This window comes from Dipodomys spectabilis, unplaced genomic scaffold (assembly GCF_019054845.1).
Source record: "Dipodomys spectabilis isolate Male_0828 unplaced genomic scaffold, ASM1905484v1 ptg000145l, whole genome shotgun sequence".
NCBI lineage: Eukaryota > Metazoa > Chordata > Mammalia > Rodentia > Heteromyidae > Dipodomys > Dipodomys spectabilis.
The window spans coordinates 237824-309912 of NW_024870822.1; positions in this window are offsets into that span (position 1 = coordinate 237824).

Genomic DNA, 72089 nt, shown 5'->3' on the forward strand with positions numbered 1-72089 from the left:
TTATGATAACTGCTTCAGTGAACTTAGCACCTTCTTAAGGGTGGAATTTAGGAGGAGCAACGGAGAGCAAGTCTATGAATGATCCGCCATTCCTTCCATGTATACAATTTCTGTATACACACACACACACACACACACACACACACACACACACACACACACACACACACACACACACACTTACATAGAGGTTCTTCATTTAGGGCTATTAAAACTGGTAAGTCCACACAGTCATCTGTAGGTGAAGAACTGCTGCCTTGGAATATCCATTTCTGTTGTTTCCAGAATTGTGAGATGAAACTGATGCTCATTCAACACCCCATGCATTTGTTCAGCATTTTCTCTTCTCTGAGCTCCTTAGCAATGTGACAAGTTTAGTAAGACCTCCAGGCATACATCTTTATATTCCACTTCTTTAATACATGCCAAATTCACTTTCTTCATGTGTGTGTGTTTTATGTGTGCATGTGTGAAGTTCCATAGATGTCTTTTATAATACAGCTCAGAGAATGTATGTATGTGTTTCATTGGATGAGATATTATGAAACATTTTCAAGTTTGGTTTCCAAATTATCCTATAGTTGCACAGATACCAAAAGCATTCATTTGTAATTATTTTTATGTATAGGGTTCAAAATAACTTTTTTCTATATAATGAATGATTTTGTAATTGAATAAAATGACAATTTGATGGCAAAAAACTGCACCCTATTCACAGAGCACAAATAGAAGCCCTTTTTCTCTCATCCTTCTAAATGTCGATAGTTACCAGAGAAAGATAGAGATGGATGATTTAGTATAGCAGACTGTTGCATGGAGTGATTATCTGAAGAGAATACCTCTTATTTCCTAAACTTATCACCATCCTACCATTAAAAAAATACTCTTTAAGACTTATTACCTAGAAAAGATTTCTGCAATAAAGGATTTTTGCTTCCAGTGCCTGATTGCAGAGTGATTTTCAATGTCTCTCTGACTTCATTAGCCTTGTTTTCATTTCTCCATTTTCCAATTTTCACATTTAAGTCCTTTGAACTATGTTCTGCACTTTTCAGAAAAATAACTACCAAAATTTTGAATCTCTAAAATGAGAAGATAGTGTGGTAACAATTGTTCAACCATGTGATGGAAGATATGATAGAGAAATGTAGAAAGGGGTCGATGCTAAGCGAGGCTCCTGAGGCTCACATTCATATATACTCCCAGCTGTTTGGAAAGCTGAACGAGGGAGTAGTGTAGTTTGTGGCCAGCTGGAGCAGAAAAGTTCATGAGTCTCCTTCTCAAGACATAGCTGGGGCCCACTGGTTCCCAAACTATGTGCCTGGCTATGAACAGGGAGATGAATGATGGAGGGTCATATCTGCAGAGGGAAAGTAGATACCATGGTACAAGCCTGTGATCCCAGCAAGAACAGAAAACTCCAAGTAGGAGAATGTGGTTCAGGTGTGTACCCCTGGGTGGAAGGCAGGGCTCTGTCCCCAAACTAACTCTGTGGTGGCTCACCAATATCACACCAGCCGAGCAAGGCCTTGAGGTCAAAAGCCCAGGGCTTCCTCCTTCTGCTCCAGCCCACTTTAAAGAAAGCAGAGATTTGTCTCCACCCTTCTTTTCTCCATACCTTCTGTCTGAAGATTGCACACCTCCACTGACACTGTCAACAGAGCTATTATTCCACTCACTGGCCACTGCATGTTCATTTTCTGGTGAGTGCTTGGGAATTGAAGCATTGCCTTTTGATCTTTCTCTCTGATTCATTTTCTCATGAGCAATATTGCTTAATCTGTACTATGCACAATCTTGATTGTGAACAAGGGAGAATGTTCAATTTTAATTCAAGTACACAAAAACTCAGATAAAAAGCAAAAATAAAATTTATCATCTTTTTATTGTTATTTTGTTAAAAGGAAAAGAGATGAACCCTTCTGTCTCCTAAAAAATAATACTTATAGCTTATGCCCCTTGAGAAAGTGGGGGAAACAAAACAGAATCAAATGCACCACAGAGACATAGTTCCATAAATTGAGTAATTATTAGCCTCTAAAATAAAGAGAGAGTGAATATTTAAGTATTTTTGGAAGTGTTTACATAACTTCAATTAAAATGTTGTGCTAAGATTGATAATACTTCATTAACATATATGCAAATTGATCCTTCTTCTTGACAATGTTTTATTCTGTTTCACCTTTGTAACCCAAGGCAAATTCTAACTAGATCTATTCCTGTCACTTTCTTTTCCTTGAAGCTCACCCCCTTGGAGAAGTGATTAACTTCATTATACCCTGATTGCTTCTTTCCTGCCTATTTGCAGGACACATCAGTTTATTTTTATTTGTGTATTCTCTTGCACAGTTGTTTGCATTTTGTCTCCAGTTCCACAAATGCCTGAGGGCATAATAATACCTAAACTCCCTGGGTTGCTGGGAGGTTTATGTAAAAGAACATATGTGGATTTCTCCTCTTGGTCCTGTTAGAGTTCTGGAAGTACAGAGAAAATGGGATCCTTCTGGGAGGGAAAAGCTGGGATAACTAGCTTAACCCAGCAGCTCCTTTTGAGTACTGTGAGCCCTCCGAAGTGCTCCTCTAAGCACTGTCATATGGTGGCCAGTGGGCCACTTGAGACTCACAGATTGATTTACTTTGGTTACTTTCAAGTTCCTTTTTAAAAAAGTTAGTTTTGATTTGGTTTGTTCTGTTTATAAAATTAGCTAGCTTCCAGCACCTCAAAATAAGAATTTTCATATGATACCCCAAATCAGAAGTGTTGCAGGGCTGAATGGGGAGAGGAATAAAAAGTTTAAATTGTTATGCAGCTCACAATTTGCTCTGTGGGACAATCATTTTTGCCTCATTCATGAATGCTTGTGTCTTGGCTTTTGGAGCAATTTGTTTGCCATGACTTTATAGAGTCCTAGCTTCTTCAAAAATTCTATGCTTTGAGATACCAGCATTATTTAAACTCGTTTCAGTTAACAATATATTTTTACTAGTTAATCAATGTGTACCTTACAATGCTATGTGTATGTGTTCTTCTCTATTAAAGTATTTGTGCACTGAGAATCAGTTTCATTTCTTTTTGCATCAGCAATTGGTACAGAAAGTAATTACATCAATTTCATATTGTCACATTTTGTGCTTTATAAATTACATGAACATGGAATTATTTATTTTAAATAAGAGTAAAAGAAATCCCATTCATCTCAAGATTCTAACTATAGAGATTTTCTGTCATTATAACAAAATGTATGAGGTAATCAACTAATAAAGAGAACAGTTTTATTCAGGATCCCAGTTTTAGAGAATCCATCTATGATCAGTTGGTTTTAGTGCTTTGGACCTGTGGCAAGATTATCCATCATGGAAGGCACATGTGTTAATACCTAACTGCTTTTTCCTTGACAAAGCAAAAGAGAGGAACAAGATGAATCCAGAGTCCTGTTTCCCCCTCAAGTATTTAAGGATTCCAACTAGGTCCCATGTCCTAAAGACCATCACCCTTCATAGCACCACCTTGTGTAACAAAGCTTTAACACAAGAGGTTTATTCGGACATTCAACACCCAAACTATAGCATAGTGTAAAATAGTCAGACAATAAGTGTGGTAACATATCACATGTAACACATTACATGTGAAACTGTATATTCGTCCTTCTCCCAATCAGGCATCTCTCTTAAATATCTGTCCTGTGAAGACTAGCCTCCTCTGTAACCTTCTCTGTTGTCTTGTAAACATTTTCCACAGCACTTTGCTCACCTGACTTCCCCTACATGAGGTGGGCATTCTATGTTCACAGAACATTCATCCTGTTACAACACTCAGCCCCTCTCAATTATTGTCATCATATTGTCTGATGCCCCAAGACTCCTGTGTTTGTGGACTCCTTAACCTACAGGGCTTCAGGCTTTCGATATTTGATGCCTGGTACCTAAATATCATTTGAATTAATATATGAATAGTCAAATAAACAAAAGCTTCTGCTAGATGCGTCTATTAGGTAGGTAGATAATTACAAAAGGAAAAGAAAGTTTTTCTTCCTTCTTTGGGAGTTGGTTATATTCTTAAGTATGCTCTTGTCTGCATTCATAGGTAGAGCTAACAAGGCAGTATCTTGAAGAGATGCTATCAAATCAGCTACCTTTGCAAATGTTCTGGTTGAGTATTCATTTCTACACTCATCTAAATGCTATTTGGGATAGTCTGTGAGAAAGAATCTAACCTTAGTCATAGCTCATTTCCCCCCTTTTTTGAGATGAAAAAATATGATTATGGACCAATGCATTTGTAATGCAGCACAATCTGTGCCTGTGGCTGACAAAACAATTCAAATTCTATTCATAAACCCCAAGTCCACTCATTGCTAGGCACTATTATGGGAAAACAGTGACTGCAGTCTACTCAGGAAGAAGATTCTACTTATTTAAATGGTGTTTACCTAGGTATTATAATAAGATAATGATCTCACTATGAATTCGCTATTGAATCAGATGTCCCAGTTGTTTATAAAGTTTGACTCTATAGGAAAAAATTAATCTCAGGATATAGTGACTATAAATAAATATGAAACGAATTTTAAAACCATTTACACATTAGGAAACTTAGGTCTTCGCCTTCATTATTTTATCACATTAAATATAAAATTACAGACAGGCATTGTCTTGATAAATGAAATAATTTGGATATATCAATCACAGTAAGTAGGCCAATTTTAACACTTCTCATATATTAATACTGATAGGCAATTTTAGTTTTAATTTGAAATGGCAAAGTAGTGTTTCTTCAGCACAATTAATGTATATCTTATTGCTTGAATAGTGATGCAAATTTAATCAAAGACTATTTATTTTAGCAACAATATTTACTTATCACTGTGCTGAATACTGGAGCACTGGGAAATATGAGAAATTTTAAAATATGATCAAGTCAGAGGAAATACATACTCAACAATAAGAAGAGACAGGAACATGAATTCACTAAAGAAATACAAATGCTTGCAGAGCACCAGTAGTTCAAGCCTGAAATCCTAGATAGCCAGGAAGCAGAGAGTTAGAGGATCAACATTTGAAGCCAGGTCTGGCAGAAAAGTCCAAAAGACCCCATTCCAAAACAAGCCAACAAAATTTTTGCCTCAGACTGGCAAAGAAGAAGAAAAGTAATGTAAATGCTTTAATTCATATTTTTATTTGGCTTTGAAATTTTCTTAGTTCAAACATGTATATACCATTTTCTAACTTTGTAACTATAAGCAAATTACATATTTCAGTAGCCCAGTAGCTTTTGATTTGTGGCAGATGAAGGAACTTTTGAAACCCCAATACACAGGCATCAGATTTTTAAAGTCTAGGTATAAAGATGATTTCAGTGAGCTCCTAAAAGTATTAAATATATATTATATATATATATATATATATTTAGTTATTTATTTTCTGTCAGTCATGGGGGTTGAACTCTGGCCCTCTGTGCTGTCCCTCAGCTCTTCAGCTCAAGGCAAACTCTCTACCACTTGAACCACAGTGCCACTTCTGGTTTTCTGGTGGTTTATTAGAGATTAGAGTCTCATGGACTTTCCTGCCCAGGCTGGCTTTGAACTGTGATCCTTAAATCTCAGCCTTCTGAGCAGCTAGGATTACAGGCATGAGACACTTGTGCCTGGCATTAAAGAGTATTAAGAATATTGATCTAACTCAACTCAAACTCACCTTGATTATGAATTACCTTGGTAGTTAAAGAAAGTTCATTTTCTTACTCAGGAAGTCTGTGATGGAACTGAGATATAAATGGCATAGTCTGTGGCCTACACTTTAAGAGACAAGTTTTTTAGTTAACCACAGCTTGGAGAGAAAAGCTTCTTCTACTTCTCCTCATTCAACTGAAAATTGTAGGTAAGTTTGAATGGACCCAGAAGGCAATTACTCAATAATGTTGGAAGTGTGTGGTCCAATATTATAGCCACTAATCACATATGACATTTGAAATGTGTTTTTCTTCTAATTCAGATATATTCATATGATCTGTATGCAGTACAGATCAGAGTTAGAAATGTTATAATGCAAAATATCTCATTAATTGTTTTATTTTGTTTACATGGTCAAGTGTCACTCTTTTAGATAGTTCATTAATACAATTTCACCATTTTCTCTACCTTTTTAAAAGAAAATACAATATTTTATGTGTGGCTCAGGTTACATGTCTCTTTCTAAATGTGATTTTAAGCCTTGGTTTTAATTTACAGAAAACTGTATTTTAATTTCCTAATTTTGAGTTTTCAGAGACCCAATAACTGGATGCCAGTTCCCTAAAAGCATATCATTGGGTAATATTGGAAATAAACTTCATCAGAGCCTTATCATTGGCTTCTCTCACCCATATTAAACATTGCTTAAAAGATTAGCTGTTGTGTCCTTCAAAGGAAAGCATATAGATATAAAACCCACTGAAAGTGGTGAAACCAAGGCTCAGGACATTGGTCATACAATTATTTACAAAAACAAAGACAAAACAAGGATCATAAGTGCTTATTGCTTCTCACATTTCCTCTTGTTTCAGGCAAAGGTTCATGCAACAAAATATCCTTTTGAGCATATTTTTTTTTGCTTTCATGTAATTGTTTATAACATATTTATTTATTTATTTTTAATTTAATTTTATTTTTTGTGAACATACTGTACAGAGGGGTTACAATTACATGGGCAGGATAATGCGTACATTTCTTATCAAGCATTGCAGCCTCCTCCTTTGTTTACCCTTCACATCCCTTCCCAGCTTTCCCCCCCATCCTTCTCCCCCCACCAACGTTGTAAAGCTCGTTTTCAACATGACAACTTGTACTTCTCATTGTTGCAACAGGTCCACTTGTATCCTTAAACGACTTGTTTTTCCCCATCTCTTCTACAAGTTATACTGACATCAAATATAGTGAAAGCTATAACATATTTATAAGATGATTTCTATGTTGCTTTGTATGTCCCTCCCTCCACGGTATAACCCCTGCTTCACTGTATTTGATGTTGGTATAATATGTGGAGGGGAAGGGAAAAAACAAATCGTTTAAATAGGGATACAGGTGGACCCATTGCAACAATGAGATGTACAAGTCATTATGTCGAAAAATGAACTTTACAACTTTGGTGGGGGGAGGAGATCGGGTAGGGGGAGGTGGGGGGTAGTATGGGAAGGGTTGGGAAGGGGAAACAAAGAGGAGGCAACAATGCTTGATAAGAAATGTACTCGTTATCTTGCCCATGTAATTGTAACTCCTCTGTACGGTATTCTCACAATTAAAAAAAAAAACAAAAAACATCCCATTCTCATAGATTGGCTTTCTTCTCAATATTCAATGCTATTTCTGAAGGAAAGGCAGGTATTGACTACAGCAGCTCTATAAAGCCATAAGGGACACAGAGCTCTTCAAACTTCCTATTCTACCATTCTTGAGTTATGTTCCTTTTCTTTGTAACCTAATCTGACAGCTGGGCAACTCTAGATTTGAGACTGTGTTGCAGGCAGTAGAGTTAGGACTATAAATGACATATTTACAATGTCCTCAAACATATCACCTATACCTCACTGACCAACATTCAGTCCCCTGGACATATTTCACAACTGTAAAGTTCTTAACTTTTTAATTGGTTGTTAACTTGTTAATTTGTTTTTGTTTTCATTAGTTTTTAAAGAAGCAGCAAATGATTGAGAAAGATAGGTTGTTTTTCTTTTTTTGTCATAGGGAAGAAATGATACTGTCAAAAAGAAATTTACTCATTACCTGAATTATCTTACTGTAATCCCTGTTTACATCACATTACAATCACAATAATGTGTGTATAATACTTACATATACATACGCACACACATACACAAAAGAAAATGTGAAAAAATCCTCAGCAAATAGATATGGGCATAAGCCACCGGTAATAATTTCATGATATATAGTTTTGCTTCATAAATAGCCCTGTGCATTTCTCCTCTGTAAACCTCAGAAATTTTGTGCATCATTGCATGCACATAACTTCAAGAAAATTTGAGTTAGCCATTTCCTGCAGTCCCACCTCTGCTTGTATGTGATCTCAAGGCCTATAGACTAATGATGTTAGATACTGAATGCCAAAACCCCGCCAAGGTGCAAAAAATTTGTGAAGCCAGAAAAACTAAACTCATTTTTTTCAGCAAATAAAAATTAAACATGAAACACAGTCATAGATTGATCACTATAATCAAATCTGCATGGCAGGAAGAGGAGAAAACCTCTCACCTTGCTTCTGTTCTTCGTTGACCCCAAGTCTTCCCACACATGAAGGGAAACTTGTAAATAGATGACATTCTGGAATAATTGTACTTCTTGTATAAGACTGAAAAATCAGGACATGTTCCTAGGATTAATGGACCTGGTATTATTTTGATACCATGATTCCCTATTAATTATCTGACATGTTTGTCTGTAGCTCCTTCTCTATGAAATTAACCATACTGGAAGGGATTAGGTAAGGTACGCAGAGCCAAAGTGGTCAGGGTAATCCATGTAAAAAACACTGGAAACCATTACAAAGCCAGAGGAACATCTCCTGAAGAATGAGCTGAAAAGAGAGACACAGGAGCCATCTTATAATGATGATAATTTGCCATGTAGTACCAAGGGAAATTTATCTTGCATTTTTTGGGAGACAAAATTGTATTTAATAGGAGTAATTTATAGGGAGGCAAATATATTGGTGAAGCATCATGAAAGAAAGACAACCAAACAAATACCTTTTCCAGTAATTTTAGTTGCTTCAAACATTGAAAATCTGCCTGTGATATTTCTTCCCCAATTTTCAAACCTGTTATGGAGGGGAAGGAATTACCACCATGTGGGAGGTTAAATTAGATCATCCCCAGGGTTCCATCCACCTTACTTTCTATTTCTATGATTCTGTGAGGCCATAGACAGGATTGGACAAGTATTGATTCAGAGAAACCCAGAGAGGCATAAAGCAACGAGAGAAACATATCAAACCATCTTGCAAGCTGCCATCAAAGATTTATGCTGTTCCCTTAAGAGCAGACAAAAGTTAAGATCCTTCCATCTTCATCTTATACTTGGCCTTTTGATCTACTGAAATTCCTGACGTAGTTTGGGGGAGATGTCATTATACCAAAGCTCTTTATAAAGTCCATTTTGCTCTTCAGATAATTTGTTTTGACTCTTGAAGTATGTTGGTCGGTATTATTAGGGTTTGTTGGAATTTTAGCTGTATCTAAATTCATACTTCTATATCTGAAAGTTTTGTTTCCTCTTGTTCATGTGAGTAACTGAGTGTCAGATAAGATTGTTCTTCAAACTCAGAGATACATATTAGGTTATTTTTAGTAATATTATACCACTACAAAGAATTTTATGCGAAGAAAGAAGGTTCTGATTTTTTTACCCCGGTTCATGGCCATTATAAACTGGAGAAGGCTAGCAAAGAGACAGTGAAACATTTATCTCTTCATAAGTATTCTAGACAATGTTTATGCAACTACACATATGACCCTGTGTGTGTCTCTATATATGTTTATAATTGAATCTAATTCCCACATGTGTGAGAATGCATGTACCCTTTGCCTGACTGACTTCTTAACATAATTTTTTCCAGGTCCAAAATAGTTTCCTGATGTATGAATAAAATTCCATTGTGCATGTGTAGATATATAAAGACAGACAGATATCTATCTATCTAGATCTATCTATCGATCTATAGATTGATCAATAGATATTGATCTATATATACATACATATAACATATTCTTGATCAATTTATCTGTTGTAGGACATCTAGGCTGTCTCTATATCTTGGCTATGGTGAGAAGTGCAGCAGTGAACAATGGTGTGCAAGTGTCTTTATTGTACCCAGTTTGTAATCTTTTGGATAGATGCCAAGGAGTGGTACATACCAACCACTGAAGATATTTTACTTAGTCTTGTTTAACTGGCTTTCCAGTTAAGTCTACTATTTCTATTATAACTCAATACCTATGAGCACAGCAAATACAAGTTTTCTATGAGTTTGAGGGATGTAAAACTTTTTGGAGGGTTAATTTTATATGCTGCTAATTTGCCACAGTTTCAAAGCAGCTCCAGTAATTTGGGAGTGGAGTCCGTGGGATACTTTAAATACAAAATCATGTCATCTGCAAAGAGGGAGAGTTTTACTTCATCTTTCCCTGTTTGGATTCCCTGTTTGGATCCCCTTTATGTTTGCATCTTGTCTTACTGCCGTAGCTAGGCATTCATATACTAAATTGAAGAGAAGTGGAGAGAGTGCACATCCTTGTCTCATTCCTGACTTTAGAGGAAATGCTTTACATTTTCACCATTAAGTATAATGCTGGGAATGGATCAAGAAAATGTGATATATATATATATATATATATATATATATATATATATATCTTCCATTGTATGAGTATATATATACTATATATATGTGTGTGTATATATATATATATATATATATAATATACTATATATTCTATGCCTCCATCAGAAAGAATGACATTGCCTCATTTGTTAGGAAATGGGAAGGCTTGGAAAAAATTATATTAAGTGAAGTAAGCCAGGCCCAAAGAAACATAGGTCCCATGGTTTCCCTTATTTTCAATAACTAGTATATGTCTGGGACAAGCAGAAAAGGTCAGATAAGATGATGTTAAGCAAAATGAACACCAAGATAGGGACACAAGTGTTTCTTGTTTTTCCTTTCTTGCTATTGTTTCTAACGTATTTATAAGGTACCATGTCATTTTTTGTTGCTTTGTATGTCCCTCCCCCATGGTATAACCCCTGTTTTCACTGTACTTGATGTTGGTATAATTTGGGGAAGGAAAGGGAAAAACAAAATGTTTAAATAGGGATACAGGTTGACCCATTGCAACAATGAGATGTACAAGACACTATGTTGAAAAATGAACTTTACAATTTAGGCAGGGGGGAAGGGAATGTAGTTGAGGAGGTGGGAGAAAAGGGATGGTAGGGGAAAAACAAAGGAGGAGGCAACAATGCTTGATAAGAAATGTACTCATTACCTTGCTCTGTACAGTATTTTCACAATAAAAAACTTAGTCAAAAATTAAAAAAATTCATAGACCATCTTTAAGTAGTAGAAAACAAAATTGTACATTTATACCAGTATACAAGAACGAATATTTATTTCAACTGAGTAAGGTCGATTGGTCAATGTGATGTATACAATAAAATTATACTCAGTTTTTAAAATTAAAATGAGAGAAAGTAAATGCAGCAATTTATGACAACCTGGAGTTCAGTATTCTCTGATAAATCCAGATTTCACTAATTGGGAAAAAGTCAGGCACACAAAGACAGAAATTAAAATTGTTGAATTCAGTAAAGTATAGGGAAGTTGAAAATCAGGGCCTGAGTGGAGAGGGGAATGGCCTGATGTCAGCTGATGAGTACAAGACTTCAATTGGATAGCAGAAATGAATCCAATAGCTCTAGTATGTAACATAGCAGCTATAGTTGATAACAATGCCTATCATGCTTTGAGCTCACTGAAGATGATAATAGGTTTTACATGTTTCACCACAAAATGCTAACTATGTATAGGGATACATGTGAAGTCCCTCCATTTAGCCAATTTATACTGTATGTCTCAAAAACATACAATATCAGATGAACATACCAGTTTTTACATCTAACAAAAGACAATTCTAAAAAGAAAATTATAAATTCAAAATTAGGTACAACATAACTTGTGCAGATCAAATGAGAAAAGTAGTCTATCACAAGTGGATGTAGGGATTTGAGAGTTAACTTCTTCACTTCTGAAAGCTTTTTAAGATGTTTTCCAGAAACCCTTACTCAAGTAGTATTTTCTATTTCAATCTAGTTTTCCCACCCTACCTTGAATACCTTCAGTTTATTAATTAGCTTTTTTTCAACAAGACATGTAACACAAGTGACTTAAGGAAGGAAGGATTTATTTGGGCTTACATTTCAGAAGGTTCAGTCTATGACTGAGCTCTACATGCGTTGGTAGAACAGAACCGCAGTGTGTGTGTGTGTGTGTGTGTGTGTGTGTGTGTGTGTGTGTGTTGCAAGTTGTTGTTTACTGTTTCCCTCATGGAAGTCAGGAAGTACAGAGTGAGACAAGAAAGGAACAAGGAGAAGGTTACTCCAACTATCCATCCCAGTAACCTAAATTCTTCCATCAAAGTCTTACCTCCTAAAGTTTCCAGATCGCCACAGAAGTAGCACTACCATGATGTGAGGAGGAAACATTCAAATCATGAGCCCATGTAAAACATATTCTACTCAAATCATTTGTTGGACTCCCCTAGCCACCAAAGGCTTATGGGTGTACCATAATGCCCAATGCATTTACTCCATTTCCATGAGTTCTAATAGTCTTAACAGTTCCAACATAGCTCAAAAGTTCAAATTCTGTTGACTCAAGGCAACTATTAGATGAAATCTTCTGTGGAATGAAAAAGAATTTATATAATTTCCATATCTCATGGAAAAGAGTATAGATAGCCAATTAAAAATTGAGGAATGAGAGCACTGAAAAGAAACATAGACCAACCAATTCCACCAGCCAATTCCAGCAGGAAATACACTGGATCCTATAGCTGTATTTTCAGAATCCAAAGCACATAATGACATGATCAGATACTCAAGGGCTTGAAAATCCCTACCACTATTGTCTTGCCATTTGTGGCCTACTTGGACTCTTTCTTGAGCTGGCTCCATTCATTGCCTACAGCTTTCCTAACACACATTCCACAATCCTGGCATCTCTAACTTCCTGGGGGTCTCCATTGAAGCTTAAGCCCCATAATCACAATTGCTTGCATCAATCACCCTCTCTGGAGTTCCTTGCAGAGAATCTGATCCCAGGATACACAGCCTGACTTCCCGGCTCTTCCTTTAAAACCATGTTGGAAGCCTCAGAGATCCTGTAACTTGCATTCTAAGTACCTGGCTGAACCAGCCTGACATGTATTATCATAAGGTCTGCAACCATCTTGAGCACTATCCTGCGTCCTTTGGATTATGGCTTCAGGGACCTCTGGAATGCCTGGGTAGCAAAAGCCAGGAAAACCTAGTCATAGGCTGATGCCAGCAGGCTACATCTTCTTATGGGGAAAATTTACAATTTTCTCTTCTGTTGGGTCTACCCAAGTTTTGAGATGACCTTATGGCATATTTCCTACTATCTTTATACATTGACTTCTTCTTAATTGTGATAATCTATTTAAAATCTATCCCTCCTTGCTCGTTACTTCAAATTTGTTCCTTCTCTGGCAAGACTGTATATTTTTGATATCCTTATGCTCTGATTTTTGCTCCCAGATCTCACTGTGATACTGGTTAAAAGTGGACAGGAGAGCAATGACCACACCAGAGTGTGAATATTATGTTCTTTGAAAATTCTCTCTACTACAGTAATTCATCCATTAACCTTAAACTCATCCTCTCATATATTCTTAGCATATGGACACACTGTAGAAAGAACTCATTCCCAGAATGTAACATGCATGGCCTGTAGTCCAATTCTTGATAGCTTCTGTTCCTATCTGAGCTCTCATGAGCCTGGCCTTCAGTTTCTACATTACTATTGGCATTCTGGTCTATTAGCTTCTCGTTCCAAATCATTAAGCTCTGCTTTTTGCATTCCAGGGCTTCTCTAACATATAAATCCAAACTCGTGCAAATTCCTGCCATGACTAGGGCATGGCTCAAGTAGTAGAGCACTTACATAACAAGTTCCTGCCACAAGTCAATTTCACAGGCTTAAGATCCACAAGGGCAGGATGAATCATAGCAAAAAACCCACATTTTTGGTACACATCTTCTGTATTAACTTTCCATCACTGTGTCCAAAGTACTTGACATAAACAACCTAAGTGATAAAGGATGTAATCTGGGCTGTGCGTTGCTCGCTATGGGAGAATAACTGATAGATAGTATCCTAGATGTCTGCTAAAGAAGAAAGAGAAGAACTAACTTACAAAGAAAGTTGTGGTTCATAAACATATGATTAGTTCATTGAGTTCATAAGCAACATTGGTGGTATTCATTTTCCAGTGCTAGGGATCAAAACTACTACCTAGCATACGCTATGCTGTTGGAAAAGTGCTATATCCCTGAGCCATAATCTCAGCCCAATGGTCATAACATCATGCAGTTCCATTTGGAACTGCCTCAATTGTGTGAGTTGAAGAAAGAGTTGAATGGACTGGAAGAGTAACTGCTCATTTCCTTTATATACTGGATTTGTGCCTATGCTTTCTTTTCTTAATGGAAATATTTGTCTTGAGGTATGTTTGTGAAGCACCCTGTAAAGCACAGAGGATTAATCTCTAGCTTGTGGACCAGTAATGCTACTTCCTAAATTTGATTTACCTGCACTATGAGTACAAATGATGCATGGATGACTTAGTGCACTGGGCCAAATTTTAGTACTTTCCTTTTCCTTTTCCAAAAGAATAAAACCCATGCCTGCTCCTTGCGTTGACAAACTGATCAATGCATGTATGTTTTTATAATCTGTGGACACAAATGTTAAGGGTTTTTATTCTTGATGGCCAGCCACTGTGCATGCCTTAATTAGAGTACAACTAGGCCAAAAGCACTATATGACAAGTACCTTGCATCCAATAATTTTTACTTTTCCCAAAATATAACCTCAAGTTCAGCTGATTGCATAAGGATTTTTCAAGAGGTGATATAGATTCCTCTCCAATAAATTGTTTCCATGAAATGACAGATGACATCTCTTTCTCAAAGTGCTAACAGGCACATCCAATCATAATTTGAAGTGTGAGATCCCAATCTCAAGTCATTAGAAGTGGTACTGAGAGGAACTATGGTTGATTGAAGCAATTCATGACTCCCACCGATTAGAACACACATAAGCACTTAGAAAAGGTCAATCTTTGCTTCAATGAAAACTAGAAGAGCACACATTGACAATGGAACTTGGAAAGTGTGGTTGTAGAGGGAAGAATAATACTAAAAATAATTGAAGAGAAGAGAAAACGAGATCATCAAGCTTTGTATTTGAAATCTAAGTGAAGTTACTATACCTGGACCTGTCAATGTACAATTTTTTTTGAAAGTATAGAAAATAGTCACTGAGAATTATTTGAGGTTAAAGTTAAGAATGCAAAATATTTGCTTCCTCTCTAATTATTTCACTTTTGTTTCTCTAATGAAAGGGAAATCCCAATTGAGTTTCCAGCAAGCTGTTTCGTGAACACTTAAAAACAGAGAAAAGCTCCTTTTGATTCTGTATTTGTTTTCAATGTACTATGTGAAGTTATTTCCTTTTTCTTTCATTGTTTTTTCCTTTAGTTTATCTTCTGTTGTCACCGTTTTTTTATTTTTTATTTTAGGACTCCATGTCTTGTATGTACATTTATCTGATTTGGAAAAGTAAAGGACAATAACATAATGGTGAAATAAAGGACAAAGGCTGAACCAATGCAACCATGATACTCACCAGACAGTATGTTGGAAATGAACTTTACAGTTTATGGGGGAGGAGAGTTAGTGGACAGGGAAAGTGGAAGAAAATGAGGGAGGGGGTTTAACAATGTTCGACAAGACATGTACTCATTATCTTACTGTAACTGCTACCCCTCTGTACATCAACCTTACAATGTTTTTTGTTTTGTTTTGTTTTGTTTTTTGAGTCCGGTCGTGGGACCTGAACTCTGGGCCTGGGTGCTGTCCTTCAGCTCTTCAGCTCAAGGCTAGCACTCTACCACTTGAGCCACAGCGCCACTTCTGCCTTTTTTCTTTTTGCTTTTGTGGTGCTGAGGAATCGAACCCAGAGCTTCAGGCATGCAAGGCAAGCCCTCTGCCATTGAGCCACCTCCCCAGCCCCCCTTACAATGTTTTTTTTTTTTTAAAGGCACACAAAAATTAATTCAAGCTCAATATTAGGCTGCTAGATTTTATGAATTCTGGTTTTATTTTTTATATGAGTGCTTCCAAATTCATTTCTTTGTAAAGTTTTAAACTGTTACTATGAAGGTGATGTATGGAGAGGTTCCAGTTGTATAAATCAGGAAAGGAATACATTTCCTTTTGAACAATGTACCCCTTCTCTCATTCTCTCCAGGTTTTTTCCTCTCATCCCCCACCCACAAGTTATGTAGTTCATTTTCAGCATAGTTTCCAGTGAGTATCAATGCTGCATTTGTTCACCTTTGGTCCCTCTGTACCTATCCTTATCATCCCAAAGACATATAAACCAACAAACAAGACAGAAAGGAAAACAAAAACAGTTACAACTTCGTATTTCCATTTCTTGGAGTTCATTTCAATAAATATTTTTATGATAAGAGGAACATATAGGTAGAGTTTTATACTCTTTTTCTTCTTTTGTAGTTCTGAAGGTTGAACTCAGGGCCTTCTATATGTTTAAACAAGTGTTCTGTCACTGAAATTCATCCCCATCTTTTTTTTTTAAATTTTACTTTCTTGTAAAGGTGCTGTACAGAGAGGTTGCAATTGCATCATTAAGGTAATAAGTACATTTCTTCTTGGGCATTGTTACCCCCTCCTTTGTTTTTCTTCTATCCCTTCCCTTCCCTACCTTCCGCACTCCCCACCCAAAGTTGTAAGGTTCATTTCCAACATACTGTCCTGTGAGTATCATTGTTGCAATGGGTCATCCTGAGTCCTTGTTTCAGCATTTTGTTATTTCCCTTCCCCTCCCCAAATTAGATAAATGTATATATAAGATGCAAGGAACCAAAATCAATACAGTGACAATAGGGGTATACCATAGGAGGAAGAGCATACAAAAGAAACAACAAAAAAAGTCACATTGTGGATGAAAAACAACAACAACAACAAAGAAAATCCTCTTTGCCATATCTTGGGGTTCATTTCACTTAGCATCATCTAATATGGTCATATGTACATAGCTTTTGAGCTTTCCTGCTCATCTGATAAGATTATCCTAGACATATTCTAGTTATTGCAAATAAGGGAAACCATGGGACCTATATTTATTTGGGTCTGACTTACTTCACTTCATATTTTTTCCAAGTCTTTTCATTTCCTTACAAATGGGTTGGTGTCATTCTTTCTTATTGAATTCTGTTAGATGATGATTTAGTAGAAAGAGAGGACCTTCTTGGCCAATATATTCATTCAGTCATTTGTTCATTCATGTATTCAGTTTTTGCAGTATAGTCAACTTAGCTTAATGAAATCTGACAGTAAAGTGGGCAATGTAGAATAAAACTTACTTAGGATTTATGTTTGTCTTTTAAAACACACCAACCATAGAATTTTTAACAAGGTGATGGAGGTTGGCAAATCAAACCAAAGATCCAAACTAAGGTGCATGGCCTCATAAGTTACCATTGATGCTCTGTCTGCCCCTGTTATTCCTTTACCTTGAAGACAAAAACCAAAAATCAATTCAGCCAGCTACACCAGTTCTGCAGCCTCTCTCTAGAGTGTCTTGGCTTTGGGACAAATATAAATTAGAAGTGAATGGAGGGAAAGAAAAAAAATCTGTCTTGCTATTCCATTGGGTCATTATTTTTAAAATATAAATAAGATCGAACTCTAATTTATAGTTAACAGTCCTCTGAGGTTTACTTTCTCCACTCCTTACCTATATTTTTCTCTCTTGTTATGGATTAATGATGGTGAGCAACAGAGCTTTGCTCAGGGATTGGTACAGAAAACAGTCTGTAAAAAGTATGAGGGTTTTGTTCAGTAGGAGCTAGGATGAACAAAAAAATTGCGGCTTTAGGGACAAGGAAACATAGTGATCAAACTATGCCTCCTCTATCTCTATTTGTAGGCAGATGATTTCAAATGCATGTGTTTGTATTTTACTCTCTGAACACAAATGACCACATAGTGGTTGAGAACACATTGGTTTGGAAGATTGCCAAAAAACAGAGACATTTATCAAACAGAATATTCACTGCTTTAAAAATTGGTCTCAAATGCCACAGCAAATATCATGTGTGATTTCTCCAAAAGGAAATAGGAAGAAACAAATGCAGCAAACTTTAGATGCCAAATACCATTTACACACATTGTAACTACAAAGGAACTTATGCATCTGATCAGTGTCATCTGAGTTATTTGGGGAATCTATAAAAAATTTAGCATATTTTAATGTCATCTCTCAAAATCCTGATTTACCAGCTTAATCAGGCCCAGATGCATGTATTAATAACAACGGCTGAAAGTACTTGAGTTATTGTAATGAAAGATAGAAAATTGCTGATAATCCAAATGGTTCACTATCTGGGGAATCTTTTTGTGTATCCATACATAATTGCTCAAATTTGGGAGGTTAACACAGAGAATGCAATTGTCATCTCAAAGTCTCCTGAGTGGAGAAGCCAAAGAGCGCTCAATTGATCCTCTTCCCAAAGATACAATCCAGAGCTTGACAAGGCTGACATGACTTTTGGAATGCAGAGCTCCTTGAAATTACAAGACTGAGATCCTGTTTCCTACATTCTGCCAAGCAGAGGTAATTCTGAGCAGAAGGAGTAATGTAGTTTTCTACCAAAAGACTTTCCATGAACCTTTCACAGACCCCTTACAGAGTCCCTTCCAAACTCTCTTTATTTTATTTTATTTTTTTATTGTGAAAATACTATACAGAGGGGTTACAATTATATGGGCAAGGTAATGAGTACATTTCTTATCAAGCATTGTAGCCTCCTCCTTTGTTTGCCTTTCCCATCCTTTCCCATCCTCCCCCGGCCCCTTCCCAATCCTCCCCCCCCCACCAAAGTTGTAAAGTTTGTTTTTCCACATAATGACTTGTACATCTCATTGTTGCAATGGATCCACCAAATGCTCTTTTTTTTAAAATAAGTTTTTTATTGTGAAAATACTGTACAGAGGGGTTACAGTTACATGAGCAAGGTAATGAGTCCATTTCATATTGAGCATTGTTGCCTCCTCCTTTGTTTTTCCCTTGTCATCCTGTCCCTCCCACCTCCTCAATGACACACCCCACCTTAATTGTAAGGTTCGTTTTTCTTTTTTTTTTAGTATAATAAGTTTTTTTGTGAAAATACAAAAAGACATTTCCTAAAGCCAAATGATATGTTAAAATACAGCCATAGTCCAATCTCTCCATCCCCAGTAACAATTGACCTGGGTACATTTTCAGATATATATATATATATATATATATATATATATATATATTGAATATTATGATTGCAAAGATGGGAAGAACGTGATAACACTGATCAAGATGTATTGTATTCACACCCTGATAATGTTCAACAAATAAAACACTGTGCAGCTGCTTAAAGATAATAATAATAAAGATTAGACTCATATAATAATAGCAACAATAATAATAATAAAGATTAGATTCCTATAAGACATACATGTTGGGCTCACACATATATTTTTGCTACTAAGGAGGATGATAATCAGCAGATTGTGGTTCAAAGCCAGCTTGGGAGGAAAGGTCTGCAAGATTCTGCCTTCAAAATAATCATGCAAAATCTGGGATGAAGGCATGGCTTCAGTTGTAGAGTACTAGCTAAGGCAACAAGCCAAATGTGTGGACTGAGTTCAAACACTAGTGCCACCATAAAAAAAACAAAAGATAGTCATATATAATGTAACACAATAACAAAGGGACCAACATGCCTCCTTCACTGTAATCTAGTAGTCAAAATAGTGACAGATTTTGCTACCCTTCATGATTCGACTCTTGGGAATGGAAATCACACCAGCTTTTATTCACCACAGGTCAATTCATCAGTGGAATTTATGAAAAATAGGATTTAATTTTAATTCATCTAAATTGTCTTACAAATAGAGAACAAAGTGTAGGGGGTAGCACACTCACCTAGCATGTATAAGGTCAATGGTTCAATTCCAAGCACTGAAAGAAAAAGTAACCAAGAACAAAATACATGTGCATACCCACACTTATTTATGTATATAAATAGAATTAGATCCAAGTATTGCTAGAATGAGCATGTGTTTCTGCATTTTGTTATTGTGCTCCTTAAGTACTGTGAAAACATCAACAATTTTATATCTTTCTCAATTTCCTGTTATTGTGCTGGTAAAAATATTTGCTTGATTTCTAAATGACTATATAAAGTCTCTGACACTATCCTGTGGTGATGGCTTGGAAAATACTAATTTCTTCTGAAGTTAGATTTTTGTGATGAATATAACAACATTCTAAATACTGCCTACATTTGTGATCAGATTCATTCATGTGACAAATGTTTTATCCCAAAGGAAAGTTAAATACAAATTTGCAAAAACCATAGATGCCAATTTGAATGGAAGGTATTTTCCCATTTCTAGAATTTTTACAGCTACTTTAATATTTTAGAGATATTATTCACAAACATTTGGATTCATCTCGGGAAGAAATTGGTTGTTTTAACTGATCAGTGGGTAAGATAACATATGCAACTCTGAAATTTAGTTGATTACCATCTGCTTGTAAGTCTCTAAAGTCTCCTCATTTTGCAGTTAGAGATTTCTTAATTGAAGGTTAGTCTCTATCAAGGTGACAGTAGCAAACATGCATCTATGTTGACTGCATATGGGGACAGTATCAATTCTTCTCTAGAAAAATTATTCTATTGAAATGTAGGTATTATTAGCTAGCAATTCTCCTCTTGCCCTAAGCAATTGTTCATGAAACTAACTCCCTTAATTTGATTAAAAAAATAATTTTGAGCCAATCTGAGCAGAGATACAGAGTCGGCTGCTTTAGGGATAAAATAGGGGAGTAGCCTGTGTGCTTGCTTGCCAGATTTTTTGCTGAAGGCGCACCCTTCTGCAGAAGTAAATTTTGCCCTGCTAAAGCAATTCTTTATTTCTGTGTCTGTCATTGTGACTCCAATGATTCTTGGAGAGCATAGGTATAAAAGATATCCTCAATTTCTCTCAATAAAACAACCATAGTTCTCCTTACTCTCCTACATGTTGTTTTTTTTTTTATTGCAACCACTCAAGTATGCCAATTAATACTATTTTAACATATTCATTTCGTTTCCTTGCAAAAATTTAAAATCTTTCCTGTTATGCCATTTTAGGGCAGTGGCATCTTCTAACCTGTTACCCAACTTCAGGTTCTTGGAAACCATCATCATATTCAATGGATCAACCTTATGCAGTATTATTGAAAGAAAGGCTTATTTCAATTGAGCCACACCCTTTTAGGAGCTAAAGATTGCTGTTCTAGCTAGTTCCTGTTTTGGCCAGATGTTCTACTGTCAGGTGAATGATTAACTCTTGACCTTGTTTCAAACTAGTCAGTCCCATAAGACTGGGAACCTAAATGTGGATCAATTAAAATGAGTGGCAGTGATGCATTCCGGATAAAATCCAGGCAGAGTGCCCAGGAGTGCGCATGCTAATCTGACTCCTGTATGTGGCTTGCCTTCTGCAGAAGTAAAACATTACCTTGCTGAGTAAATGCTGACTTTTGAGTGTCATCCCTTATCCCTAAGTTCATTTCTCACATCCCTTTCTGTAAAGTTCATTTCTAATATCCCTTTGTGTAAAGAAATAGGGCTTGGTAGATATTACTGACTTTTCATTACTTCAGCTGTGACTTTCTCTCCCTATCAAGCCAACCAGTGTAGAAGTAACTGCTGCCCAGAAGTACATTTCTTTATCATACGTATTTTTATACTTCCACTTCATCTCAATGTACCTGTACCTTTGTAATTTTATTTTATGTGTTTTCTCGTGGGTATACATTTTATCAATTTTTTCCATTCAACATTAAAATTGTGCAATTTTGCTTAGAGATTCATGTGAATCTAATTCATTTATTTTGATAGCTCTGTAGATATGTCATTATTTAAATGTGTCACTCATTGTTTCTGCATTCATAAATTGGAGGATATCTAATAGCTTACAATCATAAAAAAATAATACTTCAATGAACATGCTGTAAATGGTGTCCACCAGGTTTCTTTTAGATAGTTACGCTAAGGAATCTGTGTTTATAACTTTATAGGTTTTAATCCAAGAAAAGAGTACATTTTATCTGGAGACATAAAACTTGTACATGTGGTGCCTATTTGGATATGTGTACACACCTACATAAAGAAAATACTTTTCTATATCCACACAGACACCACAATCATATTTATGTTTTCTGCATTTACACACTTATAAGCAAATGTATATATATGTATGGCATACATATGTATGAATGTTATATGTAAATTATATGTGTGTATATGTATAAACATACTTGCTCATTGGCCATGTGGCTTTCTACAGTCAACCATGTCTTAGAATATAACATGAAATATTCCAAAAATAAACAACTCATGAATTTAAAATTGCACACCAGGGCTGGGAAGGTGGCTCAGTGGTAGAGCACTTGCCTTGCATGCATGAGGCCCTGGGTTCGATTCCTCAGCACCACATAAGCAAGAAGAAAAAAGCCGGAAGTGGCGCTGTGGCTCAAGTGTTAGAGCACTAGCCTGGAGCTGAAGAGCTGAGGGACAGTGCCCAGGCCCAGAGTTCAGGCCCCATGGCCGGACCCTCCCCCCCCCAAAAAAATAAAATAAAATTGCACACCATTCTAAGAAGTAGAATGAAGTTTGGCAGTGTCACACTCCATGCTGCCTGCACTGTAATATACACTTTGTCCAGTACAACCATCTCCATTTGTCACCTGCCCATGAGTCATTTAGTAGCTGACTGGGTTATCAGAAAATGTGATATCATAATGATTTCATCCAAGTAGCCTTTTTTTTTTTGTCAGCTGTAGGGGCTGAACTCTGGGCCTAGGCATTGTCCCTCAGCTCTTCAGCACAAGGCTAGCACCCTACCACTTTAGCCACAGAACCACTTCCAGCTTTTTTCTGCTTACGTGGTGTTGAGGAATAAAACCCAGGGCCTCATGCATGCAAGGCAAGCACTCTGCCACTAAGCCACCTTCCCAGCCCCGCCAAGTAACTATTTTTGAGAGAGAAAGAGACCATGTTCACGGAACTTTTAATAGGATTTTTTGTAATTTTAATATTTTTATTATTTTAGGATTTTCTGTAATTTTATAATTTCACTATTTTTATAATTTTAGTATTTTTATAATTTCAGTATTTCTATGATTTATTACTTTAAGATGTTATTTTACTTTTTATTTTATTGTAAAGATACTGTACCATCACATGAGTAGGGCAATGAATACGTTACTTGACACTAATTATTACCCCTTACTTTCCTTATTGTTGTCCCACTATCCCTTCCTTCCCCCATTTCCCACACTCCTCCTAAACCCCCCAAAGTTGTGAAGTTCCTTTCCAATATACTGTCCTGTGGATATCATTGTTGCAATGGGCCATTCTGTGTCCTTGTTTCACAGTTTGGTTTTTCCCCTTTCCTTCCCCAGATTAGACATCTGTATATACAAGATGCAGGGTAACAAAGTCAAGTACAGTGACAACAGGGGATATGCTATAGGGGAAAGAACATATAAAGGAGGCAACAACAACAATAATATAATATCACATGCTACATTTAGAACAATAACAATAAAGACAATTCTTGTGTCCATATCTTGGGGTTCGTTTCACTTTGGAGAAACTCTAGGACTCCTTGGCACAGGCCCAAATTTTCTTAATAAAGATCCAGGAACACAACAAATCAAAGAAAGGTTAAACAAATGGGATTACATTAAACTGAAGAGTTTCTGCATGGCAAAGGACATAACTAGTAAGATCAATAGAAAGCCTACAGACTGCGAGAAGATCGTCAGTAGCCATACAACAGACAAGGGCCTCATTTCTAAAATATACTTAGAACTCAAAGAATTAAATTATCTAAAAACAAGTCCTCAAAGAAACATCTGGCCCATCAACAAGTGGCAGGATGGCCTATAGACACATGAAAAAATGCTCAACTTCTCTAACCATAAAAGAAATGCAAATCAAAACATCATTGAGATTCCACCTCACGCCAGTTAGAATAGCTATAACCAAGAAATCTAATAACAACAGATGCTGGAGGGGATGTGGACAGAAGGGAACCTTACTTCATTGTTGGTGGGAGTGTAAATGTGCTCCACCACTCAGGAAAGCAGTATGGAGGTTCCTCAAAAGACTCCACGTAGAGCTCCCCTATGACCCAGCAATCCCACTTTCGGGCATTTAGCCAAATGATCACAAACAAGACCATACTAAAGCTACCAGCACAACTATGTTTATCATAGCATTATTCACCATAGCTAAAAAATGGAACCAACCCAGATGCCCCTCAGTAGATGAGTGGATCAAGAAAATGTGAGATGTATATATATATATATATATATATATATAGAGAGAGAGAGAGAGAGAGAGAGAGAGAGAGAGAGAGAGATACACACATACATACACACACACACATATATACACACATACACACACATATATATAGTGGAATTCAATGCTTCCATCAGAAAGAACAACACTGTCCCATCTGTTAGGAAATGGAAAGGCTTGGAAAACATCATATTAAGTGAAGTAACTCAGTCTCAAAGAAATTTAGGTTCCATGGTTTCCTTTATTTGCTGTAATTTATATATATATATATATACAAATTAAAATTTGACAAATTTACAAAATTAAAATTTACAAATTTAAATTTACAAAATTTAAATTTACAAATTAAAATTTGACATAAGTACATGTATGTATTTGTGTGTGTATATATATATATATATATATATATATATATATATATATATATATATGAAAATGGAGGACATAAAGGCTCAGCAGTATACCTGGTTTCAGTTTTCCATAGGGGGACCATGAAACAGTCTCCAAATACTAATCAGATTACTGAATAGGGAAGCATGAATAGAGCATGCACACCTGGGCACACACACGCACACAGAACTCCATATACACTCTAACAGTGAACTCAGAGCTCTTGGTGCTGTTCCGTTGGATAACATCTCTCCTTTTCTGTATGTACTGAAATAATCAAATTAAATTTCTTCTGAGAAGTAATGTTCCCTAAGGCAATTTTTTTTCTAATGTCTATTTTACAAATAAAAAGAAACTTGGACATCGTGGTTAAAAACAGGCATTGTGGTTTGTGTGTGTGTGTGTGTTTTGTGTGCATGCACACTCATACACAATGTCTAGGCATTTATACCAACTTGAACATCTTGAACATCTGATCCAAAACTCTAAGTACCCTTATACTTATTTATTATTTTTAAATATATATTTTTATTGTAAAGATAGTGTACAGAGGGGTTATAGTTACACGAGTAAAGTTATGAGTACTTTTCCTATCTAGCAATGCTACCCCCTCCTTTGTTTTTCCCCTACCATCCCTTCCCTCCCCAACTCCCTAACTCCTCCCTCCCTGCCCCTGGAAGCTGTAAAGTTCATTTTCAACATAGTATCTTATACATCTCATTGCTATATTCATATTTTGTTTCAAAACAATAGGAAAACAGCCAGGTATGATGACTCCCAGCTCCGTGGGAGGCAGGGATGAGGAGAAAAATAGTTCAAGGTCAAGTTAGGCAAAATTTTAGTCAGATGTTGGTATGCACCTGTGACCCCAAGTATAAGGAAGGGTATACATAACAAGTTCACAATCCAAGTGCTTCTGGAAAAAGCATGAGACTTAACTGGAAAACAATGAAAACATAAAGAAGGTTGGGGGACTCTGGTTGTAAGGTTAGAAGGCCTGCCCAGAAAATGAGAGGCACTGACCTCAAAACCCATGCTACCCTCTCCCAATTTAGGAAATAGATTGTAGGAATGAAAACAAGGTAACTGTCATTCATTCCCTTTTTATGAAATCAATACATCAACACATTTTACTGAGTCATACTTACTATAATTATCTACCGTATTTCCAACTAAAGATAGAACACTGTCGTAATAAATATAATCATTTGGATCTTGATTGAATTTTTATGCCAAAAGTCCCATAGGGACTGGAAACACTGATGACACAAATACAATCAAAATCCCTTTATTCATTCACAGTCAGTAAAACAATGTTAGAAGATGATATATTCCCTCTTCTTTATGGTGAGCACTTTGGATCTCCAGCTTCGGTATTAAATTTGTTGTCTGTTGAGATATAATTTGAAAAGACTCCGTTTGTCATATTAACATTCCTTCTTTTTTTAAAAATCATAAATTATTATGCTCACACTTGAACATTGTGGAAGTGTCATTGTCATCTGCTCATATTCCTAAACTCTTGCTTTGTGATTTTCAACAGACTCAGTAGCACTACGTGGTAAACTGAAAACCCAGATACAGAGAATGTACCCCTTGTTATCATGGGGCCTGAGAAAGTCCTCCACCACAGAGAAAGCTGGTGGGATGATTTCTACTTATAAGCCATAAATATTTCCACATTGCTGCTTTCCCTGTGTTTTTCCCTTAATAAGCCCAGAACATGGGCAAGGCTGAAGACGTAAGCATTCTACATAAAATTATGAAGTCACATTGTGTCAGTGTGAGACACTAAACTCTCATAATCACCATTAAGTGCCAGACATTTATGAAGAAGAATTAGTATTTGTCTTAACCTACTATCTAGTATAAATGACTTCCTGTATTTTACTGATCTACTTTAGCTTTCCAGGAAATACTTAGTCTTTACATAGGCTTGTAGAAAGGACACAGTGACTGATTGCATTTGAAAAACAAAACAAAAACAAAAACAAAAAAACTATCTAAACTCCATTTCCATGTTAAAACAAAATGTTTGGCTTTGTCATTTGTTTGGTCTTGTCCTTGTTCTTTGCCTTTAATCCAATTAGATACATATCATAGATATTATTGGCCATAAAGTTAAAAGGGATTCACCTTTATTCTAACAGAGGAAATACCATCCTCTTTAAGTGTCATTTCCTGTGTAGTACATGTTCACATTTAAACACAAGGCAAGTGCAGATTATATACATCATTAGACTCAATTTTTTTTGAGTCACAAGACCTCTGGTATTAGTGTAAAAGAGCATGAAGACTTGTAAAAGGCTGGGTTTTAACACCTGTGGAATGAGTTAGTTTCTTGGGCTGTATCTTATCACTTCACAAAATGTCATTTTCTTCACATTTTAAAATGATGTACTCTAGGTAGATCCTTTTACATTGTCTTGGATTATATAGAATAACATAACACAAATACACTTTTCCTAGCAGCTTAGAAGTAGCTAAATGAAAACTGTGAGAGGAAAGCAAAATTTAAACATGCACAAGGCATTTTAAATATTAAAGGAATATTTAGAACATGCCGAGAGATGGGAGATTATGATTAATTAAAAAGTTATGTTCCTTTAGAATGCATTTCTAATTTCAGTCAGTTTCAAATACAAGCTGCAATTCAACCATTGCTGAATTCAATGACCTGTCTAGGGAATACTCTTTTCCTGGGGGATGGCTGACGAATTTGACAATCTCATGATTTATGCACACACTATATTTTAACAGAGAGGTTGGCAGCTGATCAAGTATCTTTGACGGTAGAGGGAAAACAAAAACGAAGCTTTTAGGTACAAACCTGTGATACACATGGACATCTGCATAATGGCTGAAATTAGCATAGGTTTACATAGTACACAATTTCATTAGAATGTTTATGCCGTAGAAAGGAACAGAAGGTTGTAAATTTCCTAAGGGAAAGTCTCTTGAGAGTGTGAAGGCCTGAAACAAAATCAACCCAATGTGAGAGGCGTGTTGTGCATGGCTGAAAAGGACATAAAGTCAGGGCTGGTGGTTGCAGTCAGAATGTGGCCTCAGCCCACTACTGCTTCTGTCATATTAGCACTGCCACCTTGTAAGGGGCACAAACAGCAAGTCACCATTCTCAGGGTCCTGCTTCTTATAAGGTAATAATATATCATGAGCCCATTCATTCAATTCCTATGACATAATTTTCTGTATAGAAATGCTGATGTGAAAGAAGAGGAGGAAAAAAAATCAGGAAAGCAGGAAAAATGTGAAGAAATGGGTGAAAGCTGAAAAGAGAGGAGGAGAGTTCAGAAAACAGTGGTGTGGAGTAGATTAATAAAAAGAAAGAAAAAAAATTAAATCAGCTTGATTTTTATGACCATGAAACTATGGGTGGGCCTACAATTATATAGACTATGAGGCCAATGAAATGTAATTTACTCTGCCACAGATTCTAATATCTTCCCAAATTGTTAGCCTCACTCAGCAGAAAGGCACAGTAAAAGTCTACTCCATCCTTCTGTCAGTGATGGCAGTGTAGCTGCATTTCTGAGCCAAATGTAAAGCCATCCTGTGCAAAGGTTTGTGTAGAGAGCTTTAAAAAATTGGATAGCAGAAAAAAAAAAAAATTGGATAGCAGGGGCTGGGAAGGTGGCTCAGTGGTAGAGCTCTTGCCTTGCATGCCTGAGGCCCTGGATTCGATTCCTCAGCACCACATAAGCAAAAAGAAAAAAGCCAGAAGTGGTGCTGTGGCTCAAGTGGTAGAGCGCTAGCCTTGAGCTGAAGAGCAGAGGGACAGCACCCAGACCCAGAGTTCAGGCCCCATGACCAGACCTCCCCCCCCCCAAAAAAAAATTGGAGAGCAGTAGAACATAAAGATTGGCTCCCAAACTTTTCCAAGGAAACTATAGTTTTCTCTTTTGGTCATGTGACTCCATGACTGAAATTAAAAAAACATGGTGGTCGTTCAAAGGTGTTTGAACATGTGAACTTATGAGGAGAATGTCAACCCTTCCATTGTTTTTCCCCCATTGAATATCTTTCTAATGAATAGAGTCCATGATTTTAACAATATTTAATGTGTTTTCAATATTCATGTTGAATATCTTTCCATTCTTTCCCAGATTGATATATGAAAACAATATTCCTCTCTCGAATCAATTGAAATCTATCAACATAGACACTTGATTTTGGGAAGACTTTGTCTTATTATAGCAACTGCTCTCTGAAATATTTAAATCAGTGGGTAATAGTGCTCAAAGATAAGATTGATGAATGGGTGATTGTGATATTAAAGTGCAAAGGAAAATGAATTTAGATAAGGCCTTCACAGTGGTGCTGTGGCTCAAGTGGTAGAGCACTAGCATTAAGCTGATAAGGCCTTCACATCAGCTGGATGGACAAATAGCCAGGTAAATGGATTCTAATGAGAACTTTGAGGCTTTTTGAAAATCTTGAAAGGTTTTAGGACTTTATTCCTCTCCTTAGCCATTAGTTATGGCTGACCCGTGGCTCATTCTCTGTTGTTATTAGTCCCACGTAAGTGAAAGGTTCAGAAGGCAGAAGAGTGGATGGAGAGTCAGGTATGCTCTGAGCTGTATATGAGATATTTGAGTCATTGCCTACTTGAGCTCAGCTTCCATCTATAAAATGAGGACACGAGGCTGTATAATACTGTTATGGCTTCCTATCCTAAATGGCCTTGATATGTTTTTTAAACATTACTTTCTCAGAGACTCATTTTTCTTATCTATATAAATGGAAAGAATGCCTACCTTACAAGGTGACTTTAAGGATTAGAGGATAGTAATCAAGCGTCTCTTCCTCTACATATCTATTTGGTTTCTGAACTTAGTTTGCCAGAGTGAATTTTGGAGTAATTTTGATAGTAGGGAGTATAACTCTGTTTGAGTTGATTTGAGTTGAATATTTTATATCACAAGCGAATTTAAGATAGTAAGCATTTATCAAAGGATTTGTTAGTTCCAGCGTTATCTACTGAAGTTCCTTACTCATAGGCAATTCTTAATAAAAGATTTATTCTAGTCCTCTTGACCTTGAAGTTACAGACAACTTTGCTCAGCCTTGCAGCGCTAGCGTGGAACCTAACGTGTAATCGTCAAGCAGTGCCCAAGGCATGTCTGTGGACCTCAGTCAAGTCATAGGAGCTGACAAAGTCTTGGTTATAAACGTACTCAACACTATCTGTCCTCCAGGGAGTTAAAAAACATTCAAAGACCACTTTCAATAAGATAAAATCTCATGCAGACATACAATGGACAGGTGTGGGTAGATTATCATAATTTTTCTAGCAATGAGAGAGGAAAGAGTGATATGCCACGGTTCAAAAAGAAATGTACCCTTAGGCAGGAGCGGTGCTCACGCCTGTAATCCTAGCTACTCAGGAAACTGAGATCTGAGGATCATGGTTCAAAGCCAGCCCAGGCAGGAAAGTCCTGTGAGACTCTTATCTCCAATTAACCAATCAGAAAACTGGAAATGCTGCTGTGGTTCAAGCGGTTGATTGCTAGCCTTGAGCTGAAGAGCGAAGGGACAGCGCCCAGGACCAGAGGTGAAGCCCCACAACCAACCAAAAAAAGAAGAAGAAGAAAAAAAAAGGAAATGTACTGTTGGTGTGACTTATGTAACTGCAACCCCTCTGTATAACACTTAATCACAACAATAAGAAAGCAGTTTTTATAAAAGAAGGAAATCACCTACGACCAAAAAGCAAGTTGATTAGCATGCCAGCTCTGACTGCCTTACCCTTTATTAAATTCTTGCTGGGACTCACATTTCTTTCATTTTACTTCAATTATATGACAAGTTACTTCATTTGGTTTCATCTACCAGGGGCCTGGTCTGTCTATAACTCTCTAAATGAAAGGTGTTCAATTAATTTTTATTTAAAAGAAGTTAAGAAATGCTATTATGATTATGCTCTTCACAGTGACATAAAATCTACACTATTTTGGGGGTAGGGGAAGAGATTCACTGTACTCCAATGCAAAAGTAACTAGTTTTTCTCTTTGATCAGGTTGAGTATCAAGTTATTTTGATATTAGGCATTTAAACAAAACAGAATAACAATCTGTTGTTCTCTCCCTAATCTGAATAAGGAAAGTGAGATTTGATTTAAATGATACCCCATGCTTTTAAGCCTTCACTTACAATATGAAAGTTGTGACTAATTAAATCATCTTCCCGTCAGGGTTGGGACTGCAGGCACTTAGAAAGACTGCTGTGCTGATTGAATAAAATACCACATAGAAAAGTAACTGGAACAATGGCAGGCCCAATGTAACTTCTTTTTCAGAAAATGTACTCATTTTCAAATGTACTAATATACTAATATTCAAATTCCTTATACTGATTCTCTAATCAAATTTTATTGATTGTTCACCTAGACATCTAATAGATATAATCACAGGTAACAGTCACACATACACACACACACACACACACACAAATACAATATAACATGTTTTAAATACTTCTTCCTATAAATTTCTAAACTTTCTCTGATATTAACAATGATCATATTATTTATTTATTTATTTTTGTTTTGTCAGTCATGGGGCTTGAACTCTAGGCTTGAGAGCTGTCCCTCAGCTCTTCAGCTCAAGGTGAGCACTCTATGGCTTGAGCCATAAGAAGTGCCACTTCCTGTTTTCTGAGAGGTTAATTGGAAATAAGAGTCTCATGGACTTTCCTTCCCGGGCTGTCTTTGAACCGTGATCCTCAGATCTCAGCCTCCTGAGTAGCTAGGATTACGGGCATGAGCCACCAGCGCCCAGCTGATCACGTTATTGTTTTAGTGCGAGTTACAGGTGGAAAAAAATCACCTAGCATTCGTTAGGCATTCTGTTGTCCTAATTACGTCTTCTTGTTTTATTTCATCTAGGAGTTATCAGAAGAGCAAGGATAACTTAGGCAGTTTATCAACATGGAAACATCCTGAATCAGAACGAACTAACTGAATTCAAGTTTGGCAAATGGAGAAGCTGGTTCATGGACACATTTTTTTTTTACCGGTAAGTGAGAGGCATAATTTACTCCCTTAGAATGTTTCAAAGATTCGTAGACTATAGAATTGCTAATTATATTTCAGGTAATTATAATGTTTCTTTGGCACAGCTGACAGCTTCTCTTCCTCCCATATATACACATGTGGATGCCAGCATATGGCCAAATGTCTGGCCATTTTATCTTGTTTACTTAGATTTCAGTCAGTTACAAAAGGAGAAAAAAGTACTCATCTCATAAAACTTTTACTAGCAGTGATATATGTGGAAAGGCAGGAGTAAAAATTGTTCCTCCAACAGATGTTTCTGTGTGTTGCCCTGAAAGTCAAAAGAGGAGCAAATTGGCCTGCCCAGGATTCCAACAGAAACGGGTAGACAAAGGGTGATACTCCACCTTTGGTTTTTATTTTTGAAACTAGGGCAGCCGTTGGGTCGTTAATATGAAATGAAGTATTTGGGGAAGGTAGTTGGCTTTTTATGCTTTTGTGCTCTCTCTCTCTCTCTCTCTCTCTCTCTCTCTCTCTCTCTCTCTCTCTCTCTCTCTCTCTCTCTCTTTTGGTCGCGGGTCTTGAATTCTGGCTGGGCCTGGGCGCTGTCCTCAGCTCTTCAGCTCCAGGCTAGCGATCTTTTTCTGGTGGTTTATTGGAGATAAGAGTCTCTCATGGAGTTTCCTGCTCAAGCTGGCTTTAAATCGTGATCCTCAGATCTCAGCTTCTGAGTCGCTAGGATTACAGGCATGAGCCACTAGTGCCCGGTTTTTTTATGCTCTCTTTGAAGACCTAGTGAGTTAGGAAAGTTTGATGTGGTGACAGTATGGAAATAGTTTCTGTTGGACTATTGTGCAAATTGTACTTGGCAGAATAACCCATGCAAAGCAATGAATGTGAAATGAGAACAAATGACAGAGTGTGGGCTGGGGAAATAGGTATCAGCATCCTCTGTGGCTAAAAGTTGTTCCAGCCAGGGTCAGGGTGATTCAAGCCTAGGAGCAGAAGTTGCCCAGGTCTGTGACTTGCAAAGAGCATATGTGTTTATCTGCAGGTTGTGCTGGGTTAAAGTAAAAAGACAGTGTTTGACTAAAGTGACATTGAGCAATGTTAATGGCAGGTAAGATACTTGTACTTGCCATTTTAGTTGGAAAATACTTCCTTGAGTCATTCATGCTGTTTTAAAGGGAGTAAGAGGAAAAACATCTTAAATGAACATGGAACTAAGACAGAAGCAGTACCATATGCATTTTTCTGTTGATCTCTGTCTGTCGCTCTGTTTCTCTCTGAATTGCATGTATATGGGCTTTCTACCCTGAAATCATAACTCTCTAGTCTTCCCAGAAGACAGCTTTAATCAATTCAGCACATTTGCTAGATTAAACTAATCCAAAGCTATGTTAACTGATCTTCAGGGAAGACCCTTTTGTTTTGAGAGTTGAAGAGGAGAGTGGATATGAAGAAGTTTTTAGTATGAAGTGCTATTTCAAGAAGATGGGACAATGGTGAGGAAAAGATAACCTACCAGATACTCAAGAGAACAAAAGCAAGAAACAGAGAAGCGTGAAGCTTGTTTCTTTATAAAAAGCACACAGTTTTCCAGTCATTTTTCCCCTTCCAATTTAGACCTTCAGTCTATATAGAGGACAAGAGTTTGTTTCACTTAGGTTATTTTGTTTTTGTTTGAAAGTGTTTAGACTCCTTTAAATGGTCTGAGTAAAGAGCAAATTATTCTGGCAATGCACATTGGCTAGAAAGGAAACATATTTAGAAAGCAAGAAAAAGAGGCAATCTCAGACACTTCTTACGTATCTGTGTCATATCTCATGAACAGCAGATAATTTATTCTTTTTATTTATTATTCTATTTTTATTCAATTTTTTGAAGAAATTCTACTTTTTCATGGACTTGTATTTCTCTTTCTTGTTTCTCTGTCTCTGTTTCTGTCTGTCTGTCTCTCTATTTTTTTTCTCTCTCTTCCTACCTGGTGACATTTCTGGGCATTCAATCTAATAAAGTTTACTGGGATAATAATGTTTATTAAAGTTTTACCACATTCTGAGATACATAAGTCTAAAAGAAAACTCAAGAACTTGTTACAGTACATTCTTGGTCTAGAGCTTTCCTGATGGTTTGTCTGCCTTCTTTCCAGATTTCAGAGTCTTGCCTACTACATGAGAAAAAAGCATAATCTATATTATGTTTATTGTTGTTGTTCAACATGGTAGAAAATAGAAAAGAAGAAAAGCATGTTTCATCTTCCTGGAAGTGAGAAATCTCTTAGGAGCATTTTAAAAATATTTTGATGGGTTTGGTTATATTTTATTTTAAAAACAGTTATCAAGGTATATCCAGAAGCAATGAAAAATTTCCAGTAACTCCATTCTCTGGCACTTGAGTAGAAATATAAGCAAAACAATCTCAAAGACATGATTGTCTCAAACAGTCAGCAATTTAAAATAATAATTAAATGAAAGAAGACTTACTAATGAGTAAATAAACAAATGTCTTCCTGTGTGTTAAATATTCCAACCACTGAGATGGTAGTAAGAGTATATATAAGATCCAGGTGTAACTGTCAAGTTATTAAGTGCCATTAACAGTGATAAAATAGAAGACCCACTGTAAGTACAACATACAAGGTAGAAAGTAATCTTAGATGACTTGCCTGGAGCAAGGCATTGTCTTGTTCATTTTTGCCAGCTACTAGTGACTAATGTAGCACATTATTCTTCACACACCACTTGCTTTAGGAATTTAGCAGAGGGAGAGAAATCACTTCAGGCTTCTGGAAAATAATCCATCTTCATTTTGGAATAGTTTTCCCACTGTAGAGTGAAACAAGATAGGAGAAAAATAAAATGTGCATGAATTGATCAGAATATGGAAAGTCCATCATTAATTCCTTGACCACATATTCATTTTCCTTCCAAATAGAGCTCAACATATTAAACCTAATAAATATGAACATTAAAGGTATTGAAAAGACACACATAATAGCATGGCAGATATAGTTTATCTCCTCTATCCTGAGTGAGATATTGCAGTTTTTCTGACCATTCAGTACAAGATTTAGGCCATTTTCTTAAGCCACCTTCACATGATCTAGCTGACAGCTGACAGGTGATACTTAAGCAACTCATAACACATAATCATAATGATTGCATCTTTTTGCCATATTCCAGTAAATCTAATCTCATTTCTGAAGTTCCCAGATGTAACTGAAGCACCTCTTCATAGAAAAATTAGCTTATGTCTCTGAGGGCATCTATCTGGCCTGTCTCACTATCTGAAATGATCACATTACTGGCTTCTCTCAACTTTGTTTTTTCTTCTTGGACCGATATACTAACAACAAGGTGATTCCAACTGCTTGAGTTTTCATCCAGTACATCTTTACACACCATTTTCATGTTTCAAATACAAAGAACTATGTCTTCAGTAAAGCAAAAATGCTTCACTGCACATATTTAGTGCTGAAGAAACCCAACCATAGAGCAGAAATTTTAAGAATATAAAACAATTTGCAACAGTCATTCTATTCAACAGAATGCCATATCTCTATTAGACTAACTGTTAAACTGAGTACTTTGCCCAGAGAAGGCACAGCAATAATACATTGTAACATGAGTGGATGTTTATTTCATATACTTGGAAATAACAATGTAGAACCAATGGCGTCCTGGAAAACCAGCTCTAATATATATTGGGGGGGGGGCGTTGTTTGTATGATACAGCATTCCAACTACCAATGTTGTATCACTGGATGCAGAGTTGAGAACTTATGTACAGCAGTATATTCTTGCTATCTGGTATAACTTGGATCCACTAACTCTAGGAGTAAAAAACTGTCAGCTTTCATATGATTTGACAAATGAAATCCGTGCTACATAATTTCCTGTTAGATAATTAGCTGCACTGATTTTGATGGAAACAATAGGTGTTTCCTCACTACCTTCCCCCAACACACACAAAGAGTGGGTGTTATTTTTCAGGAAGAAAAATTACAAGACTGCTTCTCCAGGAGTCCCAATGATTTTGATAGGAAATAAAAGGAAGTGAAGGTCTAGAGGATTTCCCTGAAGCTATAAAAGAAACCTATTTAACATGGGCCATCTTCTTCAGATCCTGGAAGCTGTTAAGCATGACTTATAGAATCTTTATTCTTAGATATTTCAAGTTTAGAACTTCTGAATAGGAAAGCTGTAGACAAATAATTCTTCAGCAATAAGGTATAGTAAGTCTTTGAATTTATAAAAATCCTCCTAGTCCCTCACAATGATGCACTCCTTTTGAAGCTAAAACATTTAGTGCACAGAACAACTAAAGACACACACACACATGCACGCGCGCGCGCACACACACACACACACACACACACACACACATAGAGAGAAAGAGAGAGAGAGAGAGGAGATTTTATGACTGAAGCAACATTCATTATAGACTTTCTGTGAAGTAGACCACGAAATGAAAATTTTCACACCTGTGGAATTTTACACATTATGTTGAATGTATGCTCCTTCATTCTTCCAGATAAAATTAGAAAATTTCTTTGATTAAGGAAGATTGATAGTGTAATCCTACAGGCTGTTAAAGATATTCTTTTTTCTTTTCTTTCTTTCTCTCTCTCTCTCTCTTTTTTTTTTTTTTTGGTTGTGGGGGCCTGAACTCTGGGCCTGGGCGCTGTCCCTCAGCTCTTCAGCTCAAGGCTAGCGCTCTACCACTTGCGTCACAGCATCACTTCTGGCTTTTTCTGCTTGCGTGGTGCTGAGGAATAGAACCCAGGGCCTCATGCATGCAAGGCAAGCACTCTACCACTGAGCCACCTCCCCAGCCATGACTATTAAAGATAATCTAATAACAAGAATCTTCTTTTGTTTTAGAGTGATTTACTATCTTAGTGAATATCCTTAAAATTATTTCTACGTTATAGATGCCACAATCAGAAAGTATGTGAGTGAGGGTTATATAGAAGATCAGGAGCTAATCAACTATAAATGAGAATTGGATCATAAGCCAGGGTGTTTTTTTAAACCCAAGTCCATTGTTTAAATGTATTGATTAATTCATTTAGAGAGGACATTGTTATGTAACTGTAACCCCTCTGCACTTCATCTTTATAATAACAATAAAAAATTATAAAAAAAAACAAAAAATGTATTGATTAATTCAATCATTTTAGAAATATATAGTCAGCACTCACTTAAGTTTCTGTCTTTGGGTGTAGAGAGCTTAACACATATACCAGCCCTCACAGATACATATTTCAGCAGACAAAGACAGTAAATAAATGGCTAACTAGGATAAATAAGAATCAACAAAGATAGCATTCAAGACAGTGCTAAATTCTACAGAAAAATATATGAAGTAGCAACAGAAGAAGAAATACTGATGTGGGCATGCATAAGGCAACCCTCAGATGTTAGAGTTGAGAAAGCTTGAAAGAAGGTGAAAAAGACTTTCAGTTCAAGAAACAAGTAGAGGCCCTAGAGTGGAATACTTTTTTATGCATTGAAGAAACACAAAGGTCTCTCCAATAGGTGGCAGAGATCGGAAATACGGGGTAAATTGTTAGATCGCTTTGCTTCTGCAATGAATACATAGACTAAAAGAGTAAGAGTGGAGAAAGAAAGATACTCCAGTAATTCATAGGAAAAAAATAATAATAATTTCTTAGACAGTGGAAGTACAAGTGATAAAGTGATTTTATTCTGAACAACTTTTGAGAATATATAATTTATGGACTAATTGAAGAAAAGATGTATTAAAGATATTAAAAATCACTGCAAGATTTTTGGTCTGAGTAAATACAAGCATTGGATTTACTGAGATGAAGACTACCAAGGAGCAAAAGATTTGGGCTGGCTGGAAGATAAGGAACCAATATAGATGCTAAATGTAAGATGGAGGAGATGTGAGAAAATGGTTTTGTTCACATTAAAGTTGCCTATAAAAAATTTCATCTAGATAAAATCACTCTAGAATATTAGTTAGCCCTCTTCATTTTCTTTCCAGCAAGAGATGTAGTTGTGTCCAGGCTGAAATACAGGGACAAGTTGTCATAGAGTTTGTGAACCTTAAATTTATACAGAGCGAGGATGATATTAAAAAAAAAGATTATCTGACAAAACAGAAGAGGTTAACATGTGCTTGTGGATGCAGAGCTCTTTTAGGGCAGACACAAAACTCCAGACAGATGAATATGGTAGTATGGAGAGGTTCCTTCTAAAGAGTCACTTTTTAAACACCCATGGAGTTGTTATGAACAGAAATAAACGAATCTGAATGACTGAGAATGCAATTAACTCTAGATATATCACCCATGCTGCTCTGGCTTTGCAGATGCTAAGAGCAATTGCATAAGTAAGGAGGGACTCTTCCTCTTAATAGAAATACGAGTGTGATTTTTGTCAGCTGAAGAATGTCAAAGGCCATCGGAACATGATTGGGTTTCAGACCGTACCTCAGAGCACTCAACGCCAATAGAAATTATAACATGGCACATTGTTGAGAAAATAGAGCATGAGGAAATGTATCACATGCTCCAAATTCTTAGAACTATCTGTGATCGCAAATACATTGTGAAAGCTTGGGGTAATAATTAACCTAATGATCCAGAGGACAAATCCATGCACCATATATAATGCAACCATAATTCATACTATAGCCCATAAAGATATATAGTTACTCTTTCCATAAAAAGAACTAGATAAATGATGGTGCTGAGTTAATAAACATCTCTTGTAGCTCTTGGCATGTTCTACTATCCACTGTGTAATTGGATACACTGAGATTTATTTCTGTTACCTGCATTTCCCACCATTCTAACCCATCATCCTGGTTTCCTAGGTGGTGACCCGTGCATCTGGAAACATTCAATGTTTTATGGACATATTGAAAAGTAGATCTCAGTGTTCCTTTACTATCTTGACTCTGCTCCTTGTATACCATTTGGTGCCTTTTCGTGCCTTAAGTTCTAAAGGGGGTTTCCTTTATTTTTCTGAAGTGCCATTATTCATGTCTTTGTAGTCATCATTGATTCAGGATATAGTGTAGCTTTCTTTGCCCTAATTTTATTTGATCTTATTGAAAGAATAATGACTTAATGCCATTTTTGTCATCTGGATCATTAAAGTCATCTGGATCTCTCTTCTGTCTCTCTCTCTCTCTCTCACACACACACACACACCACACACACACACACACAGATTTGTTGGGCTGAGTGACTCAGATTCCTAAAATGAATACTACTTTAGCTGTTCCACATACTCCTTTTTTACAATGGATAGTTGTTGTGTGATGAGCCTCTGACCAGGGAAACAGATGACCAAGGGAAAGGCATTGCTTGGCTTCATTCACCAACCAAGCCAAGCAGTTAGCACTGAGCTTGCCCACAATGCTTTACAGGGACACTGTAAACAGGCCTCATTTGCTACTCAAGAAGCCACAAGTGTCAGTTTTTTATGATTTATGTAAGCCAAGGCACACTGGCATGAGATTGTGCTCATGCTTTTAGTTTTTAATTTTATTTTATTGTAATGATGCTGTTCAGAAGGGCTACAGTTACATGAGAAAGTTCATTTCTTGTCGAACCTTGTTACCCTTTCCTTGGTTTTAATCCTACTATCCCTTCACTCCTCTACCTCCCCAGGTGCTCAAGTTTATTTCTTTCTTGTCAGTAAGGCTTGAAGGACCACTGTAATTCACCTCCTTAAAGCCCAAGAATACCTAAACAGCATGTGAGAGATTTCATAAAAATCAAAGAATAGAAAATTGAGGCATATTAGGAATGCTTAAGGGAAAGAAATATTTTTGTAGATACATAGCTTTAATTTTAATTGACCTTTCAACTGATCAGTAACACACGCCCACTTAAGGTAATAGAATTCAGTTCTATGAATTGTTAGATAAGTGACCAGAGTGCAACTGGCAAATATCCTCTGGCTATTAAAGCCAATGCAACCAGATTTGTCATTAGAGTCTATTCACATATATAGGTGGGGAAAGAGAGAGAGAGAGAGAGAGACAGACAGACAGAAAGACAGAGAGACAGAGAGACAGACAGAGACAGAGAGAGACAGAGAGACAGAGACAGAGAGACAGAGACAGAGAGACAGAGACAGAGAGAGATGTGTATGTGTATTATTAAAGCCAATGCAGCTGTGTGTGCATGTGTGTGTGCATGTGTGCACGCACATGTGTGTGTGTGTGTGTGTGTGTGTGTGTGTAAGGGTATAAAAATGTCTTTGTAAGACTACCTTAGGCTATGAGGGAAAAAAGGGTATGAGCCAAAGAGTAAAACCTCATTGTTTTACAACAATTTGAGAACATGCATTCTAATTAGTTCTAGATTCTTTGTACCATTGGCTTCAGTGTCATTCTATGAATGTACAGAAATAGAATTCATTTTTTACCCATCTCCATAAAAATGAAGCCTTTTTAATAACTTAACCTATGTCTAATGCTAGCACACTTATTTGTGTTTTCAGATAAGTACCAATAAATATTAGGTTTAGAGGATCTTTTATAGATTATTTGAGTGGGTGGTATACTTAGATAATAAAATTTACAGACTATCAAAATTCTTTAAAGATAAAGCTTCTTTTATCTATTTGTCTGTTGATCATCGATCTCTTTATCTGTCTGTGCATCATCATCTATCTAACAATCTTGCTGTGTATCCATCTAACTCCCCTCTTTCTTTTTTTTTTGTGGGGGGGTGTCCGGTCGTGGGGCCTGAACTCTGGGCCTGGGCGCTGTCCCTCAGCTCTTCAGCTCAAGGCTAGAGCTCTTCCACTTGAGCCACAGCTCCACTTCTGGCTTTTTTTTTCCTGCTTATGTGGTGCTGAGGAATCGAATGCAGGGCCTCATGCCTGCAAGGCAAGCGCTCTACCACTGAGCCACCTTCCCAGCCCCCTCTTTCTTTTTTATAGTGTTTCATCAGCTCTTTCTGATCATTCTTTTTCTGCATAGATTCATACTATTCCTTAAATAAATAAAACATATGAATGAAAAATAGAAAAACTAAAAGGAAACTTAAGAGTGAAAAGGAAATAAAATAGTTTTAAAAAGAAATGAATGACCTTGATAAACCTAAAAGAATGGAATCACACTTAAGGAAGGAGAAGAATATAGATTAAAACACATTCCTCTTTGGAAAGGGGTGCTCTGAACTACTGCATAATGCTTCTTGCCATTGGTGAGCTCACTTATTTGATATAGTTTCCTGAAGGTTTTCATTTCTAAAGTACTTTCTTTGCTCAGACTCTTCAGCTAAGTTCCAATACATTGTTCTAGGGATTAGGTTCACTGACAGGTGAGACAATAGCCCACATTTTCATCAGTGGTACCTAAATCTAGTCATAGAAACCTCCCATGCCATTTATCTTCAAGGTTTCTCAACAGCTTCTGAAAATTACGTAGTTACTCTCTGGTATTTAAAGCTACATTGGGAATGCAGTGTCTTCCCATGTATGCACTTGCTTGCCTGTTCCATTCCTATACATTCTGTTCATCTTCATTCCACAGAGCTTGAATGGATTCCAGCAAGTATTTCCATACTACAAACACACATCCTGTGCCAGTTTTGCTTTCTGTGGTTTTGATTTCCCATGTCCAGAAAAAAAAAAAAAAACTAAATAGAAATTTCTAGAAATTGAAGCCTGCACCAGTGGCTTACGCCTGTAATCCTAGCTACTCAGGAGGCTGAGATCTGAGGATCACGGTTCAAAGCCAGCCCAGGCAGAAAAGTCCGTGAGACTCTTATCTCCAATTAACCACTAGAAAAAAAACAGGAAGAGGTGCTGTGGCTCAAGTGGTAGAGCACTCACCTTGAGCTGAAGAGCGCAGGATTAGCGCCCAAGCCCAGAGTTCAAGCCCCACTACAAAAAAAAAAAGACATTTCTAGAAATTGAAAAAAAAACTATTAAGATGCAGGTGATTCTGAATAGCATGCTGAAATCACATATCAAACTTTATCCTGCCATTGACATAAATCATCTTTTTCAGCCAGTTAAACAATGCTGTATAAGTTACTTACCAACTAGAATTTAGTAGCCATCTTAGTTATATCAGATCAGCTTTCACAAGATTGCATTGCTGTGTTCAGTATTCCTTACTTTACTGAGTAATGGCCCCCAGGTGCCAGAGTCATGATACCCATAATTTAGATATGTCAAACAGAAGTCATAAAATGCTTCTATTGGTGAAGAGAATAAGACATTAGGAGAAGAAAGTATTCAAGTAATTTTTGGTCATGATACATTGCTAACAGTGTTCTGTTTTGTTGTTATTTTTAATTGTATCGTGCATAAATTATTAATTAAAATGCATTGTGGATCTGTGTAGCTAGGGAAAAATTTAGCATATATAGTGTGTGTTACTATTGATACTGTCAGACCTAGGCTGAAAGGTGTTGGAATGTAGCTCTCAAAGATAATGTGGAAGCTGGAGCCAGGCTCATCCTTGTATCCATAGCTATTTAGGTGGCTTTATGTTCTGAGACTTGTGGTTCAAAGCCAGCCTATACAAGATGTTTGTGACATTTTTTTCTCTAATTGACCAGTCAAAAGTTAAAATGGAGCTACAACTCAAATGGTAAAGTGTTAGCCTTGAGTGACAGCACCTAGACCCTGAGTGCAAACCCCAGGATCAGTACAAAAATTAAGGGAAGTGCTGGGAAGATGGCTCAGTGGTAGAGCGCTTGCATTGCAGGCATGAGGCCCTGGGTTTGATTTCTCAGCACCACATAAGCAAAAAGAAAAAAGCTGGAAGTGGTGCTGTGGCTCAAGTGGTAGAGCACTAGCCTTGAGCTGAAGAGCTGAGGGACAGCGCCCAGGTCCAGAGTTCAGGCCCCATGACGGGGCCCCCCCAAAAAAAAAATTAAGGGAAAAAAAGATAACATGGAGACTGCTGTATCTTCAAAATGCACCTATGCAAGACCCAATAGGAAGATAATTAAAACTACCTGGTGAGTCCAAAGGACCAAACTTATTCATCTATTTCTATATTGGACCCAGCAACTTCACAGAAGTTTTGGTTGACTTCCGTAAGTTACAAATATTTTTGTATCATTCTGCATCCTCTATGATATTCCTTTTTTTGTTTTGTTTTTATTTTTTGGTCCGGTTGTGGGGCCTGAACTCTGGGCCTGGGCGCTGTCCCTCAGCTCTTCACCTCAAGGCTAGTGCTCTACCACTTGAGCCACAGCACCACTTCTGGCTTTTTGCTTTTTGCTTATGTGGTGCTAAGGAATCGAACCCATGGCCTCATGCATGCAAGGCAAGCAATCTACCACTGAGCCACCTCCCCAGCCCTGATATTCCTTTTTTTTTAACTGATTCTGTAATGTATCTTTCACCCTAAATCAACCTCTCTCTCTCTCTCTCTCTCTCTCTCATACACACACACACACACACACACACACACACACACACACACACACACACACTTTCGAATTTGGATCAAGCTTTTCAAAACAAATATCAGATTCTGGATTCTTCCCTAGGCACTCAGCTATATTTTTACTTATATTTACTTAGTTACTTTTGTAATTCTGGAATCTGAATGCAGGGCCTTGAGCTTGCTCAGCTTGCTTTCAAGTTTGTTTGCTGACACCCTAACTAGGCTGGATTTCAACCATAACCCTTCATTTATCAGCCTCCCGAATAGCTAGGATTATAGGCTAAAATATTGGAGCCCAGTCAGCTATATTTTTCTTGTATATAAATGCATCTAACAAATATTTTTGAGTGGTGTAAGGCAGAAGTGCCAAGAATGTAATTGAAACCAGTTGTTAAAAGGTACAGATTCAGTTACTTACTGTCATTTACTATACGTGTGTCCAAAGCACAAAGCCTTCCTGAACCTCTGTTGTTATGTGATGAACTGGTATTAATATTTGCCTTGAAGGGATGTCATGCACATTAAATATATATATATATATATATATATATATATGAGATATATATATGAGACTCCATTATATTTAAATACTAGTAATGAATAATAGTAATAAAAATAATAATATGATACACTGTATATGTGCCAACAAGATCATTATCACAAGGCTCCTAAATCTCAAGGAAATTATATTTGAGGACAATTATGTTTTCTGCACATGGTATCAAATAGTAATCACTACAAGACTGATGTGGTCAGGAGACACCTCTCTAATTAAATTACTTTAGCTCCTGGATAACTCCAAGTGACACTTTTCTAACCCAAACCTTGCTGCATTTTATGGTCATTACATAGCACTTGTGTAACCCATAGACTACAGGGCAAAGTTGAGACCCAGTGAGGGGAAAGGAAAAGGGTCCCCTTGCTTTCTGAATCCTCCTCTATGAATGCAATTCAATGAACTAACAGGTGATACAGTTGCAGTGTCAGAATTCCCAGTGTAAAGCAATTGATTTTCCCTTTTGCAGCCATAGATCTGTCACAAACACTGAGCTGTCACATATTGAGATTGCCCGTGTGACATCTCGATCAGCTTCCACTGCGTCCTACTCCAAACAGATCCACCAATTACTGAGGCCCCGCCCTTTCCTGTCCTCCATCTCCCAGGCAGCTTAAGAAAATGCAGTCCTCCCCACACTGGACCAGGCTTTAATGTGATTTAACTTTCATGGGCATCAGCTAACACTTGGTAAACATTAAAAACCCTTCTCAGCTTCATCTCTACTTTTAACTGTGATAAGAGTCCAGGAAAGAGCATCAGATAGGAGCAAAATATCCCAGCTCATTTCAGAGAGGAAGCCAAACGCTGCCTTCTCCCCACAGTGGAATTGCACATCAGACATTCACATGATGGAGCAGAAAAGTCAGAGAATTCTCCTATTACTGTCTATGGAAGCACAGTGAGTTCTTTTCTCTCTTTTTAAAGGAATTATATTTAATTTTTTATATCATTATTGCTTCACAATGAAAAAAAACTACATACATAAATGGGATTCCTTTTAAATATCCCTATTTCAAGATGCACAGAAAGTGTGCCTCCAGGGGAAATGCGTGTATTCATAAAGGTATAAAGTACGTTTTTCACATCATAAAAATCTCTATATGTATTACGAAGTGAAATAGCTTGGAATTGCGGGAAGCAGTTGGGAATGTTAAGAGCACTTTGGTTGTTGTAGTCAGAGTCCAACAGAGTCCTGTTAGAGAAGAAGTAAATAAAAGTACTGACTTTGGATTTCTTTTTTGGTGAATGTGATAATTAGAGATTTCAGTGTAAATTGAATCACATTGAGAGATGTGTGCATTGGTAACTTTGACATCTGAATCATAGTTTAACATTTTTGTGTAGTAATTTAAACTCAAAAATGCATGAACTCATCCGAGATTTGGTGTTATGAATTGCTAAACAGTCATAACAAGAGCATACTCAATGTAACTCAATGCTTGCTGCATAGTGAACTCACAATATCAATCAACTAGTTGCTGGAGTGGTAATAGAAATTCACAGTAGCAGAAAAGAAGGAGGAAAATAAGGAGGAAGGAAGCAAGGGAGGAGGGAGGGAGGAAGGAAGAAAGAAAGGAAGGAAGGAAGGAAGGAAGGAAGGAAGGAAGGAAGGAAGGAAGGAAGGAAGGAAGGGAGGAAGGAAGGAAGGAAGGAAGGAAGGAAGGAAGGAAGGAAAAAAGGAGGAAGGCAGGCAGGCAGGTAGGCAAAGAGGATAGGGAAGGAGGAAGGAAGGAAAGATGGAAGGAAGGATAAGAGAAAGAAAAGGGAAAGGGACGTAATAACAGTAATAAGAAAATACATTAAAGTTCATCAATTCCACATTTTGATACTTTTATTTGCACAAAATCATGACATTTCTACACATATGTACAATGTACGTTGATTCGTTTCATCCCCTATGGCATTCTCTTGCCCTCTTTTCCCTTGGATTTTTTTTCCACAGAAAATCTGGTGCTTATTTTGTTTTTATTTCTGTAAGAATATTCATAAGAAATCTAACAGTCTTTGCAAATTCTACAACTGGAGGTTAAATAAAATTCCAATGAAATTTTGCTTCCTAACTCTACATGAGGAGTATTAGGGATTTTAGTGTGGAGGGAGCATTTTAGAGTAATATTAATTTGATATCTGATGTATCACAACATGCATCACATAAATTTGAATATCTCCATAGCATGTAGATTTTCATATGCATTCTATAACTGTAGAAATATACATACATATATTATTTTATATTTTTATTTATATATAAATTCCTATGAAGTAGGTCTACAGACAAAAAGAAAATTGTATAAATACATTAATCACACAATCCAATGTGTGAACAGTGGATTGTTTGAGATGATAGAAAAAGAATCACTGAAGTCAGTAATATTTCTTTTGCATTTAATGTGAAATGCATAACAGGTGTCCACACTTATGTCACTAGAAAAAGAATCTTTCAAGAACATGCCCTTACATACCTGGCATTGAAGTTACTTCAATAGCCCAAAATATGCTTTATTTAAAGCAGTCTAGTAATTTCTTTACTATAAATATCTGTGAGAGATGAGACAGATATTGACATTACATTTACCAGAATAGATGTTGGTTATCAATAGCAATATTTGGGTGGCTGATTATTATTTACAAGACCCAAAAAAGAACTAAATTTTACACTAGTTTATTAAGACCAATATATTAATATTATCAATATTATAATAATTAATTATATTATATTAATTATAAGTACTAATAACATTCAAATTATCTTAAAGTTAAAAACTAAACTATAGTTGGTTTAATTATTACTGGCAAGGTTTGGTCAAATAAATGTTTACAATGAGAGTTCAGAGTTTCTGATCATTTGATCTTATATTTCTCCCATTAGGCTAATATTTATTTATATCACAAGTAAGCTCTAAATGGAATTTCATATCTTCATTTGATAAAATGCATAGCTTTCTACTTCATAAAGACATAATTATACTAAATGACAAACAAATGTCAAAACTAAAAACTCAAATATTTGGATTGTATCGGAGTCAATGAAAACAACTCAACTTCAACCTTTACTTAGAGCTATGTCTTTGTATTATGAAAATATGAAAATAATATTAGAAGCACACTTGCCGAGGCATCTGAAATTGTCAAGTCTTTATCCTTCTGTTTTGTGATTGTTGGATCTGCAATGTATTCCTGGACATTAGTAACTGCCTCATGTGTCACAAAGCACATTCACAAAATGTACTGATAATACATAGCTGTTAATCTTATATACTAGAAAAAAATTTAATTAGTGATTTCTCCTTGGGTCTTATGCCAAAAGATGTTGGTTTAGAGTTTAAGCACTGATCTCTGCATTCTACGTCTTATGCCCTTTAACAACACTTCTTATTTCCTGTAATTTGGTTTTAGTTGAACTAATCTTTCACAGGCAATTTTAATTTTCCAATCTTAAATTTCCTGCAGAACTTTATAATTTTTACATGATATCATGTCCCTTAGAAGATTTGATTGTCAAAGCAATTTATATAGGATTAGAACCTGTGTTTTATATATTAAAAACTTAGCATAAATGTCCTAATTTGAAATATCAGTATGCAAGTACATTCTTCTGTGTCCAATGCAACTTACATGAGTTCTAATAGAAATGTAGCCACTCTACGAAGAATAATAGGCTATGGGGAAACAGTTCTGGAAAGGAGCGGGCATTTAGGGAAAGATTCCTTTGTATTTTGAGTTCCTAGGATCTAAGAGCTAAAGTGGAATAACTGAAAAGAAACTATGTTTTTTCAACTATACATATCCCCAGAGAAACAATCTCAGGCCAACTCTAATCAATTATATACATTAAAGGTACACATTATTCTTCATGGACCATCTGCTAGGAGAATTTAGTATCAGGGAACATGTTCCTCTCTAAGCAAATGCTTCTAACAAAGCGTTTTTCTCCTGAGCAAGTTAGTCATAATTTTATCCCATAAGTAAAATACAAAGTCTTTAAAAGTTATTATTTTATGAGTGAGTGAGGAATACAAAAGTTTCACTTCCTTTCAAATTCAGATGATCATTTTCAAAGCATGTAATAAATGCCTAGTGAAGATAGTTTCCAATTGTGTAGGTTATAGTTATAGTTTTTTATTGTAAAGGTGATGTACAGAGGGGCTACATTTACACAAGTAAGTAAATAAGTACAATTGTTGTTGAGCATTGTTAGCTATATCTTTTGCTTCATTTTATGAACACTAATAAACTTCCCCCCACACCCCTGCCCCAGTGAACACAGTTTGTTTCTGAAGGGATATATTTACTGATATTCATTCCAGTATTATGCACATTTTCCCCAAAATAAAATGAAACTCCTAAAGGGAAGTGATTATATTTGTTCAGCAATTCCAACAATTTGCAGAGCCATTCTAGAAACACACACACACACACACACACACAAACTCTCTAAAACCCAAAGTAAAAAAAAACAGAAATGAGCAGAAATGAGGGGTTGTTTGCCTGCATGAGGCCCTGGGTTCGATTCCTCGGCACCATATAAGCAGAAAAAGCTGGAAGTGGCACTGTGGCTCAAGTGGTAGAGCACCAGCCTTGAGCTGAAGAGCTGAGGGACAGTACCCAGAGTTCAGGCCCCACGACTGAAAAAAAAAAAGAAATAAAATAAAACAAATTAAAAAATTGTAGATTTGTTAGTTTCAATTTCATGTTTTTAAAGGTAAAAGACAAAATGGAGAGGGAGAAGCTGAGAAGGCTGAGGTAGAAAGCTATCACAATTGCTATCATTGAAAAAAAATAAAAGTAAATTTTAGGAAGAAGAACTAACTTAGTTACAAATAAAAGAAGTTATATATGGAGATCTGTTTGAAGACTGTCTGTGGCTGGCAGTCATTGCTGAGTGAAGGTGTATACACAAGTCTTGTAGAATCTTTAAAAAAAATTGATGCCTAGTCATGGCAGAAAGTAGAACATAGAAGACTGTACAGAGCTGGACAGAAGATCAATATTTATATATTCATGGACATATCCAATCATTTGTCAAATTTTTAAAATCAGTACATCAAGCACATGTATAGATTCTGAGAATTAAGCAACCAACAAAAGTGTTTATGTCAATAACCTTTGAGTAGGTACAAGAAATAAGATAAAACAAGGGAACACAGTATATTTAATGCCAAAATGTGCTTTTTAAAAAATCAAGGAGAAGCCAGGCGCCAGTGGCTCATGCCTATAATCCTAGCTACTCAGGAGGCTGAGATCTGAGGATCACAGTTCCCAGGCAGGAAAGGCTGTGAGACTCTTACCTCCAATAAATCACCAGAAACTGGAAGTGGCCCTGTGGCTCAAGTGGTAGAGCACTAGTCTTGAGCTGAAGCGTTGAGGGACCGCACCTAGGCCCAGAGTTCAAGACATAGAACTGACCAAAAAAAGAAAAAAAAAGCAAGAAAAAAAATAATCTTAGGGTTGTAGTTTTAGGTAGAATGGTAAGGAAATCTTTCGCTGACAAGATAGTATTTGATTAAAGAAAGAAAAAGGTAATTAAACAAACCAACAAGATGTCAATAAATGAATAATCCAATAGAATAAACAAGAATTTTAAGGGAATTAAAGGGACTTATATGTGAGTGGGCAACTCAAGATGTAATTGAAGATGAGATTAGAAAGTACGTGGTGGTAGCAATAGGCAAAATAAGGAGAAAACCATGCAGACTCTTGTATTCTACTGAAAATGATCCACCAATTTTAATTCTGTGTGAAAAACAAAATCAATTAGAAATATTGAAGAGAGAACAATAACATCCCAAATTATGATTTTACAAGAAACTATTTCCTGCAATTTTGGATAAGAATAGAAAAAGAGAAAATTCTTCAAAGGAAAATAAATTAGGATAATTTAAAAATTACACCAAAGTAAAGATAAATTGATTAGAATTTGCTAAAGTAGAGTCAGTAATAGTGGTCATACTGTAGGTAAGTTTAGAAAGAAGAAATGTGTGAATTTGTATTATATAAAGTTGCAAGTCTCATTACTGTACTAAATTTGAAAATTTTAATACTTAAACTTGGAAACAATGAGAATTTTGGTAAAACTAAGTTATATGTTACATCCTAACACAGAATATTATAGACCACTTTGAAATGTCAAATGGGAGCAAAATTTCACAATAACTATTACAACAAGAATTGGGTATACTGTAACAGTGATTAAGGAAATGATCTGTGTAGATAGACATATTTGATTCAAAATCTTAGATATGGAAATTATCATCTAAAGGAGCTCATATTTCTTAATATTTTCCCTTATTTCATCTGTAAATGATGATATCATACATTAATATGTCCTTGTGAACCTACATGTATTTTTTTTTTCAGTTGTGGGGTTTAAACTCTGGGCTTGGGCATTGTCTCTGTGCTCTTCCGCTCAAGGCAAGTGCTCTGCCACTTGAGCCACAGAGCCACTTCCGGTTTTCTGGTGGTTAATTGGAGATAAGAGTCTCACAGACTTTCCTAACTGGGCTGGTCTTGAACTGTGATCCTCAGATCTCAGCCTCCTGAGTAGTTAGGATTCCAGGCGTGAGTCACCCGCACCCAGCTGAACCTACATGTTCTAAGTTACTTTTTATACTGTCTGAACAGTATTACATGCTAACTAAACATTCACTGCACTGTCCATTATAATGAGACTTGCTACCCATTTCTTTGAACTTATTCTGGCCTTCAAAATTAGTGGACTTTGGAATTCACACATGACTTTAAGGGACTTGTGTTAAAATAGCCAAACTCTAGACCTAAAATTCAGTTGTGATTATTTACCCATTATCATAGGTAGATAATAGGGTTTGTTCGGGTTTTATGGTTCCAATTCAGTGCATTTTTTCTATTACATTGTTAATTTCCATGTCATTTTACTCAACCAAGTTTCAAAACCTTGCATAAGTAGGTGAAACAATTTATCCTTTCTGAGAAAGAGTTAGCTCTGGCAATTATTATTGATACATCTCCAGAAAGCCAGACTAGAGACTCAGAAAATCATTTTGACATACTGATATTGATTTTGTATCCTTCAACTAATGCTGAAGTTGCTAAGAATATTTATTGGAGAAAGATTCAAAGAATGACATTTATTACAAAATCTGGGAATATTGTTTTGACTATAGGTAATTGGAGACAATAAAAATTCTTTATTTTTATTTTTTAATTTTTTTATTGTGAAAATACTGTACAGAGGAGTTACACTTACATGGGCAAGATAATGACTACATTTCTTATCAAGCATTGTAGCCTCCTCCTTTGCTTCCCCTTCCATCACTTCCCATCCCCCCCCCCACCACCCAATCCTTCTCGGCTCCCCCCTCCCCCTCCCCCCACCCCCCGCAAGAAAGTTGTAAAGTTCGTTTTCGACATAACAACCTGTACATCTCATTGTTGCAGTGGGTCCACCTGTATCCCTATTTAAACAATTTGTTTTTCCCCTTCCCCTCCACAAATTATACCGACATCAAATACAGTGAAAGCAGGGGTTATACTGTGGGTAAGGGACATACAAAGCAACAAAGAAATAATCTTGTAAATGTGTTAGAAACAATCGCATGAAAGAAAAAAAAAACATTTGAATACATATCTTAGGGTTCATTTCCCTAACATCACCTTATCTGACCTTTTCTGCTTGACTCAGACATATACTAGATATTGCAAATAAGGGAGCTCCCCTATGACCAGCAATCCCACTTTTGGGCATTTACCCAAATGTTTACAAACAAGACCACACTAAAGCTACCAGCACAACTATGTTTATTGCAGCATTATTTACTATAGCTAAGATATGGAACCAACCCAGATGCCCCTCAGTAGATGAATGGATCAAGAAAATGTGGTATATATACACAATGGAATTCTATGCCTCCATCAGAAAGAATGACATTGCCCCATTTGTTAGGAAATGGAAAGGCTTGGAAAAAATTATATTAAGTGAAGTAAGCCAGGCCCAAAGAAACATAGGTCTCATGGTTTCCCTTATTTACAATAAAAATTCTCTATCTCTTGATTCATAAGAATTTTTTCATTCAGTTTGAACAGTTATGAGAGATCACATGAATTACTGGTTCAAACATATGCCATAAGGCAGCCTCTTGACCAATTTTTATAATCCCTTGTACATCATTAAAATAAGCAGTGATCAAAAAGGAATCTTACAATGACAATTGATGCAGATTTTGGAAGCTATATGATCCAGAGAAATTTCTTGGAATATTTTGTTCAAGTGTGGGACCAAGCACAATTTTTTTTCAGCTTTCTTAGACACTTCTTATTTCTGAATGAATTAATCTCTTTATGGATGAATATTTTATGTGGATACTGATGCATTAAATGAAATAACATGTTGCACATTCATTATTAAATGTTGTTTTCTTTTTGTTTCTTTCTATACTCACACACACACATGCACACAGTTCAAAATACTATGTAACTTTGTGAGACTGATTTACAGTTTTCAAATTGTGTTGTGCATGCACATGGAATGGAAGCCAAATTTTGGAAACAAAATCTATGTTATTTTAGAATATACAAAAATGAAGCCTTAAAAGAGACTTAAAAAGTGAGAATAAAAGATCAGATTTGTGTACTAACAGGCTCACTCTAGGTATGATGGGTAATCAGTTGGGTAAACAAAAGTCAGTAGATCGACAAAGATGTTCCCATTATTTATGATAGATAAGAAATTGGCAGTTGAAGGAGGAAAAATATGGCCTCGGTATTCCTGATGGGAAAAAAAGAAACCCATAAAATCCAGGAACAAATGTTTCACTCTAGATATAGACTTTCTCAAATACAGTTGTAAATTGAGAATAAGTATTATTGTTAACATCCTTTCACATTTATAGTGAAATATTTTAGATATTGTTATTTTTGCAAACATAGAGTCACACAGAGAATCTCTTCTAGTTACCTTAGATTATAGAACCAGATTTGTCTTACCTGAGCACAGACAAGGCTACATTAAAGCTACCAGCACAACCATGTTCATGACAGCATTGTTTTCCATAGTCAAGATATGGATTCAGCTCAGATGTCCCTCAATGGATGAATGTATCAAGAACAATGTGGCATATATAGTCAATGGAATTTTACTTATCGATCACAAAGAATGATATTATTGTACCATTAGTAAGGAAATGGAAAGACGTGGAAAAAATTATATTAAGTGAAATGAGCCAGACCTAGAGAAATAGAGGCTGCATGTTTTCCCTCATTTTAGCAACTATAATATGCCTATAAATCTATTAAATAACACACTGGGTGATAAGCAAGTGGTTGCAAATGAATTAACTGAAGTATAATAGACTCTATGGAAAGTACAGCTAGTATAATTCTTTAGAAAGACTGTTTCTTCTATTCTTAGAGTATTCAGTGCTTGGTTGAGGGATTTCCTGATTTCTTCTTTCAGGAGGTGGCAATTTCTGGCTCCTTTTTGTTTTTTTTAATTGTGAAAATACCATACAGAGGGGTTACAATTACATGGGCAAGGTAATGAGTATATTTTTTATCAAGCATTGTTCATTGTTGCCTCCTCCTTTATTTCTCCTTCCCATCCCTTCCCATCTCCCCCTCTCCATCCCCCCCAACCCCCCTGCCAAAGTTGTAAAGTTCCTTTTTCAACATAAAGTCTTGTACATCTCATTGTTGCAATGGGCCAACCTGTATCCCTATTTAAACAATTTGGTTTTTCTCTTCCCTTCCACAAATTATACCAACATCAAATACAGTGAAAACAGGTGTTATATATGGGGGAGGGACATACAAAGCAACAAAGAAATCATCTTATAAATATATTAGAAACAATCACAAGAAAGAAAAACAATTTGAGTCCTTATCTTGGGGTACATTTCACCTAACATCAACTTATCAACATATTGCAAATAAGGGAAACCATGGGATATGTTTCTTTGGGCTTGGCTTACTTCACTTAATATAATTTTTTCCAAGTCTTTCCATTTCCTAACAAATGGGGCAATGTCATTCTTTCTGATGGAGGCATAGAATTCCATTGTGTATATACCACATTTTCTTGATCTATTCATCTACTGAGGGACATCTGGGTTGGTTCCATATCTTAGCTATGGTAAATAATGCTGCAATAAACACAGTTGTGTTGGTAGCTTTAGTATGGTCTTGCTTGTGATCATTCAGGTTAATGCCCAAAAGTGGGATTGCTGGATCATAGTGGAGCTCTATTTGGAGTCTTTTGAGGAACCTGCTGCATACTGCTTTCCAATGTGGTTGAACAAGTTTACACTCCCACCAACAATGCAGTAGGGTTCCCTTCTGTCCACACCCCCTCCAGAATACATTGTTATTACAGTTCTTGATTATAGCCATTTTTATTGCTGTCCTGCATCTATATCATGGGTCTTTGGAAATGCCACAGACTACCTGTTTTGTGTTTCCATTGACCTCTTATAGAACCTTCAAGGCCTCATCAGTGCTCCTAGACCTGAGAAGTCCTCCCTTTTCCACAAAGTACAGAACACTGGACAAACAATTTACTCTGCATCATCCTTCAGGAAAGAGACCTCACGGGCATTTGCTAGTCTCTGACTTCTGGTCCAAGAATCAACTGTAGCAATATTATCCCACACAACTTGTTCTATTCTCAGGAACCACTTGATTTTTTAGAGTAATCTGGGTCCTAGAAGCACTTCAAAATAAAAGAGGTGGAGACTATTTCTTTATTCAGTTTCCTACGGAGCTAAAATGTTGGGTCACAGTTCAATCCTTTCCTTGTTGTGAATAGGCTGAGATTTGAGGGGCTGCTAGCCTTCGTTCCAGGCTGGTAAGAGGAGCACACTGAAGTGGCCACAGGTTTTCCTGTCAACTTTATTGTGGCTAGTTCTGTGCTCCTTTAGGTTTCACATATGCCTGCTGTTTCCTGAATTTCTCACAGAAGGACCTGGTCCACTCATTGCTGTGGAATTGATTTCATTACAGGAGGAAACATTGGGGCTGGGCATTTCAGAATTTCTCTTATCTTGTCGATGTCACTCTTCTGTATATGTACATACCAGTCTAGATATTTAATGCCACTTTGAATGTGGTATTAAATCCAGACATAATCCTCCATGAAAGAGAAATTGCTGATATCTGCCTTTTTTTCAGAGCTCATGAAAAGGATATGATTTTAAGCCTCTTTCTTCTTAAAAATACCCGTGCTCACACCTCTCTGCAAATCTGCTCTAACAGTAGTTATGGAGGCAGTCGGTGCCTAATCCATTCCCAATTTCCTCAAAAATGCAAAAAGCCTCCTTGTTTATGGAATGTGGGTTATGGACGAAATGTAAGTGGGGCAGGGCTATTTTCCTTCTTGTTCCTTGTTCTTTATTTTCTCTCTTCCACCTGCTGTTCCACCTATGTCCCTCTCACCTTTTCTTTCTTGCTTCTTCCATCCATCTTTCTTTCACCCCATCATCATCTGTTCTCCCATCTTACACTTTCCGAAGTTGGATATTAATTAGTTGAAAAAGACGACACTTTTCTTTTTACCATATAAATCACCGTTTCTTTTAGTTAGTAGTTCCTGGGTTATTACAATTTTTAACTCTGATTTTCTAAGCCCAGGTGGCCATAATAGACGCAAGCAACATTTTATTCTGAATCACCTGTTATTCCTAGTGGATTCATAGTGAATTTCTTCATCTGTAAAGTGTGAGCTTTAATGGTTCCTACTTGTGAAGCTTTTTATGAGACAAAAGAAACAAAGGTATGTAAAGTGGTGCTCTGCTCAATGCATCACGTTGCTCAAAATAAGACAATATAATTTAAAGCAGCATAAAGAGAGACTAGAGAGTGAGGACTCTCTGTATCTTGAAGAGGAAGAGTGGTAGGAGTAATTCATGACATCATTTGAAGAGGTATCATATTGAAAAGTTCCTTGGAGAAGAAATTTTAGTGAGTGTTTAACTTTGAGATAATCTTTTATGGTAAATACTGAAGTTCATTCTCTTTTTAATATAGTAGTGATTTATGGTTAGATAGATATGTTTCTCCTATTGTCTGCTATTTTTAATGTGTTGGTGGTAATATCTGCATGGACACACACAGATAGATTTTATTCTGCAATGACCCAGGGCCAATGCACAAAATGATTTGACTATCATTTAATTAAGAATTTTATACAATATGTAGCACTCTCAATCACTGGATACAGGCTTGTTAGGTTTCAATTATGTTGGAGTATTCGAGTGATGTTGTCATTTCTCATAATAGCTAATTTTTTGCGAATCAACCTCTAGTTTCCTCTGAGCTGCTCTAGCTCAGCTATCTGATATTTTATGTCACTGAAATCTGTGTCAAAACTGAATAAATTGACACTGGGAACACAAAGGCCTCTCTTCTGTTGTAAAGTGAACTGAACAAAGGTTCTTCACCTTCTTCTAAGTTTTGCACTACATTGTAGAGAATTTGGGCATGCCCTGAATGCCTGCGCACAATACATATCCACTCACAAGAATGTAGAGACATGTAGAGACATGTCTGCTCTGTGCATGAGCTTTGCTTTTTCCATAAACTCTGCTAAGCTCTGTATTGGATTTTTTCTATATTAGTATTCTGAGTTTGTGTCTGCACACCTTACATATAGTGTTGCTGGGAATTAAACTCACTTGAATATTAGGACAGGAGCCAAAGCAAATCATAAAATGTGACTGAAACACAGGAAGAGAGTCTTGGCAGAATGGAGTTCTTTTCTTGCCTGCTCTGGCAGGTGCTCAGTAACTTGCTTCAACTTACACATCAATCTTTAAGAGATAATTCCTTTGGTAATTATGGAAAGTCATTGCCAGTGTAATTTGTGGAGGAGGAATTGTACCTCAGTGTCTTGATGTTTCTACAATGGTGCATTTCATGTCCAACTGTCTGCATCTGCATTGCTAGTAATTGTCCTCAGACTCATGCTGTGTGCCTCCTACAAGCTTGCATTGTACCCTAGGGCCATCTATGTTACTCAGAGGGACTTGGTGCTTCAAGTACAGGTTTCTAGAGAATGAAGAGTTATTTTAATTACCTTTTGTCATGGTGCTTTATCTTTGATTATTTGTATGATGATCTCTTCCTGGGAAGTCATCCTGTGCAGGGCTGGTGAGATAAAGGCATATTCAGGAGTGAAGGGCCAAGGTCCTAAACAACAATGACAACAATCGTATGGTAAAGCTAACAAAGGAAATTTAGCCTCAGACTCATTATTTCAGGGTGTCTTTTAAAACCCAATGATACATCTTTTTGTAATTTTTTCTTATTTATTAAAGACAACCACTGAAATTACATAATTTTAATTAATTAATTGATTGGTGGGTTTTTTGTGTGTGGTGGGGGGCAATTGTAGTGTTTGAACTCAGGACCTGGGTACTGTTCCTTAGCAACTTTTGTTTAAGGTCAGTTCTCAGAGAGAGAGAGAGAGAGAGGGAGAGAGAGAGGCTATTTGGAGATGAGTCTTGTTGAATTTTTTTTAGTAAGTTTTTTTTATTGTGAAAATACTGTACAGAGGGGTTACAGTTACGTGAGCAAGGTAATGAGTACATTTCTTGATTTGTCTGCTTGGGCTTGGGAGTCAATCCTCAGATCTCAGCCTCCTGAGTAGAAGTAGCTAGGATTATAGATATGAGACAACAGAATCAAGCAATACATTTAATATCTTCTCTTTCCTTCTTTCCTTCCCCCTTTTTTCTTCCTTCCTTCCTTCCTTCTTCCTTCCTTCCTCATTCTCTCTCTCTCTTTCTTTCTTTCTTTCTGTCTCTCTCTTCCTTCCTTCCTTCCTTTCTTCTTTTCTTCCTTTTTTCCTCCCTTCTTTTCTGCATTCTGGTACTGGGGCTTGAACTCAGGGTTAGGATCCTATCTCTTAGCTTGTTTGCTCAAGGCTGATACTCTAACATTTGATCCACACCCTCACTTTCAGCTTTTGCATGTTAAATGGAGATAAGAATCTCACAGATTTTTCTTCCTGGGCTGTCCACAAACTGTAATCCTCAGATCCTAGCATCCTGAGTAGCTAGAATTGCAGGCATTTATCTATCAGCACCCAGACATCTTTCTTTTTCTTTTAGTCAAACCCTCTCTACTCACACTATCTTTAGTCCTTTCTTATTTTTTTCAACTTTACTTTCTCTATCTTTTTTATGCCCTTGTATATTTCTCATTTTTTAATCCTACTATGATTTAAAGATTTTTTTCCTTTTAAAGAAAATACTCCTATGGTTATAATCAATGAATTTCTTATTTGACTAAAAATATCCAACCTTCAGGAGACTAGCACTCATTTTCACTTTGGATCTTTTCTCATGAAAACAATTTGCACACGTGTACTCTCACCTGTATCAAAGCTATACAGAATACACATCTCCAACTGGGATTTCAAATGAGTTTATCTAGGAGGAACCCACAATACTTGTACGTGTTAAAATATTTCATAAGACCAGCAGGATACAAGGATAAAGCTCTGTTGAAAGTTTCCTGAAGTTAATTCACTTAGTAGCTATGCTTACCTTCCTGATGTAAGAAAGAGGTAGGAGAGAGACATGTGAACTGTAGTATTTTAATTGAGAATTGGTCACAGCGTAAAAAATTTGAATTTTTATTATTATAATAAAGTGTATTCTGATATGATTCTTTGATCATATAAACATCAGTGTGACTTTTCAGGTAGAAATCTATCAAGTTACAACACACTCATTTTTAAATATTTAAATAATTTAATGCCTTCAGTTTATGGAGGTCTTGATGGATTAAATATGGATCCTCCCATCAAGGAAATTTTGGTGATATATGAAATGACAAAATGATGGCAATGATAATGATGATGAGATGAAAGTGAAGCCATTAAGGAAAAGTAATTATATGTGCCAGGTGAGCAGTTTCTAAACTTAGTTATTCATCAGTTATCACCTGACCATTATTTGTTTCCTACTAACACAGATATATGGGACCTTATTCCAGACAATTTAGATTATTATCAGTGGTGCTGCAGATATAGGAATTGTCCTTTCATAAATGTCATGTCCAAGTCTTATAATCTACTAGGTAAGAATATTACTGATAGAGGTATTAGGACCTCCAGTCTTAAAAGAAAAGAAATATAGCTTTAAGTCTACATGGTTATAAAGATGGAAATATGTGGTTGGTGCTAGTATTACTAGCACTACATAAATAGGTAGTAGGGTTAGTAGTATTTTGAGAATTCTAGGATAAGAAATGTTAAAAAGTAATTGTATGAAGTTGGACAAGGAACAGTAAAGACACTGGTTTAACAAGACTTAACATTTGGTGAAATGCAAAAGATAAAACCTATGCATTAAGTAGTATCTGGATTAGGAGCCAAACTGATGGTGGGGCTTGTGGTACTTGGCATTGTTTCATGTGTTATAGTAAGTTAAATATTGTGAAAGAAGGATTTTAGAGTAATTTATTTCTAATTGTTGAACAATTGTATTAGAAAAGAACTCTTGCTGGAATAAGCATCCAGTTAATAATTTTCTCTAGATCAGAGAGAACCTACTTTTTTTATCAGACCCTCAGTAAATTTAATCTTGTTACTGCTCTGATCTTGCATTCAATTACCCATATTAGATGACATATCACATTTATACCGATATGTTCATGTATGTTTATATAATTGAATAAGACATTAAACGCTATTCTGAATCATATCAGTTTTCTTCCAATGAATCAATATCTCTGGTCATCACAATTTATGCATTGTCCTGCTTCTCCTTCTCTTTCACTTCCTTCTCCCCATTTTCCATTTCTTCCTCTTCCACTTCCTCCTCCTTCCCCCCCCCCCGACATTTCCTCTTGCCTCGCCTCTATTTATTCTTCTTCCTCATCTTTATCCTCTCCATTGTCTCAATTCCTTCCCCTCATTATCATTCTCTTCCTCTTCCTCCTCTCCTCCCCTTTCTTCTCTTCCTCCTGCTCCTTCTCCATCATCTCCTTTTCCTCTTCCGCATCTTCTCCGTTCCAAATTTTCCTCCTCTTTCTTTTGTGATTTCACATCCTGCTTCAGCCACAGAGATATTCCTTTGAGTATGGTCTATGTGGCACTTTCATAATAACAATATATTGTTAAAATAGATATAGAATTATTTTTCTATCTCTGCTAAATAGTTTCTTTCATCCCATTCAAGATACTGTCTTTGAATTTCACTTCCAAGCAGTGAAAACCAGAATCAAATGAAAGCATTGCGATTATATACACCCCACTTAATGTCCCTAGTAGCTCTGAGCTCTTGTTTCCTCATCTATCAAGTGAGAATAGTGATTCTATTCGCCTCACAGGGAAGTTCTGAGGGTTATATAAGATGACATACATAACAAACCCAGAATAATTCAGCACTGTGCACCTAGAAAAGGGTAATACTTGTTAGCTGTTTGAATGTTTCCCAGTCATCAAAGGGCAACACTTCAATGAACAGTTTGTACTATGGACACCACCATAACAGGGGAGTTCACATGGCAAAGAAGTGTTGTGAAGCTTTGGAAAGACTCTGTTTGGAAACAAGTCAGATCAAGAACTATGACATTGAAAGTCACTTAGAGAATATTGGAGCTCAGAAACTTTAGCTGTAGTGTGTTCCATTTTGCTAGTTATATTATGTAACTGCAAGAAAACAGAATGAAAGAAAGAAACATCTATAAATTCCAGAATAGAAGTTTCTGTAAACACTATCTGGATTGATTCATTTTGATTGCAAGTTATTTTCAAATTATATCTAAAGAATATTGTGCCTATATTTTTTGGCTTTTTTTTTATTGTGAAAATACTGTATAGAGGGGTTACAATTACATGGGCAAGATATCTTCCACACTGTTCCTCTCTTTATTCATCTCCCACCTCTCTCCTTGACCCTATGTCCTCAATCATACCAGTTAATGTATATTCAACAAAGTTTAGAAGAGGAGGAGGGTTGTAAGGGATGGGAAATGATGATATTGACAGATGCATTGTATTCATAAACTGCTTTGTTGAATGACAATTCATTTGTATAATTAAAGGTATTAAATGAAGAATGGGAAATGTTTACTGTAGTTTAAAAAGAGGCATGGGAATTAACCCAACATAGAAAAAAAAAAACAGAATTGTTCAGGTTTGTTATGCAGGAGGCAGAAACTTTCAAAGATGTACACGTACCCCTATACAATTTTTAAGTCTTCAAATGTAGGAAATTTTTATCCAGAAGAGACTTTTAATATATTCAACCACCTTACTTTGAAAATGGGACAGTGAATTCTGGAATAGATAAGTGTTTCATCAAGTTTTACCCAGTCACTGAATGCAAGATAGAAATACTAAACTGTCTGGATGGCATTGCATTTGCTCCATCACTGAGTGTCTCTAATCTCTGTGCTTTTCTCCGTAATTTCTTGTGCATGCATATACACAAAAGTGATTATGACGTGTCTTTTTCTATCACATGAATTTACATAAAATTGACAACCTTGTGTATTTCGATGCACATAAATTGTGTTCTGCTATGTGTGTAGGGAGTATTGAGAGCACAGAGATAAACAGGTTCCCCACCACCAGAGGTTATTAGCTCACACCCTAATGCACAATGTTTTACAGCTCTTTGTAAAGCTGTTTAAATGTAGTTGGGCTTATAAGAATGCTCATATCGTTCCTGCTCATACAAATGTTCCCATGTCAAGTCCCCTAAAATACTTTCCTCTTTTGTTTGGTATATTTATATAACATATTTATCTGCCTTTGCTGTTCATCCAGTCCTGAGAGTTCAGGCTCTGAATAATAAATAAACCTGAAGAAATTACACTAGCTTGCCAAGTTGCTAGTTGAAAAATTGTAATTTGTATTGATTAGTAAATTCATGCTCTTCAAAGGCATATCAGAATGCCTCACTAGAGTTTCAGCTACATTCATTCAGGGGCACTCTTGAGAGAAGGAATGTGTTTTCAGCAAGATTAAGTCCTCCATCTCAAAGAAGAGGAAGAATGTCCTGAAGCACTGCTTAAAATAGACAGTATTCTCTCAACCAAATTCAAGATACACTAAGCAAAGCTGGCTCACTTTTTTTTCTGAGTGCTTTTTCCTGAATTACAACCAAGGAAAAAGTAATCTGTATTTCTGAGTGGGATACAGCAGAACGGTTTGCTCTTCTGAGAGGGTTACTTTGAAGTCACTTACCTTGAAGTGAAGAGATTGCTTACCTTGAAGTCAAGAGACCCGGATGTTGGCTTAGCAGTATTAGAGTTATAACTCAGGACTTCACCCTTTCTAGGCATGCGCTCTACCTCTCAAGCCTGGCCTTCTGCCCTTTTATTGTGTTTGTTATTTTTGAGATAAGATGATGCCCTGATATGCCTATTTCTGCTTTTCATCATAGCTGGGGGTTGACAAGTGAATGCCAGCATACCCTGCTTCCTTGTCCAGGTGAACTCCCATAAAATTTTGCCTGGACTGGACCAGAAGCAAGATCTTCTTGATATCTGCCTCTGGTGTAGCTAGGATTATAGGTGTGACTCACTAAAACCCATCCTAGTCCTGGTTATTTATTGTAACATGTGTATAAAAATTTAGTGAACTGATATATCTGGATTATAAATAAATCAATTAAAATTCATAGTTTAATAGAAGAACATATTGAAACTTTAGATAGATAGATAGATATAGATACACATATTACCTTATATCTAGTAGTCTTATTATCTTTAAGTAGTCATCCAAAGGGGTTTCAATTGATTAATGTCACCCCCTACAATCATTCTCCCTCATCTCTTTCAACCCCACTCATCCAATAAAGTTATATGGTTCTATTTTCTCAGGATTATTAATGATACTTACACATTGTTAAAACAGTAGTATATATAGTATCCTTTTATTTATTTTTTAATCTTAACACTACCTGTAAATATCCCGCTTTGCTCTTTAGTAGTCATCTTCATTTTATGGCAGTAAAAGATGCCAGAAAATTGATAAGACATGATTTCTCTTGATCCTGATTATTGACCAATTAAGATGCATTCTAAGTATTCTGGGTATATGCAATTTTGTTGTTGTTGTTGTTGGTCATGGGGATTAAAACTCTGGGCCTCGGTGATGTCCCTGAGCTGTTCAGCTCAAGGCAAGCACTCTGCCACTTGAGCCACAATGCCACCTCCGGGTTTCAGGTAGTTAATCAGAGATTAGCGTCTCATGGACTTTCCTGGCTGGGCTAGCTTTGAACCACAATCATCAGATCTTAGGCTTCTAAGTAGCTAGGATTACAGCCATGAGCCACTAACACCTGGCCATATACAATTTTTTTTTAAATCCAGCTTTTCATAAACAGTTTTATCTTTTATTTAAATTCTCTTTCACACGTGATTTTGGTAGGTAATGATAAGGCAATATGACTTTCTTATGAAATAAAAGCAATGTTGAACTAGTAGAAAAATAATATTGACACAACAGAACTTTAACAAAATAACACAAACAAAAGAGTAAGTCCCAGGCCTGCTAAGAACAAAGTGCTATATTTAAATTGCAGAGTCAACTCAGCTGAAGTTTAGTCTTGGAGCACAATTACATTACTGAAGATCACCAATATTGTTAGAAACATGTTTAATGAATCAGTACGGTCCAGTGCCCTGATGGTATTATAATCATCGATGACACAAAAGAGAACATAAATTGCCACAGAATTGCACTGAGTTACACTTTTCACTGGAGCTTTGAAAGCTGAACACATTGACATTCAGCAGGACAATTTTCTGTGAGTGCAATTAGCCAGTTTACATGTACCAAAACACATTTTTCAAGCCCGAAAGATAATGGTCTCTGAGAGGAGAAAGGGGAACTGATTTCAAAGGAATAGAAATAAAGGAAAAGACTGAGCCAGATGTATGAAGGAGGTAAGCAGTTTAGAAAAATATCAATAGTGCATGTTTGCACAATTATTCACAGGAACAGTATCTGGGAGGACAAGGTCAGATTTAAGTGGCAATAATACATCTGAAATAGCTCATTTAACAAAGAGAAGCAGTGATATTGGGTCCCAAGTAGCTATCAAAACTTGTTTAACTGCTTCAGAACAAAATATTGAGGGGCAGAGTTTTAAAGCAAATGTCCATTTATCCGACTCTTCATCAAGTGAAAATCCTGTTTATCCCAGTGAAGTTATCTGAGTTAGACTTTTATCAATGCCATACATTTCATCAACAGCAATTCTATTTGAAGTACTAAGCTATTTAAGATTTGAAAATGGAGGATTTGCCTTTTAATGGAGAATCTACATCTGCATTCCATTGTAAAGATGAAGCACATCACTGGCATAGTATGAGGAAGGCTGGCATATTTATTTACTTATTCTTAGGAATGGAGGCTTACAAAATGAAGAGATAAAAGATTTTTGCTGACTTATTTTAGCCAGGAGAAATTTCAGGCATAGATTTACAAAAAGCATGTGTGTCGTGTCAGAGAATAGGCTAGGAAGGTGGCTCAGTGGTAGAGCGCTTGCCTTGCATGCATGAGGCCTGGGTTCGATTCCTCAGCACCACATAAGCAGAAAAAAGAAAAGCCGGAAGTGGTACTGTGGCTCAAGTGGTAGAGTGCTAGCCTTGAGCTAAAGGCCCAGGCCTAGAGTTCAGGCCCCACGATCGGACCAAAAAAAAAGAAGAAGGCTACAAGGATGTAAGGATTCCACGATCTCCTCCCTAACCTTTAAAACATAGTGGTACTGCTGGGCAACTGCTGGTGGCTCATGCTTATCATCCTAGCTAGTCAACAGCCTTCGATCTATAGGAGTGTGTTTTGAAGTCAGCCTAGGCCAGCCTGGCAGAAATGTCTGAGTTGTAAGCAACAAGGCTAAATAAAGGACAGGCCCTGAGTTCAAGCCCCAGTACAGGGCAGGAAGGTAGCTCAGTGGTAGAGTGCTTGCCTTGCATGCATAAGGCCCTGGGTTCTATTCCCCAGCACCACATAAACAGAAAAAGCTGGAAGTGGCACTGTGGTTCAAGTGGTAGAGTGCTAGCCTTAAGCTGAAGAGAGACAGTGCCGAGGCCCTGAGTTCCAGCCAAATAAACACCCAATGGGCATGTACACACACACAATCACACATATACAATATTAAGAAATTAAATTAATTATTAAATTAATTTCTTACATAGAAAGAAAATAACAGATTTTTAAAAGGTATTTTATGCAGGAACAAAGAATTTAGAATATGTTGCTATATTTCTGTCTTGGTTCTGTATTTTGATGTTCTTGTCTTTGGACAGAAGTCCAAAAAAATACAATTAGATAATTATTCCATTTTCTCTTTATGGAAAAAATGAGCTGACTTTGATAGCACTATTAAATTTGACACAAGCTTTACTATATTCTTCTTTACTGGCAAATCCCAAGGCAGAAATGTAGCATATTTTTCTACATAGAGGAGTTGGCCTTGAGCAACTCCTTTCTGATGGTTGCAGAATAGAGTTTCCATGCCTGGAATGAATCCGTTCCCACAGAGACTCTATCTCTCCAGGGACACAATTAACTGAGTAGATGTTATGAGCAGCCACATTAGATTGTACAAAGAGTTCGAGATTTGAGATGATATTCGTCTTAATGCTTCCTTTGATTGACTCTGTGGTTTTCCTCATTAAATAGAATTTCATTTAGATTGTGACTGCTTGCGTAAGGATAACAGTGAATCTGATTGAGACAATAGACTTTAATTGACACATGGAATATTAGCTTCCTCTTCCCACTAGAAATGATTATATGTTGTCTTTAAAATTAAATATATGAGCAATTTTATTAGATACTCCTGCTCTTAAGTCTTTCTGCCCCAAGCAGTCCGTTTGTTGGGGACATGACACTGAATTTCCATGGTCTTCATACAATGAAAGGAATCACGGTATACGATCCTGAACACCTAATTTGTGAGCTGTATCAGTTAGCAATTTAAACTTTAAGGAATCACTGAAATCCTACCAAATTAATCTAATAAATATTTACTTAGATCACAGTTCTGCAACTATGAAAATGACTTGAACTGAATTGCTCTTAGCTTTGCTCACTCAAATGCTGAAGGACAGTTGCTATGTCAGTATGTGAATGAGGTGGAATACACAAAAATAAATACAACCAACTATAGGAAGAATACCTAGTCAGGCTTTGATGACCACAATGAAAACCTTTCTAAGAAATTAGTAATTAGACTGATGCTTGAAAAATAAGAAAATGAAACAATAATAAAAATGAGCAGAAATCAGATATAGGAAGCATGTTAGGCATAAAGAACAGCGATTAGGGAGAATGTAGATGAGAAATTTTACAGTACATTTTAGAGGTTGAATTTGCATATTTTAAAGACACTATCAGTGCAAAACTCATTTAACATCAAATTTTTAAACCTACTGAAGTGTGAGCTGGGTACCTGTGGCTCACACCTGTAATACCACCTATTCAGCAGGTTAAGATCTGATAATCAAAGTTCAAAGCCAACCAAGCAGATAAATGCTAGAGATTCTTATCTCCAATTAACCACCAACACCCAAAAAGCAGACCAGTGGCTCAAGTGGTAAAGTATTACCCTTGAGAATATAACTCAGTGACAGCAACCAGGCCCTAAATTCAAGCCCCAAAACAAAACAAAAGCAAAAACAAAATCCCTACTACAATGAATAGCTAGCATCCTTCTGTTTGGAACTCATAAAATGTAGAACAATGTGGAACACAGACATCTGGAAATAAAGTATTTCTATATGGTAATTGGTTAAGGATATGTTATAATAAGGTGAGCATGAGATCAACAAAAATGAATTATTATACTTAGGTCAATAAGGGATACATTTCAAGTGGTTTACCTTAAATAAGGGCATATGATCAAATGGGGTTATGGAAACATTTCTAGTGGTGATTCTTTTTTTTTTTTTTGCGGTGGGGTGGGGGGCAGGGAAGTCAGTCCTGGAGTTTGAGCTCAGGGCTTGGTCAGTGTTACTCACCTTTTATGCCCAAGGCTAGTGCTCTACAACTTGAGCCACACCTCCACTTCCAGCTTTTTTAGTGGCAAATTAGAACTAAGAGTCTAAAGGTCTTTCCTACCCTAGCAGGCTATAAACTAGCATTCTCAGATCCCAGATTACTGATTACTCTAGGATTACGGGAATGAGCCACTGGCACCATTGGCTTATTCTTTATCTATTCAAAGATCTATTGTCTATGCTCAGTCCTACAACATTTGATGACATGTTAAAAATACAAAAAAAAACCCTCCTTATTGTTGCATCTACTTAATATGGGCTAATAATATTTATTGAAGTAGCACTAAGAGTCACCTGTTCTACAATCCTAATATACATAAAAATGAGGCTCATTTACCATTATGATGGCCACACACAGTTACAGTTATATATTTATTCACTCATTAATGTCAGAAATATGTTGGGAGCATCTACTGTATATTAAACATTAAATTACAAAACTCACAAAGTTAACAAAATCATGTCCATGCTACATATTTATGTTACCCTTCAAAACAAGGTATTAACAGTTGAGCCAATAATTATAACCCTATGTGATTATGCTCATCATAAAGTCTCTGTGACTAGAGCAGAAACAAAACTGTTAAGGATACAAGAATTCTTCCAACACAAAAGAAGGAATAGTCAAGTAATAAAATTGGACTTTAGTGATATGGTTCTGATTAATAGACAAATGTAATCATACATTTGCCGAGCTTTTTCTTTCCTTTTGTTAAGGTTGAGGTATCAGGCTATCCCTCAGGGGATATAGATGAGATGAATGATGTTGCTTTCAGGGATGAATTCATTACTGTCCCTACACAATCTTTAAGATTTGTGTAGTCTTTTAGGGACACATACTTAACATGTAAGAAAGTGCAAAGTTACAAGCCAAAGGTCTAGGACAAAAGTTAGAAACCTACCTTATAGCACACATTTCAGTCATTTGAGTAATAACTGTTAAGTCTTGATTATAAATACCAGGTAAGTGAGTACCCTTGCCCCATTATTCAGGAGCCTATTGCCCTTAAGATTTATTGGTTAAGAATCGCATTCAAAGTGAACAGTTACTTATCCATAAAGATATTTTGCCTTCCTTGTCCCTCTATTCAAAATTATTGTCTTGTTTATATTATATGCCCATAAAATTAAAAGAGAAGACACCTTTCAAGGGTCATACTTTCATTTTTGTTTGCTTTATTGCTCTAAAGCTGGAAACTAATTTGGAAGAAAATAATAGAAAATGAGACTGCAAATAGAGATGCAGTGATTTGTCTTCAGTGTTGGCTACTTCATGTGTGATTCATTGGGGGCACACTTTCATAAAGAAAAATAAAATAACCATCAAATTAGACTTGGGGAAAACGTAGTCGCATTTTTCAATCTACTTATTATATACATATATATATATATATATATATATTCTGACCACTACTGTGTAAAGAATTATTTTCTCAGTATTATTTGTGAAAATGATCTAGCCTATAAATATTTGCTTATTCCTAGCAAAATATGTCATTCTTAAAATTATTATTGTTTTGTTGCTGATGAAAATTTTTTTCTGTATGGTTTTCTCATACTTTCAAAAAATAGCAAATTTTAGATCCTACAGGAATCATGATTTATTAATTTATAGATGAAACCCAACTAGAAAAGCTTATATTCACTTAGCTAATTAGTATTCAGCTGCACCCTAGAAATCAAATATTACTAAATAACTTGGGCTCTTCCATTGTATAAGGGATTATAGTAGGAACATATTTAAGTCACCTTCTGAAACTATACAGTGAAGCGACAGATAAATGAAACTTGTAGAGTTAAGTAATGGCTATACACATACGTCATTTGCAACATATATATACTAGTTTTCTCAAACAGTTGCAGGACTGGCTTTAGCAATGAAACTTTCATATCCCAGAAAAATCTCCAAATCCAGAAAAAAAATATAAATCATAAAACAAAAACATTAGAAAAATTGCTAGAGTCCTATTTCCTTTGACATCTTTTATTATTTTTAAGCAAAAAACTGAAGATTAACAAAAAATGAGAATCTGCAGTATTAGTATGGTTGGACTTCCTCTCAGGTACAGATCATTTTCTTGTTTTGTTTCTTTGTTTTTGTATTTTACTTCTTCTTCTGTCTCCCATAGGTACTTGAGGGATAGAAACTTGGAATTTTTCTTCCAATTGTAGGCAGAAAGGGAGGGGACAAGCCAGGGAATAGAGCTAGCTAACTCTACCCAACTTGACCTCAAAGTTTTCACCCGTACGTCTAAGGCATTTGAGAATGCTATATTTAAGTTGAAATTCCTGACTAGTAGGAAGGGACATTTGTCAAATTTGGACATTTTATTTCTCAATTTAATTCATAATTCCAATGATAGCTTTCAACTTTTTTAATATGGTGCTCCTGTCTGCATTTGTACTAGTGTCCCGATGTCAACAGTTCTAATGGGAGAAAGAACCTGATTGCCACTTTAGGTTAGCTTTTCTACATATGTCGCGTCTAGTTATAGTTAGAGATATTGGCACAATTAGAAATACAATAATCATATAAATTTATGATATAATGGTACCTATTAATTTTGCTTTGGTATTGAGGTTTTGGTGCCTACTTTGTTTACTTTTGGATACCAACTATATTGTCCTCTGTGGACAGTTTTTGCATATTGTTACATTTGGAAGATAGTTTAGTCTATTGTCTGGTTTTATCCTTAACAGGATTGAAGAGAAGTCATTGCTTTGAAACTGCTCCAGTGTAATCATATAAGCTACATTTCTCAAGAAAAGAGTGATGGCTCACAGCAGTGATTAAAGCAACAAGACATTTCTCATTTTATATCACACCCATTGTTCCTTGCATGCATACTTACACTCTTCAACTAAACACAGTGCTGTGTCAGTAAATTACTGACTTAGTCAAAGCAGCTGAATCTCATAAATTCAGATGGGAGTATTAAAAATGATCTAACAAATAACAGCAGTCTTTCTTCATTAAGCATTTATAATGTGCCAAGTTTGTGCTGAATTATTGAATTCATTTTATAGAAAATTCTTTCAGGCACATACCAAATGAATATAGATAGATAGATAGATAGATAGATAGATAGATAGATAGATAGATAGATAGATAGATAGATAGATAGATAGATAGATAGATAGACAAATAGATTTGAAAGCCCCCTATATTAAACCCAAGTAGCATAATCAATAGGTGACAATTTGACCAATCAAACACATCTAGATAATTCATTCCATAGACATTATTGCAAGACTTTCATATGGCATGTCTTATGCTAGGTACACCCAGTTTGTCAAATTAATAGTTAGCAACACAATTATTTATAAAGCATACTGCCATAGGGAATGTTTAAAAACTTTTTAAAGAAAATAAGACAAGTGGGATTCAGTATAACTCTGAGAAGTACAGCTTCCTGGGAATGTAGATTCAAGCCAGGATCTTAGTCTGAAGAGAAAAAAAAAGAAAATGGATTATCCAAGAATGATGCATTGAGAACTGACCGGGCAGTGCAGGTAGAATCGTAGGAACACCATGGAGACATAAATGTTCCCAGGGATAGTGGACAGTGTGTGGGCAGAGAAAGCTAAATTGAGAGAGGACAGAAAACATTAAAGAAAATTCCAATGATATATAAGATACTCATGAGTTTGTGTAGGTTCATGGGTGCACAGAACATTACATTACTTCAGGGAGAACACAGGAAATTTTACTGTTCACTTTATCATCTAAAAGATGGAGAAATGAGAACCAAGAGCATTTATGGACAGTTTGAGAGTGAAAATATATTACAGACCTCCCTTCATAATTCTAAGCCCGTATCTATAATAATCAACTTTGAATAAGACAAAACAAATGGGAGTAGAACAAAAAGAAAATAAAGCAGTTTATATGTTCCATGTACCTAGATTTCCATAGATATATACACACAAAAATTCCGTTTTCATCTAAATTGTTAAATAGGATATGTCATAGTTAAGGAAGAGACTATTTGCATACAGAGCATAATAACACATGTGTTTTAGAAAGGTGATTGAACTCTTATGCTAAAGTCGAGTCACCTGTGATTTCCCTTCTGCCATCACCTCGGTTTCGAACATGGAGTTCTCAATTCTAGGAGAAATCACTACTCTGCGTAAAATGGATTGAGGGCTGCCATTTTAAATTGACTAACCAATTTACATAATCAAAGTTTTTTTAAAACATATTTCCTAAATCAGGTCCTCGTAATATATTCTGCTTCTGATCAATAGATCACCATATTATTAAACAAGGATGGCTGTCTCTATCTGGCTTTTGTTTAGATGGTTGTCGCCCTATACCACACTCTGTAATTAAGCTCCACATCTTTCTATAGTTATGATTGGCCTTATATTTCAGAACATGTGAACTCATATATAAACCCTTCATATCTCCTGAAAAGCAACTACATTTTTTTTTATCAAATCACTCCAATGATTGCTGACAAAGCTGCTATTAATTTTTTTCTTTGCATCATGTTCAGCTGATAGACAGTGATTAATTCACACACCTAACCTTGGGCCTGGACTACTTATGCATACACCCCAAGCTATTGACTAAACACTCACATTTTCCAGCTTACTTGTTCAACTTCCATTAGCAATAGGATATTTTATTTCTAAAGCGGTATTAGATAGACTCATTCTCCACAGGGGCATGATTACTACTTTGTTTTTTTTTTTAATTTAATTTAATTTTATTTGTGAACATACTGTACAGAGGGGTTACAATTACATGGGCAGAATAATGTGTACATTTCTTACCAAGCATTGCAGCCTCCTCCTTTGGTTTACCCTTCACATCCCTTCCCAGCCTCCCCCCTCCCCCCCAATCCCAATCCTTCTTCTTCCCCCCCTTCCCCCCCCCCCCCCCCCCCCCCCGCACCGACGTTTTAAAGCTCGTTTTGGACATGACTTCTCATTGTTGCAACAGGTCCACCTGTATCCTTAAACAACTGGTTTGTGTACCTAACTTCTTCTAGATGGTTAGTCACAGATAGCAAACCTCCTATAAGATTGGATTGACACTGCTATGTTGAAAAGGAAAACAGAAAGGCTGGGTCTTAAGAATGAATGATAATATAGTACATGATAAATATGTTAAAAACAATAGCAAGAAAGAAAAAAACTACTGTGTTCATCTTAGGGTTCATTCCACTTAACATCATCTTACATGGTCATATGTACATAGCTTTTGACCTTTTCTGCTTGTCCTAGACATATACTAATTATTGCAAGTAAGGGAAACCATGGGATCTATGTTTCTTTGGGGCTGGCTTACTTCACTTAATATAAGCCCCATTTTCACTGTATTTGATTCCTGGGCCCTGCATCTTGTATATACATTTTTATAATTAGGGGAGGAGAAGGGAAATAACAAAATACTTACATAAGGATACAGGCTGACCCATTTATTCAATGAGATGTACAAG